This window comes from Nyctereutes procyonoides, unplaced genomic scaffold (genome assembly GCF_905146905.1).
Source record: "Nyctereutes procyonoides isolate TBG_1078 unplaced genomic scaffold, NYPRO_anot_genome, whole genome shotgun sequence".
NCBI lineage: Eukaryota > Metazoa > Chordata > Mammalia > Carnivora > Canidae > Nyctereutes > Nyctereutes procyonoides.
In genome coordinates, this window is record NW_026575120.1 from 17960459 (window position 1) to 18021406 (window position 60948).

At 44.5% G+C, this 60948-nt stretch overlaps 3 protein-coding genes across 6 annotated transcripts; 2 read left to right on the plus strand and 1 right to left on the minus strand.

The window, feature by feature from the left end:
* The first annotated feature begins 2933 nt into the window (after nt 1–2933).
* On the plus strand, nt 2934–31841 carry AP3M2 (adaptor related protein complex 3 subunit mu 2). Of its 3 annotated transcripts, XM_055335426.1 has the most exons (11): nt 2934–2996; nt 7828–7969; nt 12159–12372; nt 13912–14255; nt 17523–17694; nt 21709–21846; nt 24949–25034; nt 25877–26010; nt 27366–27573; nt 28042–28186; nt 29556–31841. In XM_055335426.1, exons 4-11 carry the CDS (start codon nt 13983–13985, stop codon nt 29654–29656), a joined length of 1257 nt encoding a protein of 418 aa, XP_055191401.1. In that variant the 5' UTR covers nt 2934–2996; nt 7828–7969; nt 12159–12372; nt 13912–13982; the 3' UTR covers nt 29657–31841. The 3 variants fall into 3 exon arrangements, with proteins under 3 accessions (XP_055191401.1, XP_055191403.1, XP_055191402.1); XM_055335428.1 differs by lacking the exons at nt 2934–2996; nt 21709–21846 and having other exon boundaries at nt 4579–7969; XM_055335427.1 differs by lacking the exons at nt 2934–2996; nt 7828–7969; nt 12159–12372 and adding an exon at nt 12499–12527.
* A 2979-nt stretch (nt 31842–34820) lies between these two features.
* PLAT (plasminogen activator, tissue type) lies at nt 34821–60611 on the minus strand. Of its 2 annotated transcripts, XM_055335555.1 has the most exons (15): nt 60426–60611; nt 49407–49553; nt 48356–48453; nt 47461–47503; nt 44004–44141; nt 43627–43737; nt 43132–43306; nt 42382–42473; nt 40997–41171; nt 40220–40305; nt 38660–38855; nt 38424–38560; nt 38137–38277; nt 37123–37289; nt 34821–35700 (listed from the first exon to the last, which is right to left on the minus strand). In XM_055335555.1, the coding sequence occupies exons 3-15, from the start codon at nt 48425–48427 to the stop codon at nt 35542–35544; spliced, it is 1692 nt and encodes a 563-aa protein (XP_055191530.1). In that variant the 5' UTR covers nt 48428–48453; nt 49407–49553; nt 60426–60611; the 3' UTR covers nt 34821–35541. The 2 variants fall into 2 exon arrangements, with proteins under 2 accessions (XP_055191530.1, XP_055191529.1); XM_055335554.1 differs by lacking the exon at nt 49407–49553.
* LOC129516214 (ATP synthase subunit g, mitochondrial-like) lies at nt 53707–54125 on the plus strand. Its single transcript, XM_055335556.1, has one exon. It carries the CDS (start codon nt 53707–53709, stop codon nt 54016–54018), a length of 312 nt encoding a protein of 103 aa, XP_055191531.1. The 3' UTR covers nt 54019–54125.
* Nucleotides 60612–60948: the final 337 nt, after the last annotated feature.

Below are 60948 nucleotides of genomic sequence, written 5' to 3' on the forward strand. Positions count from 1 at the left end.
GTGCATGATCTTAACTCTCAATCAAGAATCAGTAAACATTTTCTGTAGAGAGCCAAACTGTAGATAGTTTAGTCTTTGTGGGCCATACTATCTTACAAGTATTCAACTGTGCCATAGTGAAGAGCAAAAGCAGCCATAAGCAATACATGAACAAATGAGGATGGCTTTATTCCATTTAAACTTTATTTCTGGGCACCTACACAAAGACTACGTTATTCGTAAAACAAAGACTTCATATTAATGCTGCAGGACCAACTACAGCATGAGTTAAAAATTTACAGGCCCACAACACTTTACAATTGAAGTTCCCTCCAACATAGTTTAACTCTCAATATTTAGATACCTTTTTTTTTGAAGATTTTATTTATTCATGAGAGACACGAGAGAGAGACAGAGACAGAGACAGAGAGAGGCAGAGACACAGGCAGAGGGAGAAGCAGGCTCCATGCAGGGAGCCCAACGTGGGACTTGATCCCAGGTTTCCAGGATCATACCCTGGGCTGAAGGCAGCGCTAAATTGCTAATGGGCTGCCCTCTTTAGATACCTTTTATCCAGTTTGCAAAACCATGGGATTAGAAAGTCATATTGGACCACTACATTATTTTAAAAATAATTTTTAGGGACACCTGGGTGGCTCAGCGGTTTGGTGCCTGCCTTTGGCCCAGGCTGTGATCCTGGAGACCCGGGCTTGAGTCCCACATTGGGATCCTTGCATGGAGCCTGCTTCTCCCTCTGCCTGTGTCTCTGCCTCTCTGTCTCTCTCATGAATAAATGAATAATCTTTAAATAAAAATAAAATTTTTAAAAAAAAACATGAAGGCAACAACATAGGCTTTAGAGTCAGATGTAAATTCAAATTTAGGTTCTGCAGCCTTCTTAGTTGCCTCATATTGAGTAAACAGAAGAACATTTCTACACGTTTCTTCATTTGTAAAATTGGACAATTAAAAGTTCTGTTATCAACTCCTAACACAGCGTTCAGTAAGGCACAGTCCATTCTCGGCAGATGTTACCTTGTTTTCATTGTTAAGTCACAAAGTAACAATTTTTACTTTTATCTTTATAGAAAGACCGTCAATGTCATTGGATTTTAGTAGCCCATTTCATTGATTATAAATCATTTTGTAGTTGGGAAAATCACCCTACCGTGATGTCATTAACTTGGAAGCCCTGTGATGAATTTGATAGACGAATTATACAGTGGGATCCTCCAATACCAGTCGGCCCTCGGTGTGTGTGTTTGTATTTGGCTTGCCACTACATTTCTGTGAGTTAGTGGTAGTTGTTTGTATACGGACACTATAAACATGAGTATTTACCAAAGCATTAAAAAAAAAAAAAAAAAGGCTTTCAGATGACTTATGCAGAGCTCCAGATCCCATCACGTAGTGTTTAAGCAAATACAACTTTGAAGTTCGCCTTAAAAGTTTTTTTTTAAGAGATAATACGTGGTACATAGGACAAAAATCAAAAAGTACAAAAGACAATATAGTTTTCCAAGAACGAAATGTTCTTCATCTCTCCACTGCACACTCTCATCCCAGCTGCTGTACTAAGCAGCAAGGGCTCGGCTGCGAACACGCACACACAGCGGTGTCTGCGTCTACACGCGCTGCTCACGCTGTGCTGCACCTTGCTTGATTCCTTAAGACGATACCAGAAAATTCCCTCCTCTCTGCATACAGAGCTGCCTTGTTTGTTTTTTTTTTTTTTTTTGGTTTGTTTGTTTTTGTTTTTGTTTTTTTAATGGCACCCTGATATCTTCCCAGAGGGATGACGTCCCGCATGATTGAACCCGCCCCCGGGGAAGGACTTGCAGGTTCCTTCTAGTTGTTTCCTCCAATAGGGAACACTGCCACCGAGCTTCTAACTTCACCTTTGCCCTGTAGTTGGGTTTTCTTCCAGCACGCGCGGCCAGCGACTCTGAGGGGTCCTCCCCGCGCCCCCCCACTCCGACCCCAGACCTCGGCCAGGGATTCTGCGGGGGCGTCGCCCCGCCCCCCGCCAGTCCCAGCCGAGCCGCCGCGTCTCTCCTCCCGCGGAGCGAGGAGGGAGCCCCGCATCCGTCGGGCTCCGCCGCCCCACGCCGGCTTCTGGGGGCGGGGGGGGCCGCGTGGGAGGCAGCGGGGCGGGGGCAGGTGGCGGCTCACTCCTCGCACGGCGCGTGTGCGGCCGCGGCGGCGTCGCCATCTGTGGTCCGCGGCCCGGCGCTCGGCTCCCGGGGAGACCGCCGGCCGCCCGCCGCCGGAGCGCGGGGAGGCGCTCAGAGGCGTCTGAGAGACAGGCGCGGGCCGGGCAGCCCCGCTCCGGAACAATGGGGCCTTTCAGCCGCCCCTGCGGACGGGGCTCGTCGCCATGACAACCCCCCGGCTACGGGGAGTCGGGGAGGGTCCTCGCCTCCGACGCGCGCGGCGCCGGCTCCCCTCCCCCCGGCCCCGCCGTATGGCGCGTGTGGCACTGGCAGCTGTTGTCACTAGGAGGCACCTCTTTGTCTCCGGGGGATGAAAGACCTTCGGCTCTCGCCGCCACCCTTTTTCTCCGCCCGACCACCTTCCTCGGCGCGCGGCTCCGCGTCCCCGGCACCCGGGGCCCCGCCCGCCCGGACGCCGGAGCTCAGCCCGAGGCGCCGCCGCCCCTGGGCCTCGGGGTCCGCTCCGGTCCCGCGCTCCCTCCTCCGCCGCGCTGCTGCCGGTCCCCCAGCGCCGAGTCGCGGAAGCCTCCCTGCCCCGTGCAGGCTTCGGGGCCGGGGATTCCCTTCGGAAACCTGGGCGCTCCTCCCCCCGCCCGACAGCACCCCCTTCTGCGGCGACGAGCGCACGACCGGGCGGCCCCGGAGGTCGGCGCGGGGCTCGGCCGGCTCCGCTGAGCGCAGCCCGGTCCGCGCAGGGGGCGCGGGTCTGGGGGGCGCCGGACTCGGCGGCTGCACGCCCGGCTGGACGCGAGGCGACGCCACGGGGAGACCGTAAATAACCTCTCAAGCTTCTAAATGAAAAATGTATGATCAGAATGCTTTCTCGAGTTTCTCATTACCTTACGTGAATACCGCAATACGGTTGGCTTTATTTATTCATTTATTTATTTATTTTTCCTGTGGAGGAGCTTTATAAGGATTGAAAAGTGAGAGGGATTGGGGACGGCTGTGTGGCTCAGTGGTTGAGCGTCTCCCTTCCGCCCAGGGCGTGACCCCGGGGTCCCAGGGTTGAGTCCCACATCGGGCTCCCACAGGGAGGCTGCTTCTCTCTCTGCCTGGGTCTCTCATGAAGAGATAAACTTAAAAATCGAGAAAGAAAAAAAGAAAAGAAAAGTGAGAGGGAAGTCTGGCTGAGCACGCGCCTGGGATCCCGGCTCCGGAAGAGCGCCCAGACCCTGTGACCTGCCCGGGGGTTCTAGGAGCACGCGGCGCTTTCCAGGCCTGCCTGCAGGTGGAGCGGGTTACCTGGGTAAGGGGAAAGGGCAGCATCGAGACGCCGGAAGGAGCAGTGGAGAGAAAGATGCAGAAGCTAATAGTCAGTCACCAGAGTGGGAAGAAAGTAAAACCAGGGATGTTGGGCGATTCTGCAGATAAAGATACGCTTAGGCTTTTGTGCGGATCAGAAAAATAATCAGTGTCCATCAAATCTTTTCTCCAAAGGGTGCATACTAGGGAAGAAACTGGAGGACACCTGCTGCAGAATTCTTGGTCTTTCTACCCTCACTTTTTCGAATAATTTAAAAGTTTTCAAAGGGCATTTAAAAAAAAAACAACTTTGGGGATCCCTGGGTGGCGCGGCGGTTTAGCGCCTGCCTTTGGCCCAGGGCGCGATCCTGGAGACCCGGGATCGAATTCCACGTCGGGCTCCTGGTGCATGGAGCCTGCTTCTCCCTCTGCCTGTGTCTCTGCCTCTCTCTCTCTCTCACTGTGTGCCTATCATAAATAAAAAATTAAAAAAAAATTTAAAAAAAATAAAAAAAAACAACTTTGGGCATATTAAAAGTGTAACAAGCAAAAGGGAAAGAAGTTCAACAGGTGACTGACCAAGAGGTGTATTTTTCTGTTTTTTGCTTTGAATTACCATCGATTACTTTTGGTAAACAGAAAGCAGCCCCGTCATCAGGCACACAGGAAATAAGTATTTGCAAAGTGAAGGTTTGTTTTTTCCTCTGAGAGTAATTTTTATCTAAATAACTACCTACAAAATAAGAAGTATGTTACTCTGAAAACTCTTTTTTACAATCCAAACTTCTTTCTTTCCCAACATTACCGAGTAATTTTTGGAGAGAATTCTGTCAGTTGTCCTGTGAGATTTGATTAATATTTCCCCAGTGATTTCAAATGAGACTCCGATAGAGTGCCATGATTTGGCAATAACTAAATAACCCTAGTTAACTTAATGGGTTTTTTTTTTAAGGGTTGAAGATTGCTATTAAGAAATAAAAGCAATTTTCCTTTTCTGAAAAGAATACTCATGGCTGTATCTATAGGCTGACTTATACCAATAAATACATCATTTAGAATATTTTTTTATTTATTTGAGAAAGTGAGAGAGAGCAAGCATGTACAGGGGGAGGGGCAGAGGGAAGAAAGGGAGAAGCAGACTCCCTGATGAGGAGGGAGCCAGACCAGGGCTCCATCCCAGAATCCTGAGATCATGACCTGAGCCAAAGTCAGATGCTTAACTTGTTTATCCACTGAGCCACCCAGGCGCCCCACATCATTTTATTACAGTCACATGTGGAACTATGTAGAAATACACTCTGGAGAGTTCAGAGGCCACCATGGGGATTAAGACAAGGCCAAGTAGAACTCCATGGTTCTGATTCCTATGTGATTCTATTTTATCTGTTTTCTATGTAGGCTTTCATTTGTTTAAGATATTTCACTGCTGAAAAAGAAGAAAAGATCGTTGTTAGTAGAAATTTAGAATTGGAAAGATCTTGGAGATAGTGTAGTCCAATTGTCTCATTTTACAGGTAACATTTTGATTCAAGCAATTTATCTAGGTAACCTACCCAAGATCACAGGGTCAGTTTATGGCTATTTACAACCCTGTGACCAGTTGCCATCCTACTGCCCTTCCAGATCAGAGCTGACCACATTGCCCTCCTCCTGGCCAGACCCTTCTTGTTACGATCTATCTTGTGGAGATTACATGAAAGTTCTCTGGTGGAGCTTTCCTGTTTTCTAGTCAGCTTTCCATAAATCTTTCAATTCCAGACTTTGTTTAAAATATCCAATCTAGGGATCCCTGGGTGGCGCAGTGGTTTAGCGCCTGCCTTTGGCTCAGGGCGCGATCCTGGAGATCCGGGATCGAATCCCATGTTGGGCTCCTGGTGCATGGAGCCTGCTTCTCCCTCTGCCTATGTCTCTGCCTCTCTCTCTCTCTCTCTCTCTCTCTCTGTGCCTATCATAAATAAATAAAAATTAAAAAATAAGAAATATACATATTAAAAAAATATCCAATCTAGGGGATCCCTGGGTGGCTCAGCAGTTTGGCACCTACCTTCAGCCCAGGGCGTGATCCTGGAGTCCCAGGTTGGAGTCCCACGTTGGGCTCCTTGCACTGAGCCTGCATCTTCCTCTGCCTGTGTCTCTGCCCCTCTCTCTCTGCGTGTCTCTCATGAATAAATAAATAAAATCTTTAAAAATAAAATATCATGGGCAGCCCCGGAGGCTCAGCGGTTTAGTGCCTGCCTTTGGCCCAGGGTATGATCCTGGAGACCCGGGATCGAGTCCCACATCGGGCTCCCTGCATGGAGCCTGCTTCTCCCTCTGCCTGTGTCTCTGCCTCTCTCTCTCTCTATGTGCCTCTTATGAATAAATAAATAAAATCTTTACAAAATAATAATAAAAATAAAATATCCAATCTAGGGGCACCTGGCTGATTCAGTGGTTGAGCATCTGCCTTCTGCTCAGGGCATGATCCCCAGGTCTTGGGGTGGAGTCCCGCATCAGACTCCCTGTGGGAAGCCTACTTCTTCCTCTGCCTATGTCTCTGCCTCTCTCTTTCTGTATGTCTCATGAATATATAAATAAAATATTTAAAATAAAATAAAATATCCAATCTATTCATGGACCGTAGGTGCTCTAGTCACTCCCATTGACTGTAGACAGCCTGTTAGATGTCTACCAATTTCCATTCTCCTGTCTATTTACAGAGTCCCATTTGGGAAGGGGAGTAGTAAATGTGCCCAGTTAAAAGTATTCCCAGGACCTCTTTTTAGCTCAATACTGAACAAGAGAGCAAAAGAGGGACCTCATGAAAAAAGCTCATTAAAGGCACTGACTCCCTGTTAGTTCATTTGCTTTTTGTCTTTCCTCCTCCTCTTTGCCTGGAATACAGCTTGATGCCTGCAGCCATGACAAAGATGTGAGCATGAGGTGAAAGTTCCACCCTAGGAATGGAGGAATGGCAGCCTAGGAGAAGCCTGAATCCTTGACATGAAGCTGACATTCTGGCCCTTGAATATGATCCCCATTTGCTCCAATTTAGGATAAGAACAAAGTAGACTAGGAATTCAGTTTTATTGAGCGAACTTCTTTTTGAACACTTACTAGTTGTGTATATAGTATCCTGTATGTTACAGGACATAACAGCATAATAATTCACTCGGTCATACAATGAAACAATTTCCTCTTCTACTGCCCACCCCTAAAGGTAAGGAGAAGGAACCAGTTATATTAAAAACAGGGAAAAAAAAAACTTTTCAAACAGAGGGAACAACATATTCCAGGGCCTAGAAGTGGGAAGTGGGGAGGGTACATTAGAGGGGAAGCAAGAGACTCAATTGGAGAGATGGAAACTGGTAGATAAAAGAGACGTGCCTTAGTCCATTTAAGCTGCTGTAACACAAGTACCATAGTCAGAGTGGCTTAAACAACAAATATTTATTTCTCACAGTTCTGGAGATGGAGAAGTGCAAGATCAAGTCTCCAGCAGATGCGCTGTCTGATGAGAAACTGTTTCCTGGTTCATAGACAGCCATCTTTCCTCTGTTCCCTATGTAGTGGTGTTAAGTCCTTGGGAAGGACTAATCCCATTCATGAGGACTTCACTCTCAGGACCTAATCACATCCCACCGGCTCCACTTCCAAATACCATCCCATTGGGCAATTAGGACTTAACATATGAATTTTGAGGGGACACAAAGAGTCTATAGCAAGGTGGTAAAGGCATTTGAACTTCATGCCTTGGGAAGGCATTGAAGAGTCTAAGCTGCACATAGCCGTTAATAGTTTTTTTTTTTTGAACTCACTTTTGCTGCTGTACATAAAATGAATGAGGTGAGAGTGGAACTGGGAGATCAGTGTGTAGGTGGTTTATAGTCTTTCAGGTGAGAGGCAGTGGTGGCCTGGACTGGAGTTGTGACTGATTTGGATAGAGGATGGATTCCTGATATACTTCAGTGAGGGAATCAGTAGGGTTTGTTTCTGGATTAGATGCAGGGTTGAGGGTAATAGAGGACCTTGTGGGTATTGGTTTGAGTAGCTGAATAGATAGTGATACTGTTTACTAAGATGAGAACTGGAGGGAGAGTAGGACTGGAAGAAGGAAAAGATTGGGGAAGAAAACTCAAGAGGTCCTCTTTCCCCCTTTAAGATGTCTGTGAGGCACCTGAGTGTAGATGTCGAGTGCATGATAAGCTATGTGGGCCTGTATGTTTATGAAGAGGTTGAGGTTGGAGATACAAAACCTAAATTAAATAATTAAAAGAGTACTTATAATCCTGAGGTCATCTAGACGAGTGTAGAGAGAAGGAAGGAGCATCCAAGAAGCCACAGAATAATGCTGTGCCTTGGGTATAGCATCTAGGGGAGGAGCCATTTGGTTAATGATTTCTTCCTTCAGGAGACTAGGACCAGGATGCCAGCCCGAGGCTGCTGGGAGAAGGCTGCTACTGCTTCTTGTCAGGCAAGGTTTGGATCGCAGGACCTTGAGATGAACTTGAGAGGAGGTACAGAGAAGCAGAAGCTCTGCCATCTGGAAGCAGGTATGCATCCCAGGATACCCTCATCACATCACATCTTGTAAGCTACATTATTACTTGCATGTGACTCTTTTTGTTTCCTCTTTATAATCCCCAAGCTTTACACAAGCTTTGTATAAGTATCCATCTGGTCTTTGCTCTGCTGTGGGAAATTAAACAAAAACTTGTGTGTCTACACTGATATTAAAGAGCTAAAGGAATGCTAATCTCCCAAGTCCAGCATGGTGAGGGCAGCCAGTAGCAGGAGTCCCTAAGGAGAAGGTAAGACTCTTGTTTGAGAGTTAGGAGTGTTAACTGTAGGCTCTCCTTTCCAGAAGGATAGGCTCCTTCCATGACCAGGCTTGAAGGAGCTGGTCTTAATTTTTTTAAGGGATCTTTTCTTTAGAGTTTTTTCTCCACATTGGATTATAAACTCCCGAAGACATGTTTTAATTGTCTTTGTACCCTTGGTGTCCAGGAGATATCACTCCATAAATATTAGTTTAATAGATGAATGAATATATATTAGGCATTGATATATGCACACCGTGGTTCTCAGAGTTTACAGTCCAGTTGCAGTGATCAGATTGGGTGCATGAATGTGTGGCACAGTGTCAAAAGCACTGTAGGTTACATAAAGGAGCTATGAAATGCTATTTAATCACAGAAGAGGGATAAATTACTTCTAGTGTGGGGCATCCAGCTTGGGACAGACTTCGTGGACGAGAAAACATATGGCTAGGCCTTGAGGGCTGGAGGGAATTTCCACAAATAGGATGAGTAAGAGATGAATACATGCCAAGAAGAGGGATCAGTGAGAACAAAGACATGGTGAGAAGGCATTCTGTTTCTTCAGTGCATGAGGTTTGATGGTTTGAGGTTTCTTCAGTAGTGAGGTTTGATGCAAGGGTAACATTCATGGATAGGAGCAAGAAGTGTCAAAGCTAGAGAGGGGCTTGGAGCCCCCACTGCAGAGCCCTTAAAAGTGTCTTTCTCAGTGAGCAAGTCCTCTCTTGTCTTAGGCCAAAATATTAATAATAATAATCCAATAATTTTCAGGGAATCCTGATAGCTGAGATTGGCTTCTCACAATGGAAAAATTTCTCAGGGGTGACTGGGTGGCTCAGTTGAGCATCCAACTCCTGATCTTGACTCAGGTCATAATCCCAGGGTCCAAATAAAATCTTAAAAAAAAAAAAAAAAGGACACCTCGGTGGCTCAGCGGTTTAGTTCCTGCCTTTGGCACTGGGGCGTGATCCTGGAGTCCCAGGATCGAGTCCCACGTCGGGCTCCCTGCATGGAGCCTACTTCTCTCCCTGCCTGTGTCTCTGCCTCTCTCTCTCTCTCTCTCTCTCTGTCTCTCATGAATAAATAAATAAAATCTTAAAAAAAAAAAAATCCCAGGGTCCTGGGATCCAGCCCCACACTGGGCTCCTTGCTCAGCAGGAGTCAGGGCTCCTTGCTTCTCCCTCTTCTTCTGCCCTTTGGCTCGCACTCATGTACACATGCGCACTCTCTCTCTCAAATAAATGAATAAATCTTAAAAAAAAAAAAAAAAGAAAGAAAACTCAGCAGTAATTGCTGTTAAACACTAGGATGGTTCGTTAGTGGCAGGTTTAGAAATCTTTTCCCAGAAATGTTTATGTATAAAATGGACTTGCCATTTTAGTCAGTGGTTTCCTGTGGCCCTTCTTAACACCATGACAAGGTAGTATATGAGCTCCCAAATTCTATAATATATTTGATTAAATTCAAAAAATATTTGAGTGTTGAACTTGATACGGCCCTTGGCATTGCTATGAATGAATTCATGCCACCTCTCCCTCCCCTGTGGCTCTCTTCCAGTGATCCCCATCTCAGCAAATGACACTTCCATCCATACAACTGTGCACATCAGAAACCTATGAATAATCCTGGATTCCTCATTCTTCCTTATTATTCATTTTCTAATTAATCCCCTTCATTCTACCCCCCAAACGCCTCTGGAATTTGTCCACTGATTTCTCCAATCCTCCATGCTGGTTGAAGTCACTAGCAACTCTGATGTGGATTACTGCAATAGTCTAAATGATCTCCCTGCCCCCAAGCTTGGCTTTCTCCAATCCATCCCACATGCCTGGTCTTTATGAAATGTAAATTTGAAAGCATTTCACTGTCCTACTTAACATTTCTTCAAAAGGTCTCAGGGCCCAGGCTTATGAGAGAGGCAGGAGGCCAGACCAGACTGCTTAGATCTTCCTGTGTGCTTGAACTCCAGCCATGTTACTTACCTACTTACTTGACATTTGGCAGGTTGCTTAAGCACTCACTGTAGTTTTCTCATCTATAAAAAGGGGATCATAACAGTAATTCATTTCAGGGTAGTTGGGAAGACTAAATGAATCTGGATCTTCCTCTCCTCTGTGAACCTTTAAATTTGGAATGCCACTAGACTCTTGTCCTCTTCTCCATGCTCATTCCCTTAGTCATCTCAGCTGGACTCATGGCTTTAATATCCATATCCTGATAACTCCCAAATGTACATCTCCAGTTCAGACCTCCCTCCTGAATCCTAGACTCATGTATATCCAGCTGCCTTCTCAACATGGCCATTCAATGGCTATCATATATATTTAATTTAATATGACCAAGGCTGAACTCCTAATTTTTTTCATTCAAACTTTCTCTGCCCAAAATCATTTTTTCCCTAAGGATTTTATTTATTTATTCATGAGAGACACACAGAGAGAGGCAGAGACACAGGCAGAGGGAGAAGCAGGCTCCCTGCAGAGAGCTCAGTGCAGGACTCCATCCCCCTGCATCTCCCTGCATTCTTTCTCCAATCCTAGTTTGAGCCATATTTAATTCTCTTATCTCTAGAGCTTTCCACATGTAATCTTCTCTCTGTCCTTCTACCCTTTTATTGGAGGAATCTACATTCATCTCTCATAGGATTTCCCTAACTCTAGGCCAGCCCCCTCCACCAGCAAACGACCCCCGACCCTGACTCCTTGCTCATCAGGTTGCTTTGTAATTACTGCCTTCTCAATTGTCTTCTCCAGCTAGCCTTGGTGACAATAGACACTATGCCTGTGATAGTAGTCATTGCAGCATCTACAGCACCCAGCAAAAGGATTGATACATAGGAGGCTCTCCGTTAATATTAATGCAGGGAATGAGAACGGCCCACAACAGTGATTGCATTTCTGCACCTTCAACACACATTGCTTAGTAACCATGTGCAATTGCATCTTGTGCTGCTTCTTAGGTAATAACAATCGCTGACGCTTTTCTAACTCAATCCTCACAACTCTGGGAAGTTGGTACTATTAGTGCCCTTACTTGAGAAGGGAGGAACTTGAAATTTAGAGAAGTTAAAATACTTTCTCAAGGTCACAGAGCTGGTAAGTGTTGGATCAGGATTAAAACCCAGGAAGTCAGGCACCAGAGCCCCTCAGCTTATAGGAAGACACATCATTCAGCCATTTTGATTTTGGATTTTCTCTTTTACTTACTTAAAAATTAGTCAAGTATCTGTCCTTAGCAAGTATGTCAAAGAACAATCCGTATCACCTTCAATATACAATTATCACAGTCTTCCCTATGGAGGAGTTGCCATTTCTGCTTCCTTTCACCAAAGTGAAAAATAAAGCCCAAGCAGGGTGACAGCCTTGTGGTGTAGATTAACATTATTACCATTAACATCAACATGCTGTTTTATCGAACACATGAAATGTGCCAGGCACCTTCCATTCCTCGTCTTATTTAATAATTTTTAGTTTAAAGGTGAACCTTGTTTGTCTGACGTCTACTTCATGACTCTCTGGATCACAATGATTTGAATCACTTAAAATATATTATCAAAGTCATTAGAACTCCCATGCAATTTGCAGAGTGACCTGCCTAAGTACCTCCTTTTCAGATCTGAGAACTGAGATTTTGAAAGGTTAAGTGCCTTGTCCAAGGTCAGGCAGGTGGTGGCCTGGTTGGGGCTGGAAGAGGCCTCCTGAATCCAGGTCCAGAGCTCTCCATAAGACTCTACAGCCCTTTACTTCACCCGATGCACATAAACGAAAAGGCATCGTGTCTCTTTTTAAATGCATTTATCTAATGGAAATGAGTCATTACTGCTCACGCTTTCTTACCCATGATTTCCTATTTGACAAATCCTGCCCTGGAAATCACACTTTTCAGCATCCCCATCTAGGTACCTTCCACGGTTATCTTCACGCAGGCAGCTGCAGCCGCCCCTTTGTGACTGGGTGATTCAAGGCCAAGGGGCCCTCGGACTGGTCACGACAGCCAATCAGGGTGCGGAGCCACAGAGCTGCACCAATTGGAGATTACTGAAGCCTCAACAAGGGCCAATTGAGGGCTCGAAGCCAAGAAGACAGTGACTGGCAGACAGCTATCAATCAGAGGAGCGGATCATCGATGTCCAATCAGAGGTTTTTAAACCACGGCTGTGGGCGGTGCTGGCGTGAGGCCCAAGGGCCGGCCAATCAACGGGCGAGCGGCCGCCGGCGCGCGTGCGGGGGGGCGGCCGAGGGGGCGGGGCCTGCCGGCGCGTCGGGACTGTGGGCGCTTCGAGGAGCGAGGCTGGGTGAGGAGGGCTGGCGACCCTGGTCGGGGTTGCGGGCAGAGCGTGCATGCACCCGGCCGGGGGCTGAGGGAGGCGGGCGGGGGCGCGCGAGGGTCCGGGCCGGGGGCGCGCCGGGCAGGTCCAGAGTTAGGGGATGCGGTGGGATTCACCCTCCCGGCTACAGGATGCGGCGGGGAGAGCTGAGGGAGCGAGTACACGGCTGGGGAGGCGGCCGACGCCGTTCCGGGGGCTGAGGGAGGAGGGGACGTTGTTGCCATGGTAACGCACGTGTGCAGTCTGGCGACCTTTGTCACCACCTGGACTTGCGCCCCCCTGAAATCCGCCCCCCGCCACCCCCGCCCTAAATGGCCTCCATCATCCTTCGCTCTTAGGCGGTTGAGGTGGACCAGCACAGAGATAACCGCCTTTAGCAGCCACCCCTCCTTCTCCCAGCCCAGTTACCCCCTCTTGCCCTCCCGCCGGCCGGCTGTCAGCGGGCAGAGGGTTTAAGCTTGCCCTGGGGTCCTGGTGTTGCAGGCTTCTGCGGTGTGACCACCTGGGCGGTTCGCCGCCAGCGCGGGGAGTGGCCAGAGCTGGGCTCCAGCGCGGCCGCCGCCTCCTGGGAGATGCCTGGAGAGCATCCCCCAGGGGGGTTGTTGTAGGGCGCCCGGTGCAGAACCTTGTTCCTAACCAAGACCGAGGTGCCGGCTCTCCAGCCGTTGACCGGCTGTCCAATAGATTATAGTATAAAGAGAACTAAATGTGTAGTTTTACATTTTTCTAGTAACCACGTTTTTTTAAAAGGTTAAGTTAATTTTAATATATTTCATTTAGCCTGATATATCAAAATATCAATGTTGAGTTAATGTTAATATTATATTACTGGTATCTAAAGTTCCTTCTTAAATATAAGACCTTCAGTGTGGTGTGTACTTACAGCACATTTCAGTTCAGACCAGACATATTTCAAGTGCTCAGTGGTGGCCTTTAGCTAATGGCTACCGGTTGAGACTAAGCAACCGCTAGCATTTCATGTATGCGCAAGTTGTGGCTAAATACATGAAACTCATCAATATTCTTTGAAACTCTCTTCTGTGCAGGGAACACAGCAATGAGGCAACAAAAAATGTTAAGGCCTCGTCTTTTTTTCTCAAGGAACTTCCAGTCCAGTTGAGAACACAGACATTCAAAAATTAAGTCAAATTTTAAGTGGTTAGAATTAAGGCAATAGTAAAGATAACCGGGCAGTAAATGATTTGCAGACAAGGTGGCTGATAATTATCCTTAGGAATTCTAGAGGGGGATACTTCAGGCTCTTACATAGAGGAAGACTTGAGTCTGCTCTTGAAAGATAGGTATGGTATTTTGGTTGAGTGAAACTGACTGTACCTTCTTTTATTTTTAGGGTTGAAAATTGGCTGTCCTGAAGGTTTTCAGACCGAAAAAGACTTTCCTTTCTCCCTGACAATCTCCACCATGATTCATAGCCTTTTCTTGATCAACTCCTCTGGAGATATATTCCTGGAAAAACATTGGAAAAGTGTGGTCAGCCGATCTGTTTGTGACTACTTTTTTGAGGCGCAAGAGAGAGCTACTGAGGCAGAAAATGTACCTCCAGTTATCCCTACCCCTCACCACTATCTCCTAAGTGTTTACCGTCACAAGATCTTTTTTGTGGCCGTGATCCAGACAGAGGTCCCTCCACTTTTTGTTATTGAGTTCCTTCACCGAGTAGTGGACACATTTCAGGTGTGTGAATTTGAGGAAGCTCGTACATGTAAACTGTATGTCTTTGTGATTCTTTTTTCTTTGTATTCAGCTTCAATTAAGGAACAGTTTAAAAAATCAAAACTGCGATTGCTCACTTCCTCTCCCATCTCATAAGATTCTTGTTTCTGTTTATTGAATTAGCTACATCTGAAATGGCAAATTGAATACCTTTGAACGTGTTGCATAAGAAAGCCACTCGGTATGATTGTATACAGTCATTTTAGTTATATGGAGATTGGAGTTGCCCTATTTTTTGTTCATAAATCAGATGAATTTAGTTTTGGGATGTTTTGTTTTCTTAGTGGACTTGATGCTAGCCATTGTCAACTACATTTGAGTTGCATGAAAAAGTGATGAGTGTGTAAAAATATGTATATTTTCAAGAGCTAGGCAAAAACTCAGTAATGCTTGTTTCACTCTGCTTGGCAGACGTAATCTCTGAACCCAAACTTCATTGTAGGTTTGGGTGCTTATCCACACAGTGTGTCAGTACTAGTGATGAGCTCTTGTTGCAAACTAAGATAAGGTTGGAAATCTTCTGTTCCTGTAAGAATTTAAGTGACACATTTTACAAGACACAGTTTTCACTTTGAGTTTTTCTTTCAGGAATAGATTTGAAGATCTTGGGGAGCAGGGCATAAGGGAAGTATAAGTAAGTTATACCAGGATGTCAGCACCATTTATATTATAGCACAGGGTTTTAGTCTGTCCAGACTGTGGATTCAAACAGTGGGGTCCCTCCCCCTAAAAGAATTGTTCAAATGCTAACTACTATGGTTATTTGCATAACTCAGGCAATAAGTGAAAAGCAAGGGCCCTTTAGTTCAACCTCTGTGTTATGTGAGGTCTGGAATTGGTCATATGAATACAGAAATCGTGGAATCAAGAGATGATGACTCAGGTATTATGGAATTAAAAAACAAGTCAAAGAGTCCTTTCATTTGCACTCATATCTGTATCAAATGTCTAGAATAGCTTTCATCCCAAGAAAATTAAATATATTTTATAATTTTTTTCCCACAAATACTAGCTGGTGTACGATTCTGGGTTTCCAGTTCTCATGTGGCATACTAGTTCCTTCCCACAGTGAAAACTTGAGAATTATAAACCCGAGTATGTGGAAGAAGTAAAAGAAGAATCCAGTAGTTAGGACCTTAAACTTCTCTCGTTGGGCCTCATTATGATTTCCACATATGATACTTTACCCCATTCTAAGATTAACAGTCCCTTTGGTGAAACCCAGCATTTGCTTCATACTGCTATAGCAATATTATGTAATTTATTACAAGACAGGAAGTGAAAAAAGTTGTTTAATCTGGTGGAAACCACAGAGGAATTTGGGATAATAGTAAAGTCGCTAGCTTGGAAGTCGGGCTTCAGAGCGTGTCATTTTTGAAGGATTTGTTAAAAGTAAATGGATATGCCCTGATTTTAATGTCTTTTCTCTCTGCATTATTTTTTTAGTACTAGAATATGATGGAAGAGTTCCAGCTGTAGAATTGCAAACACTTTGCTATAGTAATTTGTCATACTTTCCAACTGCTTAGTTCACATTATGTCTGATTTATAAAATCTCGTGAGGTGTTTTGTGTATTTTTCAAAAGAAAAGCACTCTTGGGATGGAATTGTCTTGCTCCCCCTCCCCCTTAAATCCTCGTTTTTAAAGAAGAATTCTTGTTTTAGGAACACATTCCTGCCTCTTAAGTGTTCTTGGATATTGGAATGTCTCTGATAATTGCTATTATTTGTGTAATTTAGATCACATCTGGAGTCTGTTCAGTTTTGAATATTGTAATTTTAGGAGCATATTGGAAAACTAGAGCATGTTCAAAGAAATGGCAAGGTGGTAGAACTATCTAAAAACCATATACCACACCATCAACAGTGGAGGAATCAAACAGAATTTGTCTGGAAGAAAAACCATTGAAGTGAAAGCTTGTAGCTGTCTTCAAATAACTGTGGGGCTATTATGTAAATTTGTTCTGTAAGGCAGATCTAGGAAGCAAATTTCAATTTAGCAAAAGAAAGAACTTTCTAATAATCAGAGCATTTCATGAATAGAATGGGCTTTCTCAAAATGGTGAATTTCCCTTCAGTGGATGAATTCAAGGAGGGTTGTATGACCATCTCTGAGGTCCTGTAAAAGATTTGACTGACCCTGCTAAAAGGGGCACACCCAAAGACCACAAGCATTCCTTTCTTTTTATCATCGTGTATCACATTTTGCAAAGCACTTTATAGTTTACAAAGTACTTTCACACATACTATCACTTAATCATGCTTAGTTCTTATAACATCCCTGTGTGTCCAGTACTATTAAAGAAATCAAGGCCTGAATTAGCAAGACTTTTTCAGTGAATGACATTAAGGTTAACACCTAGGTCTTCTGATTTGGAATCCAGTGTTTTTTCCACAACTCAGATAATTTAGTATCTAAGCCTTTGTTAGTAAAAGCACAAAGCATTCTTAGAATCCTACCATTTTATTTTTTTATTTTTTTATTTTTTTTTATTTATTTATGATAGTCACACAGAGAGGGAGAGAGAGGCAGAGACACAGGCAGAGGGAGAAGCAGGCTCCATGCACCGGGAGCCCGATGTGGGACTCGATCCCGGGTCTCCAGGATCGCGCCCTGGGCCAAAGGCAGGCGCCAAACCGCTGCGCCACCCAGGGATCCCCAGAATCCTACCATTTTAGAGTAGAAATGATCCAAAGAGATTTTCTGATGTGCTAGTCATCTCCCTCATTTCATTTTATTTCCCTCTCAATTCTTATTTGCTGTATGAATGTCAAGGAATAACCCAGCAGAAAGGGTTAAAAAGATTTTCAGGTCCAACGTGTATCATCAAGTATTATTATTTTGCATACTTCTTTCAAATTCTTGTTCATAAGCACATATGATAGTCTAGATTCCATTTTGTATTCTCTATATTTTGTCTAATTGAAGAAACTAACCCCCCAAAAGTTAAATGGCTTACTCTTAATTTGTAAAAGAAGTTAGTAATGACACTAGTACTGTAAGCCAATATAGTGTTCTTTTTACCAAACTGGGCCACTTAAGAGAACTACAGTTATATTCCCTCATTGTAGAAGAATGTCCTAGAAGCACTGTGTAAACACATGGACAGGACTAGATTCTTTTTTTTTTTTTTTTTTTTAGGACTAGATTCTTATTCTCTAGGAAGATTCTTTCCCTTCATTACAGTCTCTGAATGATTTACATTATATATATTGTATTTTCATCAGGATTATTTTGGAGTCTGTTCAGAGCCAGTGATCAAAGATAATGTGGTTGTGGTTTATGAGGTACTGGAAGAGATGCTTGACAATGGGTTTCCATTGGCTACCGAATCCAACATCCTCAAAGAACTGATCAAGCCTCCCACTATCCTTCGAACGGTGGTCAACACCATAACAGGTATGGAAAAAGGTGAAACCCACAGAAAGCTGCCATTTTGGGTGTGGCTTCCACCCGGGGTGTGCGTTGTTTTGAGTGCTTGTCTTTGGGGCTCTCGGATGTCCAGGTGTTTTAATTTTGCTCATCTTTGATTATGACCTGAAATATGTCTTTCTCATATAGAAAATGCCCTGATTTCAATGACAGAATAAAGTGTGCGCCTTTATTTATTTTTAAAAAACTTTAAAGAAATTTTTATTTATTTATTTGACAGAGAAAGAGTGAGCAGGAGCTGGGGGAGGAGCAGAGGGAGAGGGAGAGGCAGACTCCCTACTGAGCAGGGAGCCAAACATGGAGCTTGATTCCAGGACTCTGAGAGCATGACCTGAACTGAAGGCAGATGCTTAACTAACTGAGCCACCCAGGTGCCCCAAGCATGCTTCTTTAAAAAGAGGGCTTTTGTGTGTGTGTGTGTTGTTTTTTTTTTTCTGATTACGGAAGAAACACTTGATTATTATAGAAATGTCAGAGATACAGAAAAGCACAAAGAACTTGAAAATAAGTCTTAATCCCACTTCAGTTTTGACATATATTTTATCTTTTCTAGACAGATAAATAATGATTAGATGCATGGAATTTTTTACAAACAACTCTTGTATATTTTTTAAAACTTTCTTCAGTATTTTGTGAACATTATCCCATTATGATACATTTTCTTCTACATGACTTTTAATGACTTTATAATTTTCTCCTATATGGAATAGACCTTAAGTTATTTATTCAGTCCATGTTAATGATGTTTCTGATTTTTTTATTCCTTTAGATAACAAGGAATTTTTTTTAAGATTTTATTTTATTTATTTGTTTATGAGAGACAAGAGAGAGAGGCAGAGACATAGCAGAGGGAGAAGCAGGCTCCCCGCGAGATGCAGGACTCGATCCTAGGACTCCAGGATCACGCCCTGAACAGAAGGCAGATGCTCAACCACTGGCGTCCCAGATAACAAGGAATTAACATTCTTATATTTAAGTCTTTGTGTACATGTGAGGTGATTTGTTTTCAGTACTACGAATGAAAGTGCTAGATCCAAGGGTGTGCACATTTTAAGGACTTTAATGCATTGTGCCAAACTGATCTCCAAAAAATTTATACTTTCTGTAGTAGCAATTTCTATTCTGGCCAACCCTATCATTATTAATAATTTTTTCAAAGCTTTGGCAATTTAATAGGTTAGTTATATCTTATTTACACCTCATTTTTTATTATTAAGGAAGTTAAAACCCATTCTAGTGTTTATTGAGTGTTCTTCCTCTATTGTGAATTTACCTAGTTGTGTCCTTTGTCCAGTTTTTCTTTTGTTGTTGAAATGTTTTTCTTTTTTTTATACTAATTTAAAAGAATTCCTTTTGGGGCACCTGGGTGGCTTATTCCATTAAGTGTCCAGCTCCTGATCTCAGCTCTGATCTTGATCTCAGGGTTGTGGGTTTAAGCCCCGAGTTGGGCTCCATGGTGAGTGTGGAGCCTACTTAAAAAAAAAAAAAAAAAAAAAAAAAGAATTCCTTTCATTTAAGAACATTAAACTAATGTATGTATATTGGAAATATACATGGTAGTTTGTAGTTCTATATATTTTTGAATCCTCTGTTATAAATATTTTCCCGGGCAGTCCAGGTGGCTCAGCGGTTTAGCACCACCTTCCGCCCAGAGCATGATCCTGGAGACCCAGGATCGAGTCCCACGCCGGGCTCCCTGCATGGAGCCTGCTTTTCCCTCTGCCAGGGTCTCTGCCTCTCTCTCTCTCTGTCTCTCATGAATAAATAAATAAAATCTTTTAAAAAATAAAAATAAATTATTTTCTCACAGTCACTTGTCATTTAATCATTGTCCATGGTGTGTTTGTTTAGCCACATTTAATTCTGATTTAGTTATATTAATCATTCTGCTTCATTGAGCTCTTACATCTTGGGTCTTGCTTAATATATAACAAGGATTTGCATGGCATTTTACAAACTAATTGAAAAATACGGGGGGGGGGAAGGGGGGGAGAAAAAAAAGAAAAATACTTTTAAAGAAGTATAAATATGCAGAATAGCTGGGTATATTTTGAAAAAGAGTTCCAAAGCTGTTGGACAGATTTGCCTTAAATATAAAGCTGTATTATACATGTAGTATAGGAAGTAAAAACTCGTAGATAAGTTATAAAAGCCAAGACAGTTTTGAAAATAAATATTTTTTAAAAAGAACAAGAGCAGAAGAGAAAATGTGTCATATAAAATACATTTTAATAAGTTTTGGTAATTTTAAAAACATAGTATTGACCCAGTAATAGACAAATAGATGATTCTGATAAGGGATAAGGTAGTTCAGAAATGGACCCTTGCTTTTGTAGAAATTTGGTATATATAGATGCCATGTATCTTAGCGTGGGCCAGGGGCAAATTGTTAAATATATTGTATTAGGACAGTCAGCTTTGATTTAGAACAAAATGAAGTCCCCTATTCATTCTGTACACAAAATAAATTCCAGCAAGGTCAAAAAGTTAAATACAAACCTTGTAATTGTTAGAAGAAAACCTAGGGGAATGTCTTTTTGATCTCAGAGAAGGAAGGGTCTTCTTTTTTAAAAGTGTATTTTCTTCTAATTATTTTATGGTTTTACTTTTGGACTTAATTCTTAAATCCATTTGGGAATATCTTGGTTTACAATATGAAGGAAGGCTCCATGTTTATTTTTCCAAAATTACCTACCAGTTTTCCTAGTGCCAATTACTAGGGCATTTAAGATTACTAAAGTAACCTTTTTCCCTGTTTTAAAGTGATATTTTTGTGTTTTACTAAATCACTGTGGATTCTTTGTCTGTTTTTAGGCTTACTGTTTTATCTGCTTTAATTATTATAGCTTGATGACATGTTTTTATTTTTTATTTATTTACTTTTTTGATGACATGTTTTTAAAATGGTGCCTCATTTTAAGAAAACACGTTTGTTGGGTTTTTCAATATTCTGGATTCATTTAACTCTTAAACGTTTTGTTAGTGCCTGAATCATTTATGAATACTATGTAGTCATTTTTCTGAATCTCTCTTAAATCTAGAAAAAGGTACCTGAGAGTCACTTTTGAAAAGTTGAAATGTTTTGCAAACATGCTGAATATATGTGTGTGTTTAACGTTTCTTTCTTTAGATTAAAAAGATCCAGGTTGCAAGAAAAGGAAATAGATTTTTTTTTTTAAATTTTTTATTTATTTATGATAGTCACAGAGAGAGAGAGGCAGAGACACAGGCAGAGGGAGAAGCAGGCTCCATGCACCGGGAGCCCGATGTGGGATTCGATCCAGGGTCTCCAGGATCGCGCCCCGGGCCAAAGGCAGGCGCCAAACCGCTGCGCCACCCAGGGATCCCAGGAAATAGATTTTAAATTAGTTGTAATATTTCAGAATTTCAGCATAGAACTTTTGGATTAAAAAAGTTTTTGATGCTTGTGGGAGGGAAAAACAAGGAGTTGATTTACAACTCTTAATAGACAGGGAAAGACCTAATTTGTATTCTTTTCCTAAGATTCAGTATAGTAGTAGTAAAATGTGTACATTTTAATACCTAGAAGAAATGCACTTAAAAGCCTACCTTAAACTAGAATATCATTTTTACCCATGAAAATTTTATATTAATATGTAGCTCACTATCCCTACTGAAAGCCAGTACATTATTTAAGCTACAAGCTATTGTGAAATTTGAGAGACTCAGGTTCAAGTTTCTTTCAAAACCAAAATATGATATCTATTTCTCAGGTAACTTTTTAACCTTTATTCTGCTCAAATAAGCAGACTAGATGGCGACAAGTTTTTAGAATAGACTGGTTATCCAGATAGAAGTTGAGAAAACACTTATATCTTCTTTTTTTTTTTTTAAGTCCACCAATTTGAGTGTATGAGTAGTGGGAGCATAGAACTTCTAGGGAAGTGTTCTATGACTATTATATAATTGGTTACATTTAATTAAATTGGAATTAAATTACAGTCAAATTCATTATTGTAGGAAGCACCAATGTGGGTGACCAGCTTCCTACTGGACAGCTCTCAGTGGTGCCCTGGCGACGGACTGGGGTAAAGTATACCAACAATGAGGCCTATTTTGATGTGATCGAAGAGATTGATGCCATCATTGATAAATCAGGTAGGTGCTTTTATTTATTTATTTTTCCTAAAGATTTTATTTATTTATTTATTCATGAGAGAGAGGGAGAGAGGCAGAGACATAGGCAGAGGGAGAAGCAGGCTCCATGCAGGGAGCCTGATGCGGGGCTTGATCCCGGGACTCCAGGATCATGCCCTGAGCCAGTGGCAGGCGCTAAACCACCGAGCCACCCAGGGATCCCCAGGTAGGTGCTTTTAAACTGTTTTCAGAACTAGAAAGAAAGTGTCTCCTTCATATACTTGGTAGTATCAGAATTATCTCTTATTCAAGATCATTTTAATTTAGTACCTACTTTGTGTCAGGTACTGTGCTAGGTACTGGGAATATACTTAAATATTAATATGCAGATGACATGATCATATATACAGGAATGCCTAAAGACAGTAACAGTAAAAAACTGTTAGAACTATAAACAAATTCGGGATCCCTGGGTGGCACAGCAGTTTGGTGCCTGCCTTTGGCCCAGGGCGCGATCCTGGAGACCCGGGATCGAATCCCACGTTGGGCTCCCAGTGCATGGAGCCTGCTTCTCCCTCTGACTATGTCTCTGCCTCTCTCTCTGTGTGTGTGTGTGACTATCATAAATAAATAAAAAAATTAAAAAAAAGAACTATAAACAAATTCCATAAAGTTGCAAGATACATAATCAATATATTAAAAACTATATAAACACAGTCAATATATAAAAAACTATAAAAAGGGATCCCCGGGTGGCTCAGTGGCTTAGCACTGCCTTCAGCCCAGGGCATGATCCTGGGGTCCTGGGATCGAGTCCCACGTCAGGCTCCCCACATGGAGCCTGCTTCTCCCTCTGCCTGCATCTCTGCCTCTCTTGCTCTCTCTCTGTGTGTCTCACGTATAAATAAAATCTTTAAAATAAATAAATAAACAAACAAACAAATAAATAAATAAATAAAACTATAAAAAACTTCCTTTTTTCCTTTTTAAGATTTTGTTTACTTATTCATGAGACACACAGAGAGAAAGGCAGAGACATAGGCAGAGGGAGAAGCAGGCTTCCTACTGATAAGGGAGTCCAACGTGGGGCTCGAAACCAAACCAGGACTTTGGGATCAAGACCTGGGCTGAAGGCAGACACTTAACTGACTGAGCCATCCAGCACCCCAAACTAAAAAGTTTCTGCGCAGTCAACAGAGTGAAAAAAGCAACCTGTGGGAAAAACTCAAGAAGTTTTTGCAGAAGGATGAAACTGCACACCATACACAAAAATAGACTCAAATTGGATGAAAGACCTAAATGTAAGACAGGAATCCATCAAAATCCTAGAGAACACAGGCAGCAACCTCTTTGACCTTGGCCACAGCAACTTCTTATTAGATGTGTCTCCAAAGGCAAGGAAAACAAAGGCAAAAATGAACTATTGGGACTTCATCAAGATAAAAATCTTTTGCACAGCAAAGGAAACACTCAACAAAACTAAAAGACATCCTACAGAATGGGACAAAATACTTGCAAATGACGTATCAGATAAAGGGCTAGTATCCAAAAATCCTTAAAAAACTTAAACTCAACACCCAAAGAACAAATAATCCAATCAAGAAATGGGCAGAAGACAGGAGCAGACATTTCTCCAAGGAAGACATACAGATGGCCAACAGACACATGAAAAATGCTCCATGTCACTCAGTATCAATGAAATACAAATCAAAACCACAATGAGATGCCACCTCACACCAGTCAGAATGGCTAAAATGAATAACTCAGGAAACAACAGATGTTGGCAAGGATGTGGAGAAAGGGGAACCCTCATACACTTTTGGTGGGAATGCAAGCTGGTGCAGCCACTCTCAAAACAGTATGGAGGTTCCTCAAAAAGCTGAAAATGGAGCTACTCTGTGACCCAGCAATTGCACTACTGGGTATTTACTGCAAAAATACAAAGGTAGTGATCTAAAGGGGCACCTATTCCCCAATGTTTATAACAGCAATGTCCACAATAGCCAAACTATGGGAAGAGTGCAGATGTCCATTGACAGATGAATGGATAAAGAAGATGTGGTGTATATATTCAATGGAATACTACTCAGCCATCAAAAAAAATGAAATCCTTCCATTTGCAATGATGTGGGTGGAACTAGAAGCTATCATGCAAAGCAAAATAAGTCTGTCAGAAAAAGACAATTATCATATGATCTCAGTCATATGTGGAATTTAAGAAACAAAACAGGATCATAGGGGAAGGGAAGGAAAAATAAAACAAGATGAAATCAGAGAGAGAGACAAACCATAAGAGACTCTTAATCATAGGAAACAAATTGAGGGTCGCTGGAGGGGAGCGGTGAGGAGATGGGGTAATTAGGTGTTGAGTGTTAAGAGCACGTGATGTAATGAGCACTGGGTATTATACAAGACGAATGAGTCACTGACTTCTGCCTCTGTAACCAATAATACATTATATGTTAATTAATTGAATTTAAGTAAACTTAAAAAAACCATACCATGTTGAGTGAAATAAAAGAGAAGTTCAGAATTGTGAAAAGGTACAGCATTTAAAAGCCATGCAAAGAAACAGAAACCTGCAGAAAGCACTGAGGAAGAGGAGCTAGAAAAACAAAACAGGGTGAGGTTAAGAGAAAGGAAGGAGTGGTCAATAATGACAAGCCACTGAGAGCTCCTGTAAGATAAAGACCAAAAGTGTCCATTCGATCATTGGCAAAGCTCATTGGTCACATTAGGGAGAGCAGTTTCTACTCTGAAGTTTTCTGAACCACTGGTTATGATGATAATCCTGTTTGATTCCGGTACTAGATAGAAAACTTTTAGGGTAATAACTCTCTTATTAATCTTTTATCCCCATTGCTTCATCATAGCATCTCATCCTTGACATACAGTTGATAAATGTTTGGAAAGATGGACAAAGGCGTTGGGTAGACGAATTGCATAGATGGACAGAGGAAAGAAAAAAAGAGAGGGAAGGTGGGAGGGGGAAGACAAAAGCTGAGAAAAGTTGAGAAGGAAAAGAAAGTCAAAGAAGGTGGTAGGGAGCAAATAAGCTGTTCATGGAGCACAGAGATGTGTTGAATAACCTCTTACCTTCTTTTGGTCTTGCTTCTCTCTCAGGTTCCACAATTACTGCCGAGATCCAGGGGGTCATTGATGCCTGTGTCAAGCTGACTGGAATGCCAGACCTTACACTTTCCTTCATGGTAAAATCCTGAACCACAGGTTCAAATCTCGGGATGGCAGATTAACTGCTTCTGGATAGACAGTGGTGAGAATGGAATGGAGCAGTAAGAAATAATTAAGGACAGGAACGCTCACTCAGTTAAGCGTCCAGCTCTTTATCTCAGCTCAGGTCTTGATCTCAAGAGTAGTTAGTTCCAGTCCCGCTTTGGGCTCCACGCTGGGCATGGAGCCTACTTAAAAGAAAAAAGAAAAAGAATTAAGGACAGCCACAAAGCTTGTATCAGTCTTGAATTTTCTAAGTAGCTACAGAATTTGTGTGTGTGTGTGTGTTTGAATAAAAACAGCATCTCAGAATGGATAAAGAAGATGTGGTTTATGTATACAATGGAATATTACTCAGCCATTAGAAACGACAAATACCCACCATTTGCTTCAACGTGGATGGAACTGGAGGGTATTATGCTGAGTGAAGTAAGTCAATCGGAAAAGGACAAACATTATATGTTCTCATTCATTTGGGGAATATAAATAATAGTGAAAGGGAATATAAGGGAAGGGAGAAGAAATGTGTGGGAAATATCAGAAAGGGAGACAGAACATAAAGACTCCTAACTCTGGGAAACAAACTAGGGGTGGTGGAAGGGGAGGAGGGCGGGGGGTGGGGGTGAATGGGTGACGGGCACTGAGAGGGGCACTTGACGGGATGAGCACTGGGTGTTATTCTGTATGTTGGCAAATTGAACACAAATAAAAAATAAATTTATTATAAAAAACAAAACAAAACAGCATCTGAATGACTTTCCCAAAAGAAATGTGGGTGTTTAATTCCTACTTCCTGCTTCTCCTTGCCTGATGAGTACAGAATCCTCGGCTGTTGGATGATGTCAGCTTCCATCCTTGTGTTCGTTTCAAGCGCTGGGAATCTGAGCGTATCCTCTCCTTCATCCCTCCTGATGGAAACTTCCGCCTGCTCTCTTACCATGTCAGTGCACAGAAGTAAGCGGCCCTTATAATTAAGAATAGAATCTGTGTCTATGTGTATATGTGGAAACAGTATCCGTAGTGATTAAGGACTCAGGCTCTAGTTACCTGGGTTCAAATTCCAGCTTCTGTACTTACTAATTGGGTAACCTCAGGTGAGTTGTTTAACCTTTCTGTGTCTGTTTTCTTATCTGTAAGTGGAAAACAAAAAATGGACCTTGTTTAAAGATTAAACAATCTAAATAGTGCTTAACACAAAGTTGGTACTCATTAAATTTGCTGCTGTTTTTGTTGTTGGTATATGTCTAAACAAGAACACTTTTTTTCTCAGATTGGAACCTGAGTATACCTGTATTCTATCCTCCTGACTCAAAAGAGCATTAAACTATGCTATGATGCTATGAAAAACTCTAAAAGGCAGTCCAGTCATCTTTGGTCTTGAACATTCTCTTTAATATTTTGTGCAGGGACTTTAGAAGCCCTTGGTAGAAGGTGTGTAATAGAAGGTACACAGACTGGAGAGAGCCATGAAAGCTCCAAGCCACCAATATTTTCCTGTGTGATTTGTAATAAATAATTTAGGACAATATCTGTGTGTTTGAGAACAAAGGCTCTGGGCTCAGACTACCCACATTTGAACCCCGTCTTCAGTACTTATGATCTATGACCTTGGGAAAATTGCTTCATCTTAGTGAAGTATAAGGACATCATTATTTATGTATAAAATCAGGACAGTAGCAGTACATACTTTATACTTATTGTGAGGATTAAACAAGATAATGGAAATAAAATATTTAGCATAGCACTGGCATATGAGAGTGTTTAATACATGTTAAGAACTATTACTGAAAAAAAAAAAAGAACTATTACTGCTTTGGTATTACTCTGTGATTTTTCTGTTTCTTGTTCTGTTTCACAGCCTACCCTACCTCCCAGGGTTTTTGTGAGGATCAGAGGAAGTCAAGTATAAAAGCACTCCCATGTGGTGTGAATAGTACTCTCTCAAGTACAAATAATTACTGGTCACATGTGATAAAGTAAAACATAGAAATACAGTGACTCCTAATTTTTATCTCTAATGCCTTTCTCATAGTAGGCTTAGTATACCTTTGATTTTTGTTAATATTATTCAGAGTCATTAGAAGTTAGTTGACTTACTAGACAGCATCTTAGTTTTATTAAAAAAAAAAAAAAAGAAAGAAAGATTACTGGTGTCTTTTCCTGTGCTTATTTTTTAATATAAGGAATAAATTAGGTAAGGAAGGAAAAGCTGTCAGTGGTGGGGGCGGGGGGATGCTTATTATAAAAGGAGAAATGTTGCCATTTTTCCAGTGTAGTAATGAAATGGTGTTTCTGTCTCTCTACTCCAGCCTGGTGGCAATTCCAGTGTACGTTAAACATAACATCAGTTTCCGGGACAGTAGCTCACTTGGACGCTTTGAAATAACAGTAGGACCAAAGCAGACTATGGGAAAGACCATAGAGGGAGTGATCGTCACCAGCCAGATGCCCAAAGGAGTCCTAAATATGAGCCTCACACCATCTCAGGGGACACACACATTTGACCCAGTTACCAAGGTAGGAGGAGAACACACAGGAGGTTTTGAATTGCCGATGTTAAATAGAATTATTTCTACGGGAGCTCTCCATGTAGACTTTACACCTTATTGAAAAGAGCTTAATCAACGGGACATCGTTTTCTCCTTGAGATAATTTGTGTTGACAAATAGTTTTCTCTATTGAAAACCATTTTAGGGATGCCTGGGTGGCTCAGCGGTTGAGCGTTTGCCTTTGGCTCAGGGAGTGATCCTGGGGTTCTGGGATCGAGTCCCATGTGTGGCTCCTTGAATGGAACCCGCTTCTCCCTCTGCCTATGTCTCTGCCTCTCTCTGTGTCTCTCATGAATAAATAAAAATCTTTAAAAAAAAAAATAAAAGAAAACCACTTTAGAGGCAGCTGGTAATACTATGAACAGTTGCCCTGAGGTTAGAACTCAGCCACCTCAGATGAAGGGTTCCACTGTGACTGCTTTGTTTTTCTTTGAAGATGCTGTCATGGGATGTAGGAAAAATAAATCCCCAAAAGCTGCCAAGTTTGAAGGGGACCATGAGTCTTCAGGCTGGAGCTTCCAAACCTGATGAGAACCCTACAATTAACCTGCACTTTAAGATACAGCAGCTGGCTATTTCCGGTGAGTGACTTACAACCTCAGTAGCTTCATGGGAACAGAAGTAGGACACAGATCTCGGAAACTCTTGTACTGCCTCCCTATTTATGGAGTTTGGTTTCATTACCTGATAGGTAACCTTGAGTAAAATCTCCTCTAGCATTTGTGGGGAATGTTCATCATCCTTACTTTGAAGGTGGCCAAAGTGATCTGACTGCACGTATCTAAGACACAGTTAAGAAGGAAACAGTGGGGATCCCTGGGTGGCTCAGCGGTTTGGTGCCTGCCTTTGGCCCAGAGCATGATCCTGGAGACCCAGGATCAAGTCCCACATTGGGCTCTCTGCATGGAGCCTGCTTCTCCCTCTGCCTGTGTCTCTGCCTCTCATGAATAAATAAATAAAATCTTAAAAAAAAAAAAAAAAAAAAAAAAAGAAGGAAACAATGTGTGTAGACAGAGTGTTGATGAGCAGGTGTGTAGTCATCCCGGGCTTGTCACTTTGGAGTTCCCAGGGTTTTCAGGATGGGAAGCCTTCTGCGTTCTCAGCTAGTGACTGAGAATAATAGTTTCCCCTCCTTTCCCCCAGATTCAGAAGGAGTTTCATATTTGCTTTTATTACTATGTGGAACCCACGTCAGCCCGCTGCAGTCTGCACCTGTCTCAGGATGATGGTGATGATAGTTAACTGCCTACGGGGCAGTTACTATGCACCAGGGACTGTTTTAAGCTCATTTCATCTATTTTATTTTATTTTTTTTCATCTATTTTATTATTTAATCTTTAGAGCAATTGTGTGAAGTATGTAGGAGATGACTTCAGCTTCATATGAGGCTCCTGTTTTTCTTTACCAACAGAACTTGTCTAAGTGATTAGCATTCATTTAAATTATAAACTCTTTCATCTTTAAACACTTCACAAATTTTAAAGCTCTATATAGTATAAAATGTATTTTGCTTAGTATTGAGAATGCTTAGGCAGCATTCATTTATTAATTCATTCATTAAGTTATATTTTATATTATTATTCATTAATTTTATTATTGTTAAATCATGTATTCTATCTAATAACTTGAGAAAAATGTAGAGGAGTCTTATTTTTCTTTTATCCTTATTTCAGTCCCCATGTGACTTTTCTGCCCTTGCCACCTTATAAAAAGGTCTTCCAAGTCTTCCAATAGGATACCTTTTTGTTGGAGCAGTTTTTATTAGTGTATGGACCAGGAGCAAAAAATCTGTGAGCTTCAGAAAAGTGAAATAAATTGGGGACAATTACTATTGCTTTTTTGGGTCATTGTTACTCTCTCTTTCCCACCAATCCCTCTGAATTAAAACAAATTTAACCAGACGTCCCTCATGCTTCTTTTGAACAATGCTTATGTGTTCCTTCCTTCCAGGACTCAAGGTGAATCGTCTGGATATGTATGGAGAAAAGTACAAACCCTTTAAGGGCATAAAATACATGACAAAAGCTGGAAAGTTCCAAGTTCGAACCTGAAGGGAAAGTTTTGCAAAAAGAACAGTCACGGACCCTTTTCACTTTCTTACTTGTCTAAAAGTAAAAAATATCATCCTGTCTCCTAGGTCAGTACCCCCTTCTGGACCCACCCACTCCCTTTTTTCCTTAGCTTTCAGTGCGTGGAGCTAATCAAGGGAGAGAAGGGTCGCCAGGGAGAACCAGCCAGAACTGGAACACAGCACCAACTCTGTCCTGAGAGAAGAAATGTGTGGCGGAGGGCAGAGACACTTGATGCCATATTTAACAGTTTTTAACCTGGTCACCATAGAAAAAGACTGGCCTTTGTTACTTGCTTGGCTTTAATTATCTAAAGCCAACGAACGACTTTTTGTTTTCTAAGGTAGAAGTAAATATTAGAAAGATGAGAAAGAAGGAAAGAAAGCTTGGAAGAAAATGAATGCTAGTCAAGGAAAGGCCAGTCAAGGATCTGATATATGAGGGAGAAGAAAGGAAACAGTGTTGAAGAAGTTTGAGGACACAGGCTCAAGTAAAAGGGGCAGGAAAGGCAATCAGGCCCCACATGGAGGATTGGAAGGAAAAGAGTGGAGTTGGTTTCTTTCTGATCCCTTTACTTTGATATATGTAAAATAATTAGCATTTCTAGAAGTGAACTGGAAACTTCTTAAATTTGAGTCCAGTAATGACACAGAAAACCCCAGTAGAGTCAGATTTTCCCTTGAAGACTGTGACGATATCCGATCAGTGTTCAGATACTAACTACTGTTGGCTGTTGGCACTTGGTCTGTCATCTCCAGTGAGAAGGTGACCTTCCCTCTTCCTGGTGGAGGTTGCCTGAAATGCCCCTTTCCCTAACCCAAAACAATTTACTCACTTTACATTACAGAATTCAGCCTTTTTCCTGTTACCCAAGGACAGTTTCAGAAAAACCAGTCCCATAATCATCGTAGGACAGCCAGATTTTGTGTCACAGTGTTGGAGTGTAGATGGCCATTTCATTCTTCATGAAGTGCATCACAGCTGTAGCCCAGCGACTCCTTATTTATACTTCTCAGAGCCAGACAAGTGCTGGAGTCTAAGTCTTGCTCTCTAATGCTTTCCATCAGTCACTCTGAGTAAAGAGAAAGCTTACTTTATGAGTAAAATGTAAAGAGGGGCGTGGTTAATCCTGGAAGCTGCTCAGTAAAGTTATTTCCTTGGAGTCTCCTGTGCTTGACTCTATAATAGATCTATTAATAATATAGATCTACCAATCCATCTTTGTTTCGAGGCAAAAAAACAACAACCCTGAACCTTTGAATAAAACTGATATTAAAGATGATGGGCCATGTTGATCTTGTGTAACCCAGTTACACAGAAACATGGTAGCTGAGGGGGTACCTCAGACTTTCCCAATGGGTAATTTTTATTCTAGTTCAATATGCCTATTACCATTTAAATATTTATATAAAAGACAGGTTTTTAAAATTATTATTGTTATAGCTTAAGGAGTGGTATTATGCTCTGATTCATGCATGGAGAAAAATGAAGACCTGTACTCTCCAAACCCTGTAATTTTTCCCTAAAGCCCTGTTTCCAAATACTTAAGCAATTTTGTTTTGCTAGTCTTATCTCCCTACTTCCTGGACTTGTTTTTGCTGCAGAGTAATGCTGCTTTATGGTTTTCCTCTGGGATAAATTGTGTTGTATACAAACAGGTGTGTTTCATACTCCCATCACTCCAGAATTTGTCCTGAATTACTATGTCCTATATACACACCTGACACAGTCGGGGAAACAGCTCTGCCTAGGAATCCAGAACACTTGGAATTACTTCTCCTGTGGGCTCTGAGGGATTTAAGGTTTCCTAGGTGATAGGAAACAACCAGTCTTGGTCCCTGGATATTTTTAGGTTATAAATCCAGCTGTTCTATTACCTCTCAGACAGCTCATCCTAATTTCAAGGGAAGAATTTGACGAAAAATCAAGTATCTAGGGTAGAGGACCTATGAGCCTTAGCATGTGAAGTAATATATCACCTGTGTAGCAGACCTCTGGAGCCCAGTGGAGCATCACCACGACCACTCAGCCACATGTTAGCGTAAGTAGTGCAGGGTGTCCTGGTTCAGCTGTTCAATTCCATATGTGGTTTTAATGTGTGGAAGTATCTCCTGTGTTTAAATCGTAATAAAGTTGAGTTTTACCAGTCCTCTATGTCCTAAGTGTTTTGTTACCAGGACTAGCAGTAGTGCTAGGTAGAAGCAGTAAGAAATAAAACAATTCAGGATGATCTTACTACTTCTGTCTTTTCAACCAGTAGACCTGAAGCCATGTGTATAATGTGATTCTTGTTACCTCTGGAAATAGGGGATGTTGGTATTAATGTCTTTTTAAGGTGGTAAGAACAAAGGTGAAGATGAGTCATTTTCCCCCAGTGTGGAAAAAATGAAGCCATTAAGCTTCCCAGTGGCTGTTCTAGTGCTTTCCCCACTCTTGATCTTGGGTTGGTCAGTTCAGGCGTGAAACAGGGCTTCAAGGTCTTATCTGTAGTAAAGATTTCTTGGAAGATAAGTCATGGACCGTCTTTGTAAAGTATGGTCAGTGGTGGTTATTTCATCATCTGTACCGATATCATTTGGTAAATCCCTCGGCCATGAAAAGACTTTAGGGCTTTTTTCATTATGAACTACAGTGTTTGGTGTTTATCAATACTCCGTCCTATCTTAGTTGTTAACATGTCTTTACCTGTGGTCTGGCTGTTCTGGTTACACTGTGGTTTGACCAGGTGAATTTTACAATACTTGTACTTGCCTCTGTGGCCAGCAGGTGGTGACTCAGCGTTAGCAATGGGATTAATTTTTTAATTGTTAGAATTTTAAAAGGGGGAATTGAATTTGAAACTCTTAAACTATCCCCCAAGATTGCAAATAGTGGAAATTGTGTGAGTTTTTGGCTTTTGAAGTTAAATGTGGAATCAAACATTTGACACTTTTTGATAACCAGACGTAAGGTCTAGAAGGACAGCAGTTTCCATTGTCAGAGTTCCTCTCAGTCTTTACCACTAAAATGTATTGCATAGTTACCCGAGAATCTTTCTTGTCCTTCAGACCTGTTAGTGTCTATATGCTTTATTAACAAGCTGGGGATAAGGAACTATTTAATTTCCCCAATTAATTTAATAAACTATTTAATTTCCAGACATTTTATCCTTAATTTCCTAACTCATGCCAGAAAAGGATATGTTGTTGTTCTTTGAATGTATTTGAGTGTAATTCAAAGGGCTCCATTTGCTGGGACTCTGCCCTGTAGCTCGGTCTGCGACCTCTTGTGAGCAATTGTCTTCATCTCATCTATAGTTGCCAGGACTTCACCCAGAGGAATGCTGGGGCCTGTGACTTGGCGATTCCATCCAGGGGGCCTTGCTGTTTGAATTCATTTCATTCACCCGGCTCTCTGAAGAAAGGCTCATCATGCAAAGGGAAAGGGGAGGGGGTAAAACCCACTGAATTCCTGCCAGAGATGCACTAACTAGATGGGACTCCTGCCATTGCCATCCTGGAGCGGTGTTTGTCTCAAATGGCTGAGGTGTGCTTCTGTTTAAAAAAAAAAAAAAAAACCCACCACTTGCACGGGGGAACTTGTATGTGAGCAGTGTAAGGTTGAGAGAAATCTGACTTCAGTTTCTGTGATCTGCATTTAGCTAACTGCTCTGGGTGCTTGAGCATTTCAGTGGTTTTTGGGTTTTGTTCCCCTCTAAATCAAGCTTCTGGCCTTTAGAGAGTCTCTTTTGTGAGCTGGAACTATGTACTTTTTTTCTAAGAACCTCTAAACTGAGCAGTTCTCACAGCCTTTCAAGAGGTAGAGCCAACTGCAACCACCTTTTCTCCTCTGCAGGAAACTGCTGGCATATATCCAACAGTAAGCATCCTCAGATTTATTCTTGGATCTGGAGTGGCAGTGATAATACCTGTCGGGCTGCAGCCAGGAATAAGAGTTGCATCTCTAGCTAAGCAAGTAGTCGAAGAGAAGCAGCAAGCAGCATTATTTAAGTAACATACGAGCATGGCCTGGTCTGGGAGTTCATTCTTTTTAGTTTTTCTTTTGAGTTTTATTTACTTAAGTAATCTCTACACCCAACACAGGGCTTGAACTCATAACCTGGAAATCAAGAGTTGTGTGCTCTTCGGACTGAGCCAGCCAGGCACCCCATGGTCTGGGAGTTAATTCTTTCAGATGAACAGGAAATGGAATGGGAAGAAAATGGCCAGTACAGGCTTCTAGTGTGAGCAGCAATGGGATGTTCCTAGGCTCCAGCAAGGTCATGGTTGGGTTCTTCGTACCCCTTTGCTTCTTTCTACTGTGGTTGCTGTCCATAGTCTCCCTACCCAGTCTGCTTTCATCCCCCTGGAGGTTCAATTTCCCTGGGGCATGCTCAATTCATCACTTGTGTTACAAGCCCCAGTGGCTCAGAGTTGCCTACAGAATTAAGTCCAAAATTCAGCTTGGCATTCAAGGCACCATGATCTAAATTCCTACCTATATTCTTCATAAACTTCACTTCCAACAACCTATACAGAATCCTTCCCCATTCTCCCACTCCCCATTTTGCTCTCCAGATCTTTATATTTCCATGCAGTGACATTCCTGGTCTCAAGGATACCTTGCCCACACCTCCACACCAATCCAAATCTCACCCCTACCTAACTCTGTTTTTCCTTAAGATCCCTTCATACTTCCTGCAACTGAAACTCAGTAAAAGTTTCTCTTTACCGTTTTGTGATCCATCTCCATTCTACCTTAATGTTTCTTTAGTGCCTTATTTTCCTGCCAAACCAAGAACTGCCTTCTTCCCCCTTTTTACTCTATAGCAACCAAACATTGTATACAATAAGGAATCTGTATATGCCAAACAAATGAGAGGAAACATTTGAAATGCTTTTAAAAATGTGACTGTAACAATAAATAAGCCATGAGATATTGCAAGTGTAACAAAATTATCCCACTCTGGGACACCTGGGTGGCTCAGTGGTTGAGCGTCTGCCTTCAGCTCAGGGCGAGATCCCCAGATCTGGGATCGAGTCCCACATCGGGCTTCTTACACGGAGACGTATCCCTCTGCCTATGTCTCTGCCTCTCTCTGTGTGTCTCTCATGAATAAATAAAATCTTTAAAAAAAAAAAAATTAGCCCACTCTGATTTGGGAAAATGTGTGAAAAATAATCAATTTATTTCAGCACAGTATGATACATGGGTGTGGCAACAAAGTAAAAACAGATATAAATATACTAAAGCCTAGTTCATCAGTTATTAAAATGATACAAGACTTCCGTTTTATTATAAAGTTTAAAAGAAAAAGATTTACACTATACACAAAAATATTTCTTTCCAAGAGCTGTAGAGTGGAGAAAGGGAAAAGCCAAATACTTGATTTAAAAGGTGGTGTTGAGGAACATGATCTGGCCAGCCAGCCCATCCCTTATTAGGAGGCCCCTGTCGGCTTCCTTGTGACCTATAAATAGACATTGCATTTCTAAAGCAATCCTTCATTCCTGAAGGACCTAGTTATTTTTTTACTGAGACATGCTTTTATCTTTGTGATCCCACTTCCAAAGCTTCTCAAGTTGACAGATCAGGAGGTGGGGCTTTTGTTCTACCTCTCTTCTGCCCTCCAGGGTGGTTTTCCAGGAGGGGTTGGCATTTATCGGTCTTCTTGGCTGACATTCTGAAATCAGATCTTAAGCCCTGAAAACTTCTAAAAACGGGAAGTACCTATGAAAACCTATCCTCTCCTCTGGGTTTTCCCTGCCCTGCCACCCACTTACACTGTGTGATGGCTCAGCTCTGTGAAGAAGCACTCCGGTTTGATGTGTCTTCTGAAGTGGAGGAAGCAGGGTCTCCCATGATTTCAGGGAATTCAGTGTCCTTGGTCACAGTTGCATGTTGTCTTGAATCCAGTCTAGGTAATTAGTAACCTTGGTATATACACCTGGAACATCTTTCTGTCCACAGCCAATGCCCCAGCTGATGATGCCAACCAAGGTCATGCGGTTGTCCTTCATGCACACCAAGGGGCCACCTGAGTCACCCTGCAATACAGAAAACACTTCAGGTGTTGCAAAAAACACAGACTCTTGGGTGGAAGTTAGGGTGAATATTTGTATTGCTGAGATTGTATTCTTCAAAGTACTTATTTCAGAGAGGGGAATTTTTATCTCAATGATCTTGATCCTGTAGAGGATTTGGTTGTATCTACATTGCAAAGTAGAATGGAGATAATTGCTCAGACATTTCAGGCCACAACCCTCCTTTTAACTCTACCACTTACAAGCCATGTGGCCTTAGGCTAACTGTGCTTCAGTACTCTTATCTCCGAAATAGAGATCATACTATCTACCCTATGAGGTTGTTAGGGGAATAAATGGGAGAAAGCATGAAAAGCTCTGAGAACAATGTATGACATTTTGTAGGACTCTTGGTACTTGTTGGCTGTTATTGTTTCATTGAATCAAATGATTTCTTGTTTTTGTTTTCAACTTGAAGCTTGCAGATCATGGTTTCACTTTGCATACCACCTTTTTACTGTCTAGCGAGGAGTACAGCTGAGGTTTCTGAAGAAACCAAAGAGGGACAAACATTATCAAGGAACTGAGGGAAAATGTGGGTTCGATTTAATTTGTTAGAACAAAGCCCACAAAGTCTTCAATGCAAGAGCCCCGCTTCCTTCTTTTTGTTTTCCTTCTAACCCCCAGCCCCTGCAGGCTTGAAAATGTCTCATCAGTATTGGTGTTGTGGTTACTATTTAGGTCCTAATACCACAGGCCGTGTGTGTCCCTTACAGGTGCCTTGTTATGAAATAGAAGCACTGACTGATAAGGGTGCCAACACAGACCTGAACTAGTTTGCTTCCCCAGGTGAAAAACCTCCTATGAATGCTGCTATGAGTTTTTATTTTATTTATTTATTTATTTACTTACTTACTTACTTTACTTATTTATTTATTTATTTATTTATTTATTTATTTATTTATTTATTTATTTTATTATTTTTTTGCTATGAGTTTTTAAAATTTATTTCTCACAAATCATCTGGGTCATCCTTCCCAGTAAGCTGCAATCCCCGCCGCCCCCCCCCCCCGCCCCTGCCATCTACACAGCTGGTTCCAATTTCCCCCAGTACCTCCAGAAGTCAAGAACTGCTTAATTTGTGTTGCTTTACCCATGACCTCAATAGTTGATCAATTGCCTGGGCTTACAGGAAGCCCTGAAGCAGGTGGAGTTTCCGGTGTAGACACTGGGGAAATCTCCTGCAGTTGAGATTTCTTAAGTTTGGGTAACTTTGATCTTTCTTTGATTGTGCTACTTGTTTGAAGCCCTCATCTAGAATCTCTAGCGCCTCACCAAGATGAAATCATTCCATTCTGGCTCTTTTTTCTTGGTTCTGAACCTATTGGCCAAGGAACATTGTCACCCTGGGGTGTGCTCAGAGTACAGCGAGGCCCTCATGTTTACCTGGCAGGCGTCGTGCAGGTTTGCTTGGTTTCCACCACTCCGTGTGTCTCCGGCACACAGCATATTGTTCGTAATGGTTTTGTTAAACAAATGCCGTGATGTGCAGCGGCTAGATGGGTACAGCCTGACATGAGCCTCCTTCAGCCGCTCAGAATAGAAAGGAGAAGCTGAAACAAGAAGGGAAAATATCTTTTGGGTTTAGGGAAAGTTATTTGTAAACCTTTTAGAAGGAAGAAGCCAACTTTTCTACTAATGGCTAACTTGTATCAAGCTTTCACATAGATGAGGTTGAAGCCTGCAAAATATTGTCAATATTGTTTTGACCAACAAAAATTAGTATAGAGGTTAGCACATGGTTTCTCAGTAGCAGCGCTATTGACATTTGGGCCCAGATAATTTTTTGATGGGGGCTGCCTTGTGCATTGCACATGCTTGGCAGCCTCCCTTGCTTCTACTCACTAACTGCTAGTATAAATCTCCACCCTGAGTTGTAATATTCAAAAATGCCTCCAGACATTGCCATTGTCTTCGTGGGGGCTGAAAACCACTGGCTTGACCCACTGTCACTTAATTCTCGTGATCTAAGGAGGTAGGTAGTTCTACCCACATGTTACCAGTGAGGGGATGAAGGCATGCAGCAGTGTAAAATAAAAACCCACGTCCCGGGTCACACTGCTACAAGGTGCAGACCTAGGGCTTGGACTGAGGCCTACCTGACCAGAGAGTCCAAGAACCCCCCACACCCCCTCATTACTGTACTCTAGTCCTTATCAGAACCTTCCTGAAATCTTAAGCCCTTCAAAGCACTGGTACTATTCACACCTGTCTTGACCTGCACAGTGACCCTCTGTGAAGTGGGAAAGGCAGGTGACGCCTGCAAGGAACTTGCCTACATTTACACAGCATCCGTGCCTGAGCCAGGGCTAGAACGTTCTTGCGACTTTTTCCTCTCAGTAACTAGTCCCTGCTGTCCTGCAGACAGACAGAGTGGGGCCGAGACCTCCTTCCACTTACACGCCTCGTGTTTTCCGTAGCCAGACAGCTCACATTCTGTCCAGTCGGGCAGCTGCAGGTCGGCTTCGGGGAGACAGGCAGTGCGGACAGCGTCGCTCTCCTGGGCACACTGTAGCGAATCCGACTGCAATTTCAGCAATGCTGGCAGGAAAGCCAGAAGAGAATAACTCCATGTGATGCTCGTCTGATTCGAGGGGAGGAAGACGAAGGAGAGGGCAAGAGTGTGGAAGCACGAGGTGCAGATGCATGTGTGGTGCCCTCCGGAGCAGGGGAGCATGACACCTTACCAATATCATTGTTGTAAGTGTCGTCATCAAATTCCTTATGGGTGATGTACTTTTCTACTTCAAATCTCTGCTCCTCCTCTCCAGGGACCTCTCGGTATGTTCTGCCCAAGACCACCTTCAGCTGGTGGGGAGGATACCTAAAGGACAAACAGCCTTAGGATGCTCTGCTTGCTGTGAGGCTTCTTTTGACGGGCCCCAAAGTCTAGGGAGACCTGCTGGGTCTCTGAAGTCCCTACCTCTCCTGGAAACAGTGCGCAGCAGACAGGACCCAGCAGGAACTGATCAGTATTCCCCCACAAAAAAACCTCTCTCCTGGTGACCTCCTGTTCTTGACAAAGATGGCAGCCTGCCACGGGTGAGAGGTGATGTCTGCGTAGAGCCCTCCTTTAATGCGAAACTGTGGCTGCTTGTAGTGTCTCAGGCCACAGGTGGCTGGGAGAGGAAAGGGCAGAGAAAGGCGATCAGCCCTGCAGTCCTCGGGTATGTTCCCTGAGCACCTACCCTCGTTTCCTCTCTTGCAAGCCCCAGTTTCTACAGGCACCTCTCCAGGGTATGCAGAGAGACAGAACAGTCTCCATGGTAATAAAACCCTGGCTTGTACATACTGCGTACCACTGTACACGCACTCTCTCTAACCCTCACAACACTGAACTTCCGAGAGGCTGGGAAATTTTTGCCCAAGGTCCCAGCAGCATCTGGATTAGAACCCACATTTGTCTGACTCCAAATGGGATCTTTCTGCTACGCTTCATTACCCCTAGTTTTTTCCTGCACTGGCCTCCCAGCTTCAGAAATAATGCAGCCCTGCAGGTCCCTCCTGGAGAACATCTACCCCATTTCTTTTCTGTCTACTCCACCTTGCCCATCCTTCAAGGCCTAGGTGAAATCCTGCCTCCTTGTGGAGCTTTCCTAACACTCCCAGCCCACCAGGACCTGAGCGAGCTTACTAATACTGCTCACCGACGACTCCCCATGCATGGCCTTCGTTGTGAATCCATTGGTAGTTTGTGTCTTACCTGCCCAGGTACATAATATGTCCCTTGAGAAACCTTCTGGCAAATATGTGCATTCACAGGAATTGAGTAATAATCTGTTCTCAGACAATTTCTAAACTAAGGTCTTTCAGCAAAATGTGCCAACTTGAATTTTCTTATTGTCTTTCATTCCCACCAGCCCAGTTCCCTTGTGTTAAATGGGGTCTGTGAGTACGGTGGAAGAGTTCACAGCAGGAGTACAGACTGTGAAGTCAGAGGATGTGGGATCAGACTGAGCTCCACCTCTCGGAACCCAGTGAGCTTGGGCAGGCCTCGTGACTTCGGAGCTGCTTTCCTCATCAGTAAACTAAAAGATAGGAAGACTGCCTCTCACCACATTGTCAGGAGAGCGCTATGAGAGCACTTTGTTTTCTAGGGAGCCATATATGTGAGCTAGCCTCCTGCATTCTCCCCAGGAACCCATCATCAATAATTAATAAAGGCATCTGGAGAGAGAAGTTTAGAGCCTAGTGAATTCTAAGAGAAATTGGCAAGTTCTCTCTCTCTCTTTCTCTTTTTTGTTTTTTTTTTTTTTTTTTTTTGCTCCTCTGCATCAAGCTCATGCATGGGGAGTGAACACCTGCCCAGAGTGTTGTCATCCTACCATTGCTTCAGTCATGAAACGCCCCTCCCCACCAACGCCTTCCTGAAAATCTAGGAGCTATACAGCCCAAACCAGGCAGCTGTGAAGACACAGGATGTGGCAGAGGAAATGGTCAAGGGAGGCTGGGCAGCAGGAGATGGCCAAGGGCTAGCCCTTACAGCACTGGGGCACGTCACAGTATTCCCATGTCAACTTGCGGTCCTTCAGCACGTGGCACCATGGCTTGGCATCCCCATCTGGGTTCCTAGATGATAAGGGAGTTTGAGATTTTCAGTCACATAACAAGCCATGTGAGAGAGGAAGGAGGCTCAATAAACCAATGGCAAAACAGTGAGCTCGGAAAGAGGGTCCTGAGTTCTGAACTTGGCTCTGTCAGAGATCTCACCAGGGAAAAACAACTTTAATTTTTTTTTTTTTAAGATTTTATTCACTTATTTGACAGAGAGAGAGAGAGAGAGAGAACACACAAGCAGGGGGAGCTGGAGTGGGAGAAGCAGGCTCTCTCCTGAACAGGGAGCTGAATGCGGGGCTGGGTCCTAGGAACCCGGGACCATGACCTGAGTTGAAAACAGATGCCCAACTGACTGAGCCACACAGGTACCCCTAATTTTGTTTTTCTATCAGCAACATAACATTCTCATGTCACAGAGATGTTGGAAGGAACAGTGAGCTGTGCTGTGAGGACACTCATGATTCCCTGGGAGAAAGGTCCATAGGAGAACGGACAAAAGGTGCTATATAAGAGTGATAAACTGGTGAACTTCACTCTTCATAATAGGTGTTATTCTAGCAAGTGAAGAGGTGTGACTGAGCTTCATGGTTCCTTCCCACCCACTAGGTCTTTCATAGAACCTTAGGCATGAAATCTTCCTCCATCCCACATCCCATTCCTGCTTCTGCCCAGATATGAACCCCACAGACCCTGTGCTACATACCGACAGTAATTGTGGTTGCCCAGGCCCAGTGCCTGGGCATTGGTCTTCCATGTTGTGTAGAACTTGCCTGCGAGGACCCTGGAATTCCACGGGAGGCAGGGGGTACCAGATGTAGTGAAGCTGTAGGTGCCACGGTATGCTAACCCTTTTCCAAAGTAGCAGTCCTCATTTTTTTCTGGAACAAAAGGAATCTCAAACTGAAACAAAACCAATTAAATCCAACAGCAGGCACATCAGGGTTTGCAGCAGAGCCTGCGTGGGACTGCTGACCTGAGAGGATGAAGGCAGCCAGGCTTCCCTGTAAGAGGGATGTGACGCCATCCCACCTCCCCTCTTTCCTCCTCCAAGCCCTGTATGTAGGGATGGTAAATGGCTTTCATCTGCTGGGCAACTTTAACCAGTTGGATGTGGCTTCCTAGGTTTCTGTGTCGAGGGATCCCAAGGGTTTGCTCATGTTCAGCAGGAAGGGGTCTATGCCCTGTTAATAGCAATTATTGCTGGAGCTGCTTTGAAAGTAATTGGGGATTTCCTCGTTTATATTTGACACATTGTGGTGAACCAAGATTCTTCAATGGGGGGACATGTCAGCAGGCCCTAATGTTTCAGATTTTCAAACCGCTCTGGACGGTTTGTTGGGCTTGAGCAGGAAGAGAGAATATGCACCTACGGATGCTGCCTATTTTCACTGACTTGCCCCATTTTACCCTTCTTTCTCCCTATTTGAAATTGGCAGAATATACCACTATAAATAAAGCGATCTTTAAGACCACCTAGACCAGCTGAGTCCCAATTTACCACTCCGGGGACAGGAGAAGAGGCTTTAGAATTACTGTAAGGAGTCCTCAAATTCACAGGTATGTCATACTTACCCATAGACAGGATGTACATTACTGTATATGAATATTTAGAACTTTAAGACATATTTTTATACTATTGTGATATCATTATTTATAAAAGCACCACAGAATTCATGGTGCTTTTTTATAACTTAGTATTTTTCAATTTGGGAAATTTTCTCATATTAAACATCTCAGAGAAAGAGAGACTGAGAAATAGGCCTGTCAATCACAAGAGGGAGAATCTCCATCCATCCTCAGAAGGACTAGAAACCACCACAGCAGCCCTCTTTCTCCTCTGTACAGGAGGACATGGATGGGCAGAGGGGTAAAGAGACCAGTTCAAGGTCAAACAGCTTGTTAGAGGCCGGGCCTGGGTAAGGACCCAAGTCTGCAGCCTTTCTTCCCTCTGCGGCCAAAATGATGACACACACACCCGCACACCCCAGCCTACTGTTTTGCCTCCAGAGTTGAAGAAACACTGTCAGCTGTGTCCTTTTAGACTCTACTCCCCGGCCTCTGGGGGGGAAGGTGGGAGGCTGCACTCACCCTTGGGGCAGGCCGGCGTGCTGCAGAACTCAGTGCTGTACTTCCCTGCCTTGAACACGTAGCACCAGGGCCGTAAGTCTCCATCAGGGTTTCTGAAAAAATAGCCAGGGAAGGCCAGGGGAGGTGAAAAATGAAGCTTCCATCTCAGCTTTATTTTGCCTCCTCTTTGCCTCCTCTTTTGGGGATTTTGCCTCCTCTTTTGGGGAAGAGGTCAGTGCCCTTTTGTGCATGCGTGGGATAGCTGGATCGTGTTTGGTGGAAGTATGACTTAGTTATTGTCTTCATTCGGAGACCAAGTATGGTTTAAGGAGGCCTGTCTGGGAGCCGGGTCGACAAGGGGCGGCCTGTGAGGTTAGTTTTAGGTGTTAACTTGGCCCAGTATCTCATCGGACACTCATCGAGGTGCTGCTGTGAAGAGCTTTTATAGCTGTGGTTCAGATCGGCAAGGGGACTTTACTTAAAGGAGAGTATCCTCCATCCTGTGGTCGCCTCGTGCCGTCTGGGGAACGCCTGGCGAGCAAGAGTAGCGAAGGAACTCCAGCGTCACAGCGGGTTTGCAGGTCCTCCCTGCGGACCTCAGGCTTGCCAGCGCCCGGCCCGAGCGGCTTCGAGCGGGCTGGGTGACACAGACCACTGATCGGGGGCAAATGTCGGGGGCTTCTCTGGGGAGCCCCGGCTGACCCGCACTAGGCTTCCTCCCGGAGGCCAGGCTCTCCCGGGAGGGCCGCCAGCGAGAAGGCAGGGGCGCACCTGCAGTAATTGTGGCTCCCGAGGCCCAGCCGGATGGCGTTGGGCCTCCGCGCACTGTAGGGCTTCAGGGCCAGCGCGCTGCTGTTCCAGTTGGCACACTCGGCCCCGCTCTCTGCCGTGCTCCACGTGCCCCTGTAGGTGATGCCCTGGTCCTTGTAGCAGGTGGCACCGGCATCTGATGGGACGCAGGACACGGGACACCTCACACGTGAGCCCCCGTCCCTGGGTTCTCCCGCGGGGCCCCCACGTGCTCCGGCGGCGAGGCGGGCCCGCTGCGGAAGCCACTGCCCGCGCAGAGCAGGGGGGGCGGGGCCCCGGGGACGGTGGCAGGAGTCTGCCGGGCGACTCCGGGCCCCCAAGGCCCTGCCCGCGGGGCGCAGCCCTCCGGAGCTCCTTCCCTGTCCCCGCCCCTGGGGGGGGACACCCTTCCTCCCCTTCCTGGGAAGGTCTGGGCGTCCGCCCCTCTCCTCGCCCCCCTCCCCCGCCCCCACTCACCTATTTCACAGCGTTTCCCCAGGAAGCCCTCCGGACACTGGCACACGAAATCCGCGAAATACAGGGCCTGCCGGCACGTCCCGCCGTTAAAGCACCTCGGCTCGCTGCAACCTGTCCCGGAAAACCCAGGAGGCCCCTAGTCACCCCCAAGAAGCTCCAGGAACCGCAGGAGTTAGTTTTAGGGGTGAGCTCGGCGGGCCGGCGCTATTCTAGGCAGTTTGCAGAATGAGCTCGTTTCCTTCTCGCGGCCACTCCCACCTCGGACCGACGGGGAAACTGAGGCCAGGCACCAGAGGGCGTGCCCCCCCCCCCCCGCCGCCCCGGGCTCTCTCCCCGGCCGGGCGGCACCTCCGCGGTGGGTAAGGTGGGGCACGTACCTCTGACGGGCACCGAGTGGCACTGCGGGCGGCCGCCCGCGCACCGGCAGTACTCCACGCGGTTGCCCCGCAGGCCCGGCCGCAGCCACGACTCGCTCGGCCCGTACTGCGTCTGGGTCTTCTCGTCTCTGCAGCTCCCTGTGACGGCAGACGCGGCGCAACGCTGCAGGGCCCGGCTCAACACACTGACGCCCCGCCCCCAGGCCAAGGGGAAGCCCCCCCACACCTGTAACACGACCCACCCTCATCCCCCCTCGCTGCCAGCTGGGAGATAGCACGCACCTAACAACTTGTCACCTGAGACCCCTTTTATTGTTTCTCCTTGGATGGGCCCTCATCTTGGAAGCATGTATCTTCAAAATACATTTACTGACGGAATGCTACACTGCCATCAAAAGATGAAGCCTTGCCATTTGCAACCACATAGATGGAACTAGAGGATTTTTTAAGATTTTATTTATTCATGAACGACACACAGAGAGAGGCAGAGACACAGGCAGAGGGAGAAGCAGGCCCCCTGCAGGAACCAGATGAGGGACTCGATCCAGGACCCTGGGATCACGCCCTGAGCAAAAGGCCCACACTCCATCATTGAGCCACCCAGGCGTCCTGGAACTAGAGGATATTGTGCTAAGTGAAGTAAGTCGGTCTGAGAGGCAATTATCAAAAGATCACAGTCATATGTGGAATTTAAGAAACAAAATAGTATCATAGGGGAAGGGAAGGAAAAGTTAAACAAGATGAAATCAGAGAGGGAGACAAACCTTAAGAAACCTTTTTAATCATAGGAAACAAACTGAGAGTTGCTACAGGGGAGGGGGGTGAGGGGATGGGGTAACTGGGTGATGGACATTAAGGAGGGTAGGTGATATAATGAGTACTGGGTATTATACAAGATGGATGAATCACTGACTACCTCTGAAACCAATAATACATTATATGTTAATTAACTGAATTTATATAAAATTTTTTTAAAAAGAAAATATAAAATACCCCCAAAATAAAAAATCGAACCACAAAACAAAACAAAACAAAACAAAACAAAAATACGGGGCAGCCCAGGTGGCTCAGCAGTTTAGCACCTGCCTTCAGCCCAGGGCCTGATCCCGGACACCCAGGATCGAGTTCCACATCCGGCTCCCTGCATGGAGCCTGCTTCTCCCTCTGCCTGTGCCTCTGCCTCTCTCTCTCTCTCTCTCTCTCTCTCTCTCATGAATAAATAAATAAAATCTTTAAAAAAACAAAACAAAATACATTTACTAAGTAATACTCTGATTTTTTATTTCATTTCATTTTATTTTTATTTTAAGATTTTATTTATTTATTTGATAGAAAGGAGGGGAAGGAGAGCAGGAGCAGAGGGAGAGGTAGATGGAACAAAAGGCAGGCTCCCCGCTGAGCAGGGTGCTCCATTTCAAGGCTCCATCCTGGGTCCCCGGATTATGATCTGAGCTGAAGGCAGATACCCAACCGACTGAGCCACCCAGGCACCCCTCATTTTCCATTTTAATTCATCAAAAATATGCACATGTATATAACTGCCTACCAGAGCTTTTGATGCACATTGACTATTACCACACCAAAATGACGCATTGCTCACCCAAAAGAAAGAAAACTGACATGTTAGTCTGTGTGAGGAATGTGCTGCTCTCACTAGGATTTTTGATATAATGAAAATGATCTAAGTACTCCCATTGATATTCTTGCCCTCTTTGTCTCTGTTTGCAAAGCAGAATGCCAACTTAAGAAATCTTTAACTGGGATCCCTGGGTGGCTCAGCAGTTTGGTGCCTGCCTTCGGCCCAGGGTGTAATCCTGGAGACCTGGGATCGAGTCCTACATCAGGCTCTCTGCATGGAGCCTGCTTCTCCCTCTGCTTGTGTCTCCACCTCTCTCTCTCTCTCTCTCTCTCTCTGTGTGTCTCTCATGAATAAATAAATAAATAAAATCTTTAAAAAAAATCTTTAACTTTTCATCAACTAAAGAAGTGACACATGCTCATTGTAAATAATGTTTTTTCTTTTGCGGGTCCAGTGGGGCCACGATACCCTGTCAGAAATGCTGTGCTATCTAACAGTGAAGGCACAAAGGGTATAGCATTGGGGCACCTGGGTGGCTCAGTGGTTGAGCGTCTGCCTATGGCTCAGGTCATGATCCTGGGGTCCTGGGATTGAGTCCCACATCGGGCTCCCTGCAGGGGGGCTGCTTCTCCCTCTGCCTCTCTGTGTGTCTCTCACAAATAAATAAATAAAATCTTAAAAAAAAAAAAAGTATAGCATTGGGGCACCCAGGTTGCTCAGTTAAGCGTCCAACTCTTGGTTTTGACTCAGGTCATGATCTCAGGGTCTTGGGTTGAGCCCCATGTTGGGGCCCAAGCTGGGTGTGGAGCCTGCTTAAAATTCCTTCTTCCCTCCCTCTGCCCCTCCCCCCGACGTGTGCGCATGCGCTCTCTTTCTCAAAAAAAAGGAAAGAAAAGAAAAAAAGGAAAAAAAAGTTACAGCATAAATCACTCTGGGGAAACTTCCACTTTGAAAGAGGTGTTGCAAAGCCAAAGATGAAGGTAGCTTGTGATTTGAAGCTGGGCCCAGAGTTCTTCACCAGAGTCACGGCACTCTGGCTGCCAGCATGTTTTATTTTTGGACTCCTACCTAATGCTCATGGGGATGTTCCTCAGGTTTCTAGAGTCCACTGTAGGCATGGTTTCATGGAATGAAAGCCTTTCTACATCTGTGGAACTTCTGTGAGGTAACCCGGGTTCGTTAGCCTGGTTTCACCAACCAGAACATATGGAAGCACAGAGATGGCAGTTAACAAAGGTGCCAGGTGGACTCAGGTGAGATGGGGACCACAGCCCCATAAAGGACTGCAGAGGACCAGCACATCTGCAGCCTGGCTGTGGTGTGGCCTTGGGCAAGGTGCTCAGTCTCTGGCTCTATTTTCTCACCTGTGTAACAGGGCTTTGGGCCATTGAGCTGAGGGGCTCCCAGCAGCTCTGTGACTCCCCAACAGTCTGACTCCTTGAGGGCACACCTGTTCCCATCCTCTCAGAATCTGGCCTTAGGGGCGCCTGAGTGGCTCAGCGGTTGAGCATCTGCATTCGGCTCAGGTCATGACCCCAAGGTCCTGGGATCAAGTCCCGCATCAGGCTCCCCACTGGGAGCCTGCTTCTCCCTCTGCCTGGGTCTCTGCCTCCCTCTCTGTGTGTCTCTCATGAATAAATAAATAAAATCTTAAAAAAAAATAAAAAAGAAGCTGGCCTTAGCTAACTCGGTGAATGAGTAAATGGGTGTGGGAGTGGCGAGTGACCCAGGCATCTCTGCAGAATTCCACCTTTACACAGCTTACGTAGGCTGAGTGTGGTGGAAGAGAAATCCCCACCAGAGCCCAGAGCACCTGAGCGCCTAAGCCCTGACCCCGTGGCCTTGCCCTGACCCCCTTCCACATCAGCTTCACCTTACCTCTGTAAGATCTGGCTCCTCTCCTGAATCGTGTGTGGATCTCCTGCAGAGCAACCAGGGGTGGAGGAAGGATCAGCACCCGCTGGTGTCTTAAGAATAAAGTTGGTCGATCTAGAGACCACCCAGGCACCCACCAATCCGATGCCACCTGTCCCGAAGGTTCCCCCTCAGGTCGCTGGCCCCAGGAGCAACATCTGCTTCCTGCTTCTTTTCTCATTCTCCCTCCCCTTCTAGACCAGTGATGCCAAAATAACTTTCTAAGTGATGAAAATCTCTACCACCTGTGCTGTCCAATACCACAGCCATGAGTCACACGTGGCGACTGAGCACTTGAAACGTGGCTAGTGTGACTGAACTAAATTTTAAAATTTTATTCTAAACTGAAACAGCCACAAGTGTTTGGTGAAGTTGTAGCCCTCCCCCAACCCCTCCATTTAGCCAACCCCAACTCTCTTCTCTAAAGTCTCACTGTGCAAGTACTGCTCATTGGGCCTGACGTGATGCCCTCGCTTGCTGGGCATTTTTGGAGAGCATGTCCATAGTATAGCTTCTATCCCAATTAGATAGTAAACAGCGTAGGGCAACTCGCCAGCTTCCATGGCTCACGGCTTGTGCACCTCCTTTTCTAAATACTTTCTGGATGAATTCAAACACATTCTTTAAGAACAGCTCCAAAGAAGGCAGCCAAGGCAGTGCAGTGGAATTAAGAACTATTTACCCAAATCAGAAGAATGGCCTAGGGTTCTGCCCCCAGAACCCTGAATCCCAAGAATCCTACCCAGGGAGGAGTGGGTGCACCATGCTCTGTGACTGCTGACCCCACCTTGGGGCGCCTGAGCCCACTGAGAGTACGCAGGCTCCAGGGGCGGGGCACACACCTGAACTGCACACCTACCTGGCTGGGCAAGGTGAAGGCTGCTCCACAAAGCAGCAGCATGCACACTAGCTCTCTCCTCATTGTATTCATCGTTCCTTCAGAGTGTCCCTTAAATTCTGGAAGAAGAAGGGAAAAAAGCTTAATCATGTGATTGAGAGATCAAGGAGCATGGCAAAGTTCAAGAACCTATGACTTGATCATGGCCAGTCCCTCTAGCATCAGCTCCCACAGCAGGAAATGCCACAAATGTCTGGAAGATTTTTGTAATTGTATATATTTTTGTATTGTGGTAAAATACACCAAAGTTACCATCTTAACCATTTTTATGTGCAGATAAATGCCAGTTTAGTGGCATTAAGTGCATTCATATTGTCATGCAACCATCACTACCATCCCTCTCCAGAACTTTGTTTTCTTCCCAAACTGAAACTCTGTACCCCATCTAAACAATAACTCCCCATTCCCCTGGCAACCACCAGAAAGTAGAATACTTTCTGTCTTTATGACTATGACGTGGGATCATATAGGTGGAATTATGTAGTACATGTCCTTTTGTGACTGGCTCATTTCACTTTGCATACTGTTCTCAAAATTCATCCATGTGGAGCCATATGTCAGAATCCTCCCCCACCTTTTTTTTCGTAAAGTAGGCTCCATACCCACCATGGAGCCCAATGTGGGGCTTGAACTCACGACTCTGAGATCCAAACCTGGGCTGAGATCAAGAGTTGAATGCTCAACTGACTGAGCCACCCAGACATCCCTGAATCTCCTCCTTTTTTAAAGCTGAGTAATATTCTGTTGTCTATATAGACCACATTTTGTTTATCCATTCATCCAACAATGGACACAGGTGGCTAGGAGGTCGTCTTGCCCAGAGATCTCTGAGGGCTGAATAGTGGGACCACCTCTAGTGCCAATAGCAGCCTGGAGACCCAGGATCCTACCTTGGTTTCCTCCAATTCCCGCCTGCGGTCAACTAGATGGAACCACAGAAATGTCCCCTTTGAAACTTTTTCAGGGGACACCATAGGGATTCTACTGCCAGCACATCACAGAGCCAACCTACCTCAGATCACCTCAGTTCTTCCACTTATAATTTCCATGCCTCCTTGTCCACCACAGGGAATGTTCCTCTGCACCAGCTCTCACCCTCCCCACTGCTCCCTTGGAACGTCTGTCTCTTGTTTTGTAGACAGGCCGGGCAGGGTGCAGACTGGCAGAAAGGCGGAAAGGAATGGAGGCATCTGGGTTTTGGTAGTTAGACTAAGATCTTCCTGGACCTAGAATTCCCACTTTCCATGTGCCTTTCCCCAGTGATTTTGCCCTCAGCAGCTTAAACTAGGTTAGTTGGTCGGAGTTTTATTTTGTGGTCTGGCAGGCCCACTCACTCCTTTATCCACAAGAATTAAATCCGGGCATTTCTTCCCTTGACTCATTTCCCTTCAGTCACAACAACGTTTGGTCCCACCCCTCCCCCCATTGCAGGGATCCTCAGGGACCTCTCAGATCAGAGGCTTCCAGGACCTTCATCCTGGCCTGGCTCTGGCTCCTTCTTTGTTTCTTTGCAAAGAAGGTCCCTGTTGGAAGTGGCCTTCCCCTCACTGGCCACAGGCCCCCTTCAGAGCAAGGGTGAAAAAGAAAGGATGAATGGGGGCAGTGGGAGGACTCTGTGCCCCATTGCTTCTTCTGGGGCTGCTGGGGACAGGCAGCGGAGGGGTGAACAGGGCGAATGGAGGAGGGGATGGGGAGAGAGCAGCAGGGACTGGTCAATAGGATTCCAACAAGAAAACACAGCTCAGAGGGCAGTCTTGCCAATCAGCACAGCCCTTGCCCCCCATTGTGAAGCAACCTGAAAGAGGGCAAGATCTGGGCCTCTGTTCTAATTCGCTGTGCTCTTTGGGGGCCCTTCTCTCACTCAGAGGAGGAAGTTTCAGAAGTTGAGGCCATCAGAAACAAGGACACTTAGTGGTCTCTTCTGATCACAGGGAACTGCTCTGGATTTCCTCTTTCTCAAAATTTGCCAAAGCCCTTATAAATTTCTCTTCTTAATTTCATCCAATTTAAAATTAACCTTTTAAAATACATCTTCTTGAATGCATTCCTCCCCTTCCTTTCCAATGTTAATCCTGTTTCACAATCGCATAAAGCTTGTCCCATCCTTTATTATCTTGGCCAAACCTTGAGATTAGGGGAACCTCTAAGCTCTCAGGACATTATGAAGGAATTCTGAATGAAACAATGAGCAATCAATAGGGAACTTAACCTTTATTCCTGTTGCCTGTCAAACCACCCAGGCCTTTCAATTTTTCAGTCAACTCATCAGTTCAAGATCAGGGGGTTGGTTTTTCTCTGGATGCCCACCAAGATATTGTTTTACTTTAATAATTCAAGGTCTTAAAAAAAAAAAAAAGACCTCTGGGTTCTTCTGATGGGAACACAATTCTACATTTTGGAAAATTGCCAGGTGAGATGATGTGCAGCATTAACACATTTGCATCCCCTGATAAATGGGGAAGCAGGACCAGATGGGGGGCAGAGCATGACTTAGGGCTTCCCTAGCAGTTCCTACAGCTGCATCATGTGCAAACCCTTGGCAACTCAGGGGCATAAGGGGCAAAGGAGTCTATTTCTGTCCTCTGCTCCTGGGAGAGTTTGAGATAGTCTCTGTCCTAGCAGTCTTTATCTTCCTCCACTTTTGGGGGCCTTGCTGGGCCACGGGCTAGGTCAGTGGCAATCTCAAACAAGGCAATAGCTCCATCCCGCTGCACAAAGACAGTGCAAGCATCCGGACAGGCCAAATGGGGTAAGAGGATGACAAAGAAATGAGTCATCCCGCCAGCAGACAAGCAGTGCAGTCCAAAGACAAGGGAGAAGGAGGAGAGGAGGAAAAAAATGTGTCCTTGTTTTCCCTTCATTAAAGAGGTGGGTGTAGAGGTCTGGGGGCAGTGCCCGGAGAAAGAACAAAGTGAATACCAGAAACAGGGACTCAGACTGAGTCCGTGGGGCCAGCCAGTGCCAGGCCAGGCTTCCACGCTGTGAGCCACGGCTGCCACGGAAGGCGGGAGTGCCTTGTGGTTAAGGTGAGGAGGGGGAGGTGAGATGAGAGGAGTAAGTGTAAGAAGTCCTTCAAGGCTCATTTTATAAATGCAAGACAACTTGTTATTTTTTTCTGTGTTCTCTTCCTTTTGCTCTATTTCATAGTTCTCAGAGTTAGAGAACAAAAAAAGCAAGGGAGTAAGAGGGACGAAGGAAGGAAGGGAGGAAGGGAGGAAAGAAGGAAGAAAAAAGAAAAACCATGTTTTTCTTTTGTTTTCTTTTGTTTCACTTTAGTTAGACTGGAATCCCTAAGTCACTGAAAAATATCGCTGTGTGAGAGTGAGGTGGAATGGCCATAAGGCCTGTGGTCCCCAAGGTCCCAGGGCCCCAGGCGTAGCAGGCCCATGCTAGCACACAAAGTTGATTTCTGCAGATTTGCAAAAGGCACCCTCTCTGGTAGTTGGAGTTCAACAGACACAGAGCTTGGCATATTGACAAAGAATCTGTGCAAATTAAAAAAACCAGGACACATGGCCTGGCAAATAAAGCCTGGCCTGGATTTCAAAGATGCATGGGTGGGAATCCTTGTGTGGGATACAGCCTGCACATCCGTGTGCAGAAGCCTTGTCTGCTTCCAGAACATCTCTGACCTTCCTGTCTGGAAGCTGTGTTAGGTCCTGCTGGCTATGGCAATAGAGTGACTCTGTTCCCTGGCTGTTCTGAACAACCTTGAATGATGACTGTTCCAGGGAAAAATGAGAACAATGGACTGGTAACCATGGAGGGGGTTACTCTGCTAGAGGAAGTGTGCCATGTGGCTGAGAAAGCAATGGTAGGCCAGCCAGAAACTCAGTGTTCATTTCTGCAGTGCTAACTTGGGGGGAAGCTGAGTGATGGGCACCCATTCATAGCTGTTGAGTCTGCACTAGGGGAAGCCCCTGGGACAGCAGCATGACACTTGGAGGAAGGACCTGTGGGTGAACTGTTATCCCCAGTGCCTTCACACGTTCCCTCCCCCTTTTTAAAAATGTATTTGTTTGAGAGAGTGCAGCACATGTGCCTGCATGTGCAAGTTGGGGTGGGAGGGAGTGAGGGGGGGAGAGAGAGAACCTCAAGCCTGGACTCAGGGCTCAATCTCACAACCCTGAGATCATGACCTGAGATCATGACCTGAGTTGAAATCAAGAGTCGAACATTTAACTGACTGAGCCCCTCCAGGAGCCCACCATGTCCCTCTGCATTACCCTTTCCCTCTACTATCCTACCTTCTCCATCTTCCCCCCTTAAAAATCTACCCTCTGAAAAGGGACTGACATGCTCATTCACATAAGGTTAGAATGACTGAATAAAAATTGATACATTGCTCTTCTCAAAGCATCTATATTTTGAGACATAAAATCAGTTCCCAGGAATGCAGGACCGAGTGGGCTAGATTCATGAGGTTTACTCCAGGGCTGACACTCTGTGGTTTCTGCTGTTGTGAGAACAAATGATATAATAGGTGTAAACTGTGAAACACTTATAAATGCATATAAGTACTTTGATTTACACACAACCACAGATGTGAAAGTAATCTGCAATAAAAGAACTATACACATATGGTCCCTCAGTCAAGTTCTGTGGTTCTAGGTACAAACCATGCAATTGCCCCAGCTGGTATAGAACTCAAGCACTTGGGATCCCCAGGTGGCTTAGCAGTTTGGAGCCTGCCTTCAGCCCAGGGTGTGATCCTGGAGTCCCGGGATCAGGTCCCACATCGGGCTCCCTGCATGGAGCCTGCTTCTCCCTCTGCCTGTGTCTCTGCCTCTCTCTCTGTGTGACTCTCATGAATAAATAAATAAAATCTTTAAAAAAAAAAAAAAAGAACTAGAGCACTTTAGTTTTTACTCTTGCCAGAAAGAAAAAGGCAGAAATATGAGCAAGCTAGAGGAGGAGGGACATTGCAAGAGAAAGACAAAAGTAAGTTGAGACTATGATCAAATTTTACACCGTGTGCAAGGTTTGCTACCCTAATCTTTGGTAAAGGAGATCCTCCATTTATTATTACTTTGCAAAGCTTCTCTCTGGAAATCTGAGTAAGAGAGAGTCAGTCTCCAAGAATACCAATACTCTAAAGTGACTCATGGCTTTAAAACAAACAACACCCTCCTTCCACCCCTCAACCACCATGGCCCAGAATGGATGCCAACAAATTAGAAAAGAAATGGTCAAAAGAATAACTTCTTGGAAGACCAAAGGCATGTCTCTAGAGTCAGGGCAAGGGAGGGGGTGAGATGGCAGGAGGATCCGGGCGTTAGAAAGGTGGCTGGTGGAACATCCCTCCTGGAGCCATGGCCCAGTTTGTCCATAACCTCGCCGCGAAGGCTCCGGCGCTAGTGAACGCTGCTGTGACTTACTCGAAGTCTGGATTGGCCACATTTTGGCACTATGCCATGGTTGAGCTGGTTCCTCCAACCCCTGCTGAGATCCCTACAGCTACTCAGAGCTTGAAAAAAATAGACAAGAGTGCTCAAACTGGTAGCTTCAAACAGCTCACAGTTAAGGAAGCTCTGCTGAATGGTTTGGTGGCCACCGAGGTGTGGATATGGTTTTATGTCGGCGAGATCATAGGCAAGCGTGGCATCATTGGCTATAATGTTTGAAGACCAATCTTTAACATCTCTTTCTATGTGGCTTATTATTTGAGTGTTCTTGGACCATATGTGATCAGACTGGTATTTGAATAAAATAAGATAATGTATCAAAAAAAAAAAAAGAAAGGTGGCTGGTCCCCACCGAAGCTCACCTTTGCTGGCTCCCAGTGGAGCCAGGACAGGAGCCACTAGCCCCGTAGCCTTGGTCTTGCCTATCCAGGTTCTGCTTTTTCCAAAGGCCATGATCTCAGAATAAAAACCATTTTCAAAAACTTTCATGTAAACAGTTCTTAACTTTTCAATACTTAATTTTCTGTGTGTCAAAATTTAGTTTCTCTCTTCTTTAATCAACTGCTTTTATAACTAGGGGCCAAGTGAAAGAGTCTCTTTCTTATATAAATTGATCCATTCCAATGAGGTGAATAGAATATCTCCCACCCATCTCACTAGTTACTCAGGGCCGAACACTCTCCAAAACAGCTTCAGAATATAGGTGTGTAATTTGTGTCTAAGTTACATGAATTTAACCTGGCTACTCAGAAAAATCTACGCCGAGCAGTGTCATCTACTCCATGTCCACCCTCTGCCAGGTAATCCTGGTTATTTAGAGGAAATAAGGGAGTGTTGGCTGTAGGTCTAAGAAAATAGAAGTCCATCCTGCCTCCTTTCAGAATAAGAACAAAAGAAGCCCTTTCCGAATGAACTTATAACCCTGAGAAAAAAACACAAAGTTCAGCTGGCAAAAACTAACTCAATTAGTCAATGCAATAAAATGTTAACCCCAAAGCCTGAATCTAAACAAACCCTGCAATCTGATGTTAATCTAAAACAGTGTCTCACTTAAGCATAAAGGTAGTTTCTCATGTTCCTCCCACTCCCTAGAGCAAACATCACCGTGAGGCAATTAAATACGAAATACTTTGATAATTCCTCAGTTTACCTCCAGATTACAACACACATGAATCAGAAAACTGATCAGCAGCTCTCACTGTATCATGACTGAATCTGTCCACGTTTTCCTGGGCTCACAGGAAAGCAGTCTTGCAGTGTATTTTTGAGAACTGTCACTCGCTCAATGGGCTTTGAGTACCAGGCCTAGTTTATGAAACCCTTTTACAATCATTGAATCATTTAAGGCAATATTATTACCTTGTTTTTACAGATGAGAGAACTGAACTTCAAAAAAGCATAAGGGCCTTGGCCCTTAGGCAGGACACTTAGTGAGAGGTAGTGTCAGGACTCAAACCTGATGCTCTTTCCACCACTACTTCCTGTGTCTTGATGTGGGACTGCAATGTTTTCAGTGAGCTCAGAGTTGCTATTTGAAAAGGGGAGCACGTCACAGTGCAAGGAGTGTAACCTCTGGAGTCTCAACTTCAAATTCCATGACACACAAGTTATGTGTGGTTTTCTGGATTTTCTAATGGGCCAATCATTCCCACCTTGCTGAATTTTTACAGCAATTAGAGAAGAAGCAGGCAAAAGCCCTACGCAATGGCCAGTGCACAGCAAGGTCAACTGTACTGACTGTCATGAGTGTCCTTCAGCAATGGGAGCACTGAAGTCCACAGCTTCTCCCTGGAAAAATAACCGAAAGCTACCAAGGCAGAAAGATGCTAATCTCTATGGGGTCCCCATTGTGGTCAAGCATTAATAACCAAATACTGTTCCCTAAATCCTGTCGACATTTTGTGATAACCTGCAACCATATTCTTCACAACTGATATAAAAGTTCTCACCTTTTATCTACATGCACAGAACGGTATTAATAGGAGCCATTCTTTCCTGGATATTAGGTCATGTCTTTTATCCTATTTTTTAAAAAAGATTTTATTTATTTGTTCATGAGAGACACACAGAGAGAGGCAGAAACACAGAAAGAGGCAGAAGCAGGATCCCCATGGGGAGCTTGATGTGGGACTTGATCTTAGGACCCCGGGATCATGCCCTGAGCCAAAGGCTGACGCTCAACCACTGGGCCACCAAGGTATCCCTTTTATCCTATTTTTAATCTTTTTTTTTTGTTTTTTAATTTGCCTTTCCTGGACCTACTTATATCAAGGTTACTCTGAACTCTCAGAGGAAACTGGAATTAGCACCCAAGACAGCTGGAAGATCAGACCGTTGTTACTGATAAGACCTGTCTGATGCAGACCACATGGATGTTTAAAAACCAGAGACATTGTGTGAGAAAAATTAGGAAACTGGAGCTTCCCAGAAGAAAAAAAAAAACAAAAACAAAAACAACTTCCCTTTTTCTCTGCAGCCCTGGTGGCAGACACTGGCTCTTTGCTATGGCAAGGCAAAATAAGACAAGTTTCTCTTTTCCATTTACAAAATGTAAATAGCCAGCAGAGATCCAGTAGACTGGTAGTCTTTCTCTTTTAGATTACTCAGTGCAGGTTACTGGGCTTAGCTTCCCTACTGAGTGTCCTGTTCCCTACCTGCAAAGACCTCAGCTGACATCAAGGTGTTCATGCAAAGGTCTCTAACAAAGGGGCTTGAGGGCCTCTTTGAGTGTCCTCCTTGGATGCCACCTATCAGATCCTCCCCGCACCCATCTCTCCCTCAAGCCCCACCTCAATCTAATTTCCTCCTTTCTTGAATTCATGGGTGAAGATTTAACAACTCTACGTATTCAATATCAGACGTTCATTGAGCGCCAACCCTGTACTAGGCACAGGCCCTATGGTATAAAGACAAATATGCTCTATCCTCAAAAACTCATAGTTTAAGAACAGGACAGACAAGTAATTAGGCAATCACAGTACAGTGTAATCAGTGCTGTGGTATGCAGGGAGGTAGGGATAGAAGGTGAAATGCAGCAGAAGAAGGGGTTTAGTAGAATGTGGAGGACGGAGATCTAGCTCCCTCTTGTTGAGGTAAGGTGCTGGTCAAGGTAGGCTTCCTGGAACTGATGTTATATAAGCTGCTTGTTGAACAAAATGAAGAGGTGCTCCTGACAGAGCATATTGCCAAGAGGTGACCATTGCTTGGGGTGCAGGGTGATAGCAGCAAGCAGCCAGAGCCCCTTACTCTTCAGCACAAACACCTTCCATTGGCTAAAGGAATATGATTCACACACCCCAGGCTCTCCCTCCCAGGGCATCTCTAGGAGGAAGTATGGTTTGGAAAGCCCAAGAGTTCCAAGGGATATAAGAGCCTCTGGGGCATGAGTTCAGTTTTGATTCCCTAATGTCTGGTTATAAATTAATGGAATATTTGTGACCATATAATAAACAGAAAAGGCTTTGAATACAAAGATGTCCTCATATCTAGGTTCAGCCTGACCTTGAAGTGGGTTACTTCCAAGGTTCAGGGTGGAATCAGGTTTTATAGATCAGTCCAACCAACCTCTCCAAACCACTGATACATGTTGTCAGGAGGATCACGTAGCCAAACTGGGCCTGCTGGCCGAGAGTCACCCTCAGAATCATGGCTGTTGGCACAGATGGTGTTAGGCAGCTGCTAAAGACACACAACTGTATTAGTTTTATAGGAAGAACAGTTAGTTAGTATTGTCTGGGTAACCATACTAGGCACCAGAACTTGCCCAAGTCATCTCTTTAAAAAACGTTTATGAGGGATGCCTTCAGCTCAGGGCATGATCCCAGTCCAGGGATCAAGTCCCACATGGGGCTCCCTGTGAGGAGCCTGTGTCTCCCTCTGCCCGTGTCTCTGCCTCTTTCTGTGTCTCTCATGTAGAAATGAATAAAATCTTTTAAAAAATGTTTATGAAATGCCTGCTGCACGCCTGCATGTGTTTCCTTTTCCCTTCTGTCATACATGTTATTTTTCAGGTATCAAGAGGCTTGTCTGTTGCTTTACCCTCTTCTCCAAAAATCTGTTTCTCGGGCAGGAGAATGTAACAGAATGCAGGAAAATATGCTATTCTTATATATGGAAGTAGACTACAAGCCAGTATTCGGAGGCCATGTGGCTGAACTTGGGGTTGGACCAGAGCAAATGATCTCTAAGATTCTAATTCTGACTTTCTATGAGTCTAAATTTGTCTTCATTCCTTTATCCGGTTTGATTTGAGACTACCGTGCAGTTTTGTGAGCTGGCTGGCTAAGATGAGGCTTATAGTCTGAAAGTATGGACAGAAATTTTCAGGGCACCTGGGTGGCTCAGTCACTTGAGCATCTGCCTTTGGCTGAGGTCATGATCCTGGGGTCCTAGGATTGAGCCCCGCATTGGGGTCCCTGCTCAATGGGGAGCCTGCTTCTTCCTCTCCTCCCCACTCATTCTCTCTCTCTCTCTCAAATAAATAAAATGTTTAAACAAAAAAACAACAAAAAAAGAATTTTTCCATGCAAAGTAAATAACCAAAAAAATGAATGAATAGAATATTCTGGTCACTCATTGTCCATCCTAGCCATCTTATCAGAGCAGAGCTGAAATTCACTCACAGTAGTAGAAGTTTTATTCTGAGACTGCAGATGCACAATGCCAAATAACCAAGTAAAATTGAACATTTCAACTCAAAACCTAAATCCTTCCTCACCATCAGGCACTCAGTATCTCTGAGAAGTGTATGGACTTTGAATTTCGACTGGAGCTAAGTTCACCACCACTGCTGTGAACAATATTGCCCCCTTGGCTCTCTGATAGAAAATACCTGCCCACATTTTAGAAGCTTCAGAAGTCCTGAAGCCGGTGATGCTCCTTCCAAATGATGATCTTCATCAAAGGGGCCCTTCAGTTGGTATAAAACCCCTAACCAGAAAAGCTGCAACTGCAGATTAGTAACAGGCCTCCCCTGGACAGTAAGTTTCCTCGAATGTTCTGCAGTCCCAGCCAGTCACTTACAAAAACCTTAGATCAGTATGGTCACTGGGTATGGCTGGGTTGCTGGTTACAGTAATTTGAAATGTACTGAGCACGGTTCTGCTCAACATGTTATGACCCAGGGAAATGAAGCCGAGTCCCAGAGCTCCTCCTCAGTGAGCACAAAGCACTGCTGTCCCTCAGCTACTCCCTGGCTGCATGAACTGTGCCAGCGTGTGAGGAAGCCACTGACAGTAGCACAGACACCAGGAGTATCTGATAGGAGGCATCACAAAATAAACTAGGTTGGTCTAAGGGAGTCTGGACAGAGACTGAGCCACTGGGCGGAGAGAAGCTACCACTTATTCTTGAGGAGATCCAGAGCTTTGAGGTTGGTGTCTCTAAGAACACTTCAGGTAGAACAAATTGATGGGTTGTGTGGAGCTATTTCTATTTCAATATTCACAAATCCCTGCAGGTACCTAGTCTGGCTCACGCTGACTGTCATATATTGATTCTGGACAAGTTAGTGTCTAGATCCCAGGATGAGTCTTCCTGCCCATGGGCAAGAACTGCTAGGAAGTCACCTTTGAGGGGACTCCACTTCATAGTTGTATTTGCAGGATCTCTTCATGGAGTTGCAAATGCATACACACACACACACACACACACACAATCTAATTTTTTTCCATCATCAATCCACCACCGGAGATCACTATTATTAATCCAACTTCAGCTCCAGAAAAATCATCATTTCCACACTTCTTTGCATTTGAGTTTCTCATTAGTTACCTGGGAGCTCAGTGGGTTTTCCTCCTTTCCTGGCTCCCTCCAGCCCTCCCTCCCAGGGAGGTTAAGAAAATACAGATAATAACTGAAAATTTGGAAAGCCCTAATATGCTCCCTGCAGAGTGCCTTAGGAAGAAGAGCATTGATGTTCTGTTCCTCCTTGTAATTGAAAAGTCCTTACAGAGGACCTCACACTTGCACACTGGGCAAAACGCCTGGGAACAAGCTGACCAGTTGAAATGAGGGGGACGTGGGGAAGGGGGGAGGAGGGTTGGGGATTGGGGGCCTTTCTCTGACAGTCCCATCTGTCTTTTGTCCTTTGATCACCAGCACTTCCCACCTAGGTAACCAAGCTCCGAGGCAAGTGGCCCGCCGCGCACCCCCCACCATCCCCAGCCTGGGCTTCTTACTGGGCTCACTGGGGGAGGGAGGCAGCCAGACACCCCCCTTGGACCCTCCGGGCTCGCAGAGCCACAAGTAGCCAGGGCAGCTGACTCCACTTTCTTGCCCCTTAGTCATGAAGGGCTCCCATTGTCTCTTCAGAGCATTTCTCTGATTCTTTTCACTTTCCCTTTGACCCTGCAAGCAGAGATTTCTTCTTCAAAGAAATGAACCCTCCCCGTCTCTCCCCTGACCGCCCTCGCTCCTCCAAAACGCTTCAGCCTATAGGTCCCAATGAAATGCAGATGCAAAAAGAAGAATCCCTATGGGCTCGGATTCCAGCTAATCCGCTTTTTGCCCGAATTACAAAGTCAGTCCCTGTGAAGGCATTCCTCTATTTGGCTCCGTTTGCCAGAAAGACTTTTGAGAGAGACAAGAGGAGCCGGGCGGGCAGAGAGGCAGAGAATTCAGCTTACCGCCGCCGCTCGCCTTCCTCGCCTTCCTTCTCGCCCCTGGGAGAGCCTCGCTCCGCGGCTCCCGCAGGCCTCGGCTCCGGTGTCCCCGCAGCTCCGGGCTGCCTTACATTTCAAGGCAGGGGGTGGGGTCAGTGGCCCTGGGTGGGCGGGTTTCTCTGCGGCAGGAGGATGCCCAGTGGACAGGGCCAGCAGGGTGCCCGATGGGGCCGGCCTGTTTTCATAAAGAGGGGGAGGAAGTTTGTGATGGAAGCAGCACAGCCTAACCTGGCTCAGGGCCAGCGGGATTATTCACAATCCTGATGTCATCGAATCACCGGAATTTGGGAGTTAGACGGAATCATCTTCCTTCAAAGCCCTAGACTATGACCTAAATGGGACCCTCGGGATCAGCTGGCTGTAAGCCTATCTTGGAAGCAAGAATTTACCATTTGAAACAAATACACACAGAGGAGGCCCCAGGGGTTCTTCCGGAAGGAATCTCCCCCAGGAATTCTGAGCCTCTGCGCACAAGAGGTTGGAAGAA

Bases quoted from the DNA above. Each gene is read 5' to 3' on its own strand.
- PLAT (XM_055335554.1), bottom strand. From the start codon at position 48,427: ATGAATACAATGAGGAGAGAGCTAGTGTGCATGCTGCTGCTTTGTGGA. The intron at 47,504-48,355 runs GTAGGTGTGCAG...GTTGCTCTGCAG, and splicing joins CCTTCACCTTGCCCAGCCAG to GAGATCCACACACGATTCAG. The intron at 41,172-42,381 runs GTGAGTGCAGCC...CTTTTGTTCCAG, and splicing joins CACGCCGGCCTGCCCCAAGG to AAAAAAATGAGGACTGCTAC.
- LOC129516214 (XM_055335556.1), top strand. From the start codon at position 53,707: ATGGCCCAGTTTGTCCATAACCTCGCCGCGAAGGCTCCGGCGCTAGTG.
- AP3M2 (XM_055335426.1), top strand. From the start codon at position 13,983: ATGATTCATAGCCTTTTCTTGATCAACTCCTCTGGAGATATATTCCTG. The intron at 26,011-27,365 runs GTAAGCGGCCCT...TCTCTACTCCAG, and splicing joins TACCATGTCAGTGCACAGAA to CCTGGTGGCAATTCCAGTGT. The intron at 27,574-28,041 runs GTAGGAGGAGAA...TTTTCTTTGAAG, and splicing joins CATTTGACCCAGTTACCAAG to ATGCTGTCATGGGATGTAGG.